The sequence below is a fragment of the Scyliorhinus canicula genome, chromosome 13 (assembly GCF_902713615.1).
Source record: "Scyliorhinus canicula chromosome 13, sScyCan1.1, whole genome shotgun sequence".
Classification (NCBI taxonomy): Eukaryota; Metazoa; Chordata; class Chondrichthyes; order Carcharhiniformes; family Scyliorhinidae; genus Scyliorhinus; species Scyliorhinus canicula.
The window spans coordinates 4,251,655-4,323,008 of NC_052158.1; the positions used below are offsets into that span (position 1 = coordinate 4,251,655).

The 71,354-nt window shown below is 53.0% G+C and overlaps 1 pseudogene; it reads left to right on the forward strand.

The window, feature by feature from the left end:
* Positions 1-12,402: 12,402 nt before the first annotated feature.
* On the forward strand, positions 12,403-23,180 carry LOC119975820 (annotated as a pseudogene).
* The last annotated feature ends 48,174 nt before the right edge of the window (positions 23,181-71,354 follow it).

Consider the following 71,354-nt stretch of genomic DNA (forward strand, 5'->3'; position numbering starts at 1 on the left):
GGAACATTTGGGACTCTTTCCTTTGTTCATGGACATTGGTTTGGGGGGTTAACCCCCCCCTTTTTTTTGTTGGGGGGTTTTTCTTTTGCTTGTTTTTTTTGTTGGGGTCTCTCTTGTTTCTTATGGGGGGGTTTTTGTTTGTTGGGTTTATTTTTGTGCCTTTCCTCTTTTTTCTGTTTTTGTTTTCCTGTTTGGGCTAGTTTGTACTTTTTGTGCAGCTCGCAGAAGACACTGGAGCCGGCTTGCCCCAGTGGGTGGGAGAGGGGGATGGGGCGCCGGGGAGTGGGGAGGAGGACAGGGAAATAATGGGAATGAGACAGGAAGGCGCCGGAGTGTTGAGTCACCGGGCTAGCAGATTGGCTAGTCAAGGGAGTCAGGTGGGGGGGGGGGAAGTTACAGCCAGTAGATGGCAGGGGTGGGGGTATCGGGGGATGGGGTTGGGGGGGGGGGGGTTGTTCTGCTGACGGGGGAGGGACTTGAATTAGGCACTGGAAAGGAGGTCGAGGGTGGAGGCAGCCAGAGGGCGGGCCAGGAATGGCGCGACGCACGGGCCAGGGGCCGGCCCGAGAAAGGCTATGGCTGACCGGCGGAGTGGGGGGGGTGGGATGTGCCCCCCAACCAGGCTAATCACCTGGAACGTCAAGGTACTGAATGGGCCGGTTAAGAGGGCGCGGGTGTTCGCGCACTTGCGGGCCCTGAGGGCGGACGTAATTATGTTGCAGGAGACACATCTGAAAGTGTCTGACCAGACCAGGCTAAGGAAGGGCTGGATTAGCCAGGTCTTCCACTCGGACTTGGACTCGAAGTCCAGGGGGCTGGCAATCATGATTAACAAGCGCGTGCAATTTGAGGCAGAGGGCATATCCGCAGACAGGGGGGGGCAGATACCTGATGGTACGGGGCAGACTGGAGGGGAGAAGAGTGGTGCTGGTGAATATATATGCCCCGAACTGGGATGACGTGGACTTTATTAAAAGAGTGCTGGGGAAGATCCCGGACCTGGATTCTCGCAGGCTAATAATGGGAGGGGACTTTAACATGGTCCTTGACCCGACTTTGGATCGGTCGTGTCCCAGAACGGGTAGACTCTCAGCAATGGCAAGGGAGCTGAAAGGGTTTATGGAGCAAATGGGGGCAGTGGACCCCTGGAGAGATAGACAGCCAACAGGAAGGGGCTACTCGTTTTACTCGCACGTCCATAAAGTATATTCCAGGATGGATTACTTTGTACTAAGCAGGGACTGTATGCGGGAGGTAAAGAACACGGAATACTCAGCAATTACCATTTCAGACCTTGCCCCGCATTGGGTGGACCTGCAGTTCGGGGGAGCGAGCTATCAACGCCCGCAATGGAGGCTAGATGTGGGACTGCTGTCGGAGGAGGGGATCTGCGAGAGGCTTCGGAGATGTATGCAAAATTACCTGCAGGTGAATGACACGGGGGAGGTCTCAGCGGCGACCCTGTGGGAGGCGCTAAAGGCAGTAGTGCGGGGGGAGCTGATTTCAATTGGGGCCCACAGAGCCAAGGCAGACCGGGCAGAGATGGATAGATTGGTCAGGGAAATGGGTCGGATAGATGAAGAGCACGCGGAGTCCCCGGGGGAGGTTTTACTTAGGGAGAGGCAGAGACTACAGGCGGAACTGGGGGCTCTATCCACGAGCAGGGCCGTGGAACAGCTTAGGAAGGCGAGGGGAGTGGTGTACGAGTATGGGGAAAAGGCTAGCAGACTGTTAGCGCAGCAACTCAGGAGGAGGGAGGCGGCCAGGGAAATAGGTAGAGTGAGAGACGAGGGGGGGCGCAAAGTGGAGGACCCGGCAGAATTGAATAAGGTATTAGAATAGAATAGAATAGAACAGTACAGCACAGAACAGGCCCTTCAGCCCTCGATGTTGTGCCGAGCAATGATCACCCCACTTAAACCCACGTAACCCGTATACCCGTAACCCAACAATCCCCCCATTAACCTTACACTACGGGCAATTTAGCATAGCCAATCCACCTAACCCGCACATCTTTGGACTGTGGGAGGAAACCGGAGCACCCGGAGGAAACCCACGCACACACGGGGAGGACGTGCAGACTCCACACAGACAGTGACCCAGCTGGGAATCGAACCTGGGACCCTGGAGCTGTGAAGCATTGATGCTAACCACCATGCTACCGTGAGGCCCCAAAATTTAGATTACCCAATTATTTTTTCCAATTAAGGGGCAATTTAGCATGGCCAATCCACCTACTCCGCACATTTTTGGGTTGTGGGGGCGAAACCCACGCAGACACGGGGAGAATGTGCAAACTCCACACGGACAGTGACCCAGAGCCGGGATCGAACCTGGGACCTCAGCGCCGTGAGGAGGTTGTGCTAACCACTAGGCCACCGTGCTGCCCTTAAATGTAGAGTACCCAATTATTTTTTCCAATTAAGGGGCAATTTTAGTGTGTCCCAATCCACCTACCCTGCACATCTTTTGGGGTTGTGGGGGTGAGACCCACGCAGGCACGGGGAGAAAGTGCAAACTCCACATGGACGATGACCCAGGGCTTGGGATCGAACCCGGGTCCTCGGCAGTGTGGGGCAGCAGTGCTAACCACTGCACCACCATGCTATCCCTAGAAGTATTCCGGGACTTCTATCGTAAGCTGTATACTTCGGAGCCGCCGGAAGAACCGGAGGGGATGAAAAGGTTTCTGGACGGGTTAACATTCCCAACAATAGGTGGGGGGCGAGTGGAAGAGCTGGGGGCCCCGATTAGAGTAGAGGAGGTATTGGGGGGCCTAAAGGCCATGCAGTCGGGGAAGTCCCCGGGGCCGGATGGATACCCAGTAGAGTTTTATAGGAAGTTCTCTGAGCTGGTGGGCCCGGTCTTGGCGAGGGTTTTTAATGAGGCAAGGGACAGAGGGACCCTGCCGCCGACAATGTCACAAGCCACCATATCACTGATATTGAAGCGGCGTAAATACCCGGAGGCGTGCGGCGCGATAGCGGCGACCGTCCGGGACTGACACACCGCTGCAAAGTGGCCTTTCTTTCCACAAGCTTTGCAGGTCGCTGTGCGGGCCGGGCAGCGTAGGCGAGGGTGCTTCTGTTGGCCGCAGAAGTAACAGTGGGGACCCCCAGGGGGTGCGGTGCGGCGGGCAGTGCAGGCATAGTGCGCGGGGGCGGCTGCTGGTGGGGCCGTTTGCGGGGTCCACGAGGGGTGGGACGGATGGGCCTGGGGAGCCGTTTGCGGGGTCCACGAGGGGTAGGACGGGTGGGCCGAGTGGCTAGCGGAGTAAGTGTGCGCACTACGAGAGGCGGCCGTCATAGAGAGCGCCAGGGCCTTTGCGGCCGCGAGGTCGGGGGCGGCCCCTTCCAGCAGTCGTTGCCGGATGGGGTCCAATGCAATGCCTGTAACAAAGGCATCGCGCATGAGTAAGTCCGAATGTTCCGCGGCTGTGAGGGCCCGGCAGTCGCAGTCTCGTACCAGAGGTATAAGGGCCCTCCAGAAGTCCTCAATTGACTCACCCGGCTGCTGGACGCGAGTAGAAAGTTGATGCCTCGCAAACAGGGTGTTCGTCGATGGTGCATAATTCTCCTTGAGCAGTTCCATAGCTGCGGTGTAGTCGGTCGCATCTCGAATGAGCGGAAAGACGCTGGAGCTAAGTCTGGAGTACAGAAGTTGCTTTTTCTGAGCCTCCGTCGGGGGAGGGTGTGCTGAAGAGATGTAGGCCTCTAAGACTGCGAGCCAGTGATCAAAGTCTTTTCTGGCGTGAGGCGAATGTGGATCCAGCTGCAGACGGTCAGGCTTGACTCTGATGTCCATGGTGACTGGGAAATCGTACAGCAATAAATTGTGGCGCTAACAATTATACTCAAAGCCGAGAGACTGGTTCAATAGAGGCTTTATTGTTGTACGATGTTGTCCCTCCATCCGCAACTGTAGACTGAGGGTCTGAGCAGCTCTCATACATTTATACACAAGCTCCCTGTGGGCGGAGCTAGCCGGCAGGGGCTGACCGGAGGAACCTGTATTACAGATACAGGCATACATCCCCCTACTGCAGTACACATAACTACAGTGGTTATCTCACCACACAGGAGGTGGGGTTCACAGGGTAGACAAGACAGGCAATGGCCAGGGCACCATGATCAAGAGGAAATGAAAGAGCGTTGGCTGGAGGCCCAATCTTCACCTTGTCCTCTTTTTCCTCGCTCCATGTACCTGTGCTTTCTGTGATCACTCCATGTTCTTGCCAATGATCCCCATAACCTGCAGAAAGAGGCAGGCACAGCCATCTGACCTCTCTGATATCGGCTTGTTTAAGCATGATGAAAGCATGTTTTAACAGGCAGTTCACATTCTGTGTATTCTGTATGTTTATAGATGGAGCTCTATATGTACGAACTATATTTACTGACGATTGAAAAAGGCTCTGTTGTGTCCCCCACGAGACCCACGGGGACAACCCGATTGATCTCCCCGTGCGGTTCGTGGAATACTCACGTATATAATGAGGTGCAGGTTGGCAGTGATTGACACACAGGATGACCAGTAAGCACACAGCACAATGCAGCCAATCACCAGACAGGACAGTACCACTGTAAAGAGGGCACTAGGTTTCCCGCTCTCTCTGGACCCACCCACTGAGACAGTCAGAGTCCACGAGCTAGCCAGTGCAAACACCATGCGGTAGCTCGTAAGTCTGGTCAGGCTAGAACAAGGTCTCCAGTCAGTTCAGTATAGTGTTGACCCACAGTTGAGTATGTATAATAGTTCTATCGTTCAATAAAACCGTGTTGGATCTTCTCCGGTGTTAGAGGTCTGTTTGTAGCATCACTGCATCGAGTGCAGACCACATCAAACCAACCTGCCTAACACATCACCGGAGGAAACCCAAGCAGAGACGGGGAGAACATGCAGACTCCACCCAGACAGTAACCCAAGCCGGGAATCAAACCTGGGACCCTGGCGCTGTGAAGTAACAGTGCTAACCACTGTGTTACCATGCAACCCACGGATCACCCGAGACATCCTCTTTCTCCAAAACTGCAATGTTCTCCCGAACCAATACCACCGTCCCTCCTCCTTTCCTTCCTTTCCTATCTTTTCTGAACACCTTGTGTTATCCATTTGGATTAGAATTTAGTCAGTAATGAACTATATTGGGAAAGTGAAAAGGGGAGGACTTTCCCAACAGTTAGTGACCCTGAAAGGGTTCAATACGAGTGGTTTGATTTAATATCTCAGTCACTGGGACAGAATAGAGGGATTTCAGGAGACATTCTTTCATAATCAATTGCGATTTCAAAAGTCAGAAGGTTTTGAATATAGTTCCTCAAATTCAATCAAAGTCAGGAGCACTTTACAAATCCCAGTCTCATTGACGACTTTCTCCAACACGGTTTTAACTGTTGTTGTTCTTTACACCAGTCTGAAAAATGTAGATGGATTTGAAATGTGAGCTTTCTGCTCCGTCACAAACACAGATTTGTTTCATGGCCAATGTGGAAATTATGCTCCATTATCTTTATTAATCATCTGAAATTCCCCAACTCACAGAACTTGTTCCACAAGATCTTTCACAATAGTGAATGTGCTGGTATCACCTCGAGCTGACACTGAGAATAAACAAATCCAGCCGCTCTTTACATTGGGAATGTGTCAAAGAGCAGCAAGGAGTTAATTATAGATTGTGAAAAGGGTCAAAGGGTAAAGAATGACCAGGATGGTGAAGTGAGTTGAGATTCTCTTCATTCACAAAAAGTCCCAAATGGTGAGTGTCTCATAGTCCCTCCTAATCAACAAATCAACTCAACCAACACCCCCATCATCAGTATGAAAAGCCCTGAGAGCTGGGGGAGGAGTCAGCCAGCAGCAGAGACATTTCAGACTCGCTTCGAAATCAATAAAAAAAATTATCTTGGAATAAATTCAGACAATCTTGTCATCCTCAAAAGCTGATTTTTTTCAAAAGCTCTTCGTTTTCACAGTGACATAATATAAATTTCAGTCAAAATCATTCCTAATAGGCTTCCGGTGGCGGCGATGTTTGAGTGAGCTGCACATTCGGTGGGCTCTCACTCCGGCGGGGCTTTGGGGCTGATTCCCCATGATAGCGGGACCACGGGGGCGGCAGAAAGGCTGCCGTGAACAGGAGAGCGGGCTGCAGCTGATGGAGTCGTGGGAGGCCAGCAGGTAGGGGAAGAAAGAGAGAGAGAGAGAGAGACGGAGGCAAGGAGGAAACTGACCTGAAACTGACAAGATGGCGGATCCACGGACCTTCCTTCCTCCAGGAGAAGAAAAGAAGTTTTGGAGTTGCTGAAGCAGGACAACTTGGACCCACTTCAGATGCCCAGAAGGTAAAATTTAAGGAGCTGGGCGAAGGAAGGCGGCAGCGAAGGCGCTGAGGAGCGGGCTGCGGCACATGGAACAGCGGAATTCCAGAAGGCAGAAAAAAAAGGAGAAAAAGGGACAGAGACAAGGACGCGAAGAAAATTACCTGGGACCTAAGATGGCGGACACACGGACCCCGGACTCAGCAATCCAGCAGGCGCTGGATAACATGCTCCAGGTAATGAAGTCCAGTTTTGAAGCGCTGAAGCGGGACAGCTTGGACCCAATCCAGAAAGCGGTGGATCAGCTGAACCAGAGGCTGGACGCGCAGGATGTTAAAGTTAAGGAGCTGGGAGAGGCGGTGGAGGAGCAGGCGGATGCGCAAACGGTTGCAGCGCTAGAAGTGGACGGCCTGAAAGAGCGGCAGAGAAGACTGCTGGACAGAGTGGAGGAGCTGGAGAATAGAGTCCGCAGGAACAATCTGAGGATGGTCGGCCTCCCTGAGGGAGCTGATGCTGCAGCGTTTGTAGCAGACCTGCTGAAGCAGCTGATGGGGGCCGAAGCCTTTCCGCGACCGCTGGAGCTGGAGGGGGCACACAGAGTGCAGGCAAGGCAGGGGGGGGCCGGGCGGACCCCCCCCCCCCCCCCCCCCCCCCGCCCGATGGTGATTAGGTTCCACAGGTTTGTGGACAAGGAGCGGGTGCTGCAGTGGGCAAAGAGCGCCAGGAGCAGCACGTGGAATAACAGTGTTCTCCGCATTTATCAGGACCTAAGCCAGGAGGTGGCTCGGCGGCGAGCAGCCTTTAAGAATGTCAAGGAGGTGCTGTTCAAGAAGCACGTGAAGTTTGGTCTGCTGTTCCCAGCTCGTCTATGGGTCATGCACCAGGGTCAACACCACTACTTCTCCGAGCCCGAAGAAGCGATGGAGTTTGTGAGGGACCTGGGGCTGGTCCCGAAAGGAGGCCCCAAGGACGCGAATTAGGGCCTGAGGATTTCTGTGGGAAGGAATGCCGAATATGCCTGGACTGCTGCTCAACGGTTTGCTGGGCCAAAGGGGCCAAGCGGAACATTTGGGACTCTTTCCTTTGTTCATGGACATTGGTTTGGGGGGTTAACCCCCCCTTTTTTTTGTTGGGGGGTTTTTCTTTTGCTTGTTTTTTTTGTTGGGGTCTCTCTTGTTTCTTATGGGGGGGTTTTTGTTTGTTGGGTTTATTTTTGTGCCTTTCCTCTTTTTTCTGTTTTTGTTTTCCTGTTTGGGCTGGTTTGTACTTTTTGTGCAGCTCGCAGAAGACACTGGAGCCGGCTTGCCCCAGTGGGTGGGAGAGGGGGATGGGGCGCCGGGGAGTGGGGAGGAGGACAGGGAAATAATGGGAATGAGACAGGAAGGCGCCGGAGTGTTGAGTCACCGGGCTAGCAGATTGGCTAGTCAAGGGAGTCAGGTGGGGGGGGAAGTTACAGCCAGTAGATGGCAGGGGTGGGGGTATCGGGGGATGGGGTTGGGGGGGGGGGTTGTTCTGCTGACGGGGGAGGGACTTGAATTAGGCACTGGAAAGGAGGTCGAGGGTGGAGGCAGCCAGAGGGCGGGCCAGGAATGGCGCGACGCACGGGCCAGGGGCCGGCCCGAGAAAGGCTATGGCTGACCGGCGGGGTGGGGGGGGGTGGGATGTGCCCCCCAACCAGGCTGATCACCTGGAACGTCAAGGGACTGAATGGGCCGGTTAAGAGGGCGCGGGTGTTCGCGCACTTGCGGGCCCTGAGGGCGGACGTAATTATGTTGCAGGAGACACATCTGAAAGTGTCTGACCAGACCAGGCTAAGGAAGGGCTGGATTAGCCAGGTCTTCCACTCGGACTTGGACTCGAAGTCCAGGGGGCTGGCAATCATGATTAACAAGCGCGTGCAATTTGAGGCAGAGGGCATATCCGCAGACAGGGGGGGGCAGATACCTGATGGTACGGGGCAGACTGGAGGGGAGAAGAGTGGTGCTGGTGAATATATATGCCCCGAACTGGGATGACGTGGACTTTATTAAAAGAGTGCTGGGGAAGATCCCGGACTTGGATTCTCGCAGGCTAATAATGGGAGGGGACTTTAACATGGTCCTTGACCCGACTTTGGATCGGTCGTGTCCCAGAACGGGTAGACTCTCAGCAATGGCAAGGGAGCTGAAAGGGTTTATGGAGCAAATGGGGGCAGTGGACCCCTGGAGAGATAGACAGCCAACAGGAAGGGGCTACTCGTTTTACTCGCACGTCCATAAAGTATATTCCAGGATAGATTTCTTTGTACTAAGCAGGGACTGTATGGGGGAGGTAAAGAACACGGAATACTCAGCAATTACCATTTCAGACCATGCCCCGCATTGGGTGGACCTGCAGTTCGGGGGAGCGAGCTATCAACGCCCGCAATGGAGGCTAGATGTGGGACTGCTGTCGGAGGATGGGATCTGCGAGAGGCTTCGGAGATGTATGCAAAATTACCTGCAGGTGAATGACACGGGGGAGGTCTCAGCGGCGACCCTGTGGGAGGCGCTAAAGGCAGTAGTGCGGGGGGAGCTGATTTCAATTGGGGCCCACAGAGCCAAGGCAGACCGGGCAGAGATGGATAGATTGGTCAGGGAAATGGGTCGGATAGATGAAGAGCACGCGGAGTCCCCGGGGGAGGTTTTACTTAGGGAGAGGCAGAGACTACAGGCGGAACTGGGGGCTCTATCCACGAGCAGGGCCGTGGAACAGCTTAGGAAGGCGAGGGGAGTGGTGTACGAGTATGGGGAAAAGGCTAGCAGACTGTTAGCGCAGCAACTCAGGAGGCGGGAGGCGGCCAGGGAAATAGGTAGAGTGAGAGACGAGGGGGGGCGCAAAGTGGAGGACCCGGCAGAATTGAATAAGGTATTCCGGGACTTCTATCGTAAGCTGTATACTTCGGAGCCGCCGGAAGAACCGGAGGGGATGAAAAGGTTTCTGGACGGGTTAACATTCCCAACAATAGGTGGGGGGCGAGTGGAAGAGCTGGGGGCCCCGATTAGAGTAGAGGAGGTATTGGGGGGCCTAAAGGCCATGCAGTCGGGGAAGTCCCCGGGGCCGGATGGATACCCAGTAGAGTTTTATAGGAAGTTCTCTGAGCTGGTGGGCCCGGTCTTGGCGAGGGTTTTTAATGAGGCAAGGGACAGAGGGACCCTGCCGCCGACAATGTCACAAGCCACCATATCACTGATATTGAAGCGGGGTAAATACCCGGAGGCGTGCGGGTCCTACAGGCCAATCTCCCTGATTAATGTAGACGCCAAGCTCCTGGCAAAGGTACTGGCGGGTAGAATGGAGGACTGTGTACCGGAGGTGATTGGGGAGGGTCAAACGGGGTTTGTGAAAGGTAGGCAGCTGGCGGCCAACCTGAGAAGATTACTTAATGTGATAATGATGCCCCCAGTGAGTAGGGAGGTGGAGGTAGTGGTGGCAATGGACGCTGAGAAGGCCTTTGACCGGGTGGAGTGGGACTATCTATGGGAGGTGCTCGGACGGTTTGGGTTCGGGGAGGGATTGGTGGACTGGATCAAACTATTATATCTGGCCCCGAGGGCCAGCGTCAGGACCAACAGAGAAGTGTCGGAGTATTTTAGGTTGTACTGAGGGACCAGACAGGGCTGCCCGCTCTCCCCGCTGCTGTTTGCGCTGGCCATAGAGCCGCTGGCGATTGCGCTGAGAGCCGCAGAGGGTTGGAAGGGGATGGTGAGGGGCGGGGTTGAACACAGGGTTTCTCTTTATGCAGACGATCTGCTCCTGTATGTGTCGGACCCAGTGGCCGGGATGGGAACTATACTGGGAACGCTGAGGAAGTTCGGCCAGTTCTCAGGATATAAATTAAATACGGTCAAGAGTGAAATGTTTGTGGTCCAGGCAAGGGGCCAGGAGAACAGATTGAGAGGGCTACCGTTTAGGCTGGTTGAGGAAAATTTCCGGTATTTGGGAATCCAGGTGGCACGAGAGTGGGGCAGGCTGCATAAGTTATGTCTGGCCAGGGTGGTGGAGCAAATGAAGGGAGAGTTTCGGAGATGGGATGCACTCCCGCTGTTGCTGGCAGGGAGGGTGCAGACTGTAAAGATGACAATCCTCCCTCGATTTTTGTTTATTTTTCAGTGCCTCCCGATCTTTATCCCACAGTCCTTCTTCAAAAGAGTTAACGGGCTGATCATGAGCTTTGTCTGGGCGGGAAAATCCCCGCGGGTGAAGAAGGCGATGTTGGAGAGGAACCGCAGCGAGGGAGGGCTGGCTTTGCCGAGTCTGATCAATTATTACTGGGCGGCCAACATCGCTATGATAAGGAAGTGGATGGTGGGTACGGGGTCTATTTGGGAGCAGGTGGAGGTGGCTTCGTGCAGGGGCTCCAGTTTGGCAGCCCTGGTCACGGCTCCTCTACCGCTGCCGCCGGCCAAGTACACCACCAGCCCGGTAGTGGTGGCGACCCTGCTGGATATGGGGCCAGTGGAGGAGGCATGTGGGGGAGATGGGGGTGTCTGCCTGGGCGCCAATCTGCGACAACCATTGGTTTGCCCCGGGGAGTATGGATGGGGGGTTCCGAGTATGGCGGCGGGCGGGGGCGGGAAGGGTGGGTGATATGTTCCTGGAAGGGAGCTTTGCGAGTTTGAGGAGCTTGGAGGAGAAATTTGGGTTGGTAAGGGGAAATGATTTTAGATACCTACAGTTGCGGGACTTTGTTCGTAGACAGGTCCCATCTTTCCCACGCCTCCCGCCAATGGGGATCCTAGACAGAATAGTCTCTAGGAGGGAAGAAGGGGAGGGTAGAGTCTCGGGTATTTATAAGGTGCTCATGAGGGAGGGAGGGTCCCAGACAGAGGAACTGAAACTTAAATGGGAGGAGGAGCTAGGCGGGGAAATGGAGGATGGGCTGTGGGCAGAGGCCCTGAGTAGGGTAAATTCGATCGCGACATGTGCTAGGCTCGGGCTGATTCAATTTAAGGTCGTTCACCGGGCCCATATGACGGTGGCTCGGATGAAAAAATTCTTCGGGATAGAGGACAAATGCGCTAGGTGCGCGGGAGGACCAGCGAACCACATTCACATGTTTTGGGCATGCCCTAAGCTGAGGGGGTACTGGGAGGGATTTGCGGGGGTCATGTCCTGGGTTCTAAAAACAAGGGTGGAGATGAGTCCAGGGGTGGCAATTTTTGGGGTTTCGGAAGACCCGGGGGTCCAGGGGGAGAAAGAGGCCGATATTTTGGCCTTTGCTTCCCTGGTAGCCCGGCGACGAATATTATTGGCGTGGAGGGACTCAAGGCCCCCGCAGACTGAGTGGTGGCTTGCGGACATGTCGAGTTTCCTGGGTATGGAAAAAATTAAGTTCGCCTTGAGGGGATCTGTGCAGGGGTTCGCCCGGAGGTGGCAACCATTTATTGACTTCTTTGCGGGAGAGTGAGCTTCAGCAGGGGGGGGGGGGGGGGGGGGGGGGGGGGGGGGGGGGGGGTGGGTGGTAGAGTAGAGTAGGAGGGAAAATATGGCGGGTAGTACCGGTGGGAGAGGAGCGGGCTTGTGCAATATGTTATGATTGAAGTATTGAAAGTACATGGATGTTTGCACATTTTTGCCTTTTTTGCTTTCTTGCTGATGATGTCTGTAACTGTTTATAACGCCAAACACTACCTCAATAAAATTGTTTATTAAAAAAAAAATCATTCCTAATAAATAAATACCAAACATCTAACTTGAGTTGGAGTCAGGCTGGGTTTACATAAAGGGACAGGTCAGGAGGAGCTGGACAATATGTTTCAGTTTGTGTTTCCCACAAAGTAAAACACAGTTTGACCATCCATGCCTGGGGCTGCTTTGAGACAGAAGTTAATGAAGGAGAGCAGCAGGCTGCCAGTCACTCACAGGGCAAAATCCCCACCTCCTCCCATCCTCTCTCCACCCACCCCCACCACCAACAGACCTTCACTCTCATCGCCTGGGTTCAATTATTCCCTATTGCTCCCTCTAACCTGGTTTATTCTGAATTCCGCTCCGGCTTTTATCTCCAACTCCCAAAGCAATGGGACCGAGAGCAGCAAACAACAATAATTCCTTGAGGATTGCAGTGAACATCAGGGAGTTACTGAACTGATTGTGTTCAGCAGCAGAGCAGGAACATTGGAACTGAAAGTGGTTTGAATCAGGAAGTGCTGAGTGTGAACATGGCTTCCAGACAACAGGAGGAAAGTTTGTCCGAGGAGGCAATTTGTCCCATTTGTCTTGATTTCTTCACTGATCCGGTTTCACTGGAGTGTGAACACAACTTCTGCCGCTCCTGTATCACCCAATGTTGGGAAAAGAAGGAGAGAAACTCCTGCCCGGAATGTCGACAGGAGTTTCCAGAAAGAAACTTCAGAACCAATCGGGTCTTAGTGAATCTGGCTGAGAAAGCTCGAAAATTAAAGCTGAATCGGGAAAGAGAAGGAAAGTAAACTTTACTGTGAGGAACATCAGGAAGAACTGAAGCTGTTTTGTGAAACTGACAAGAAATTGATCTGTGTGAATTGTGTAGTTTCACAGGAACACAGAGAACACCGCTTCATCCCGATTAAAGAAGCTGTTGAAATCTACAAGGTAAAAGGGAACAGATTTGATCCCCTGATTATTTGATCACATTTTCAGGGTCTAACACTTTTATTTTCTGATTTTCTCTCCCAATCCCAGGATGAGGTGAAATCTTCCTTAGATTCTCTCACACAGAAGAAATCGACGGTTCTAGAAATGGAGCAGCAGCAGAAACAGAAGATTTCCCAAATTAGGGTAAAGTCTCCCTGTGCTGAGCTTCCAAATTTAATTAATTATTTTGTTGTTTTTATGACAGAAACATATTATTTTTAATGTTTCTTCTTATAGAAACAGTCGGTCAGTCTGCAGAGCCACATCACATCCGAGTTCACTAAAATGCACCAGATTCTCACTGAGAAAGAGCAGCGTTTCATCCGAGATCTCAGGGAAGAAGAGGAAAAAATTCTAAAAACAATGGAGGAAAATCTTTGTGAAATTCAGGAGAATTTAAATTCTATTCAGGAGAAACTCTCAAAGTTGAAAAACCAGTTGGAACAAAAAGACGGAGTGAGATTTCTGAAGGTGAGGGATTATATTTCAGTTTATTTCAGTGAAAGTTCACAGTCACAACATGATCCACACAAGCCTCCTCCCATCCTACTTCATTTCCCTGTCAATATATCCTTCTGTTCCTTTCTCCCTCATGTGTTTATCCAACTTCTCCTTAAATGTATGGCTGCCTTTCCCTGGGTGGGTGGAATTAAATGCTGTCCCCCCCCCCAAGGGTACATTTAGTCAGGGTGTGGGGTGAGTGGAAGGGGACATGGGGAATGACACTGTGGAGTTTCTGTTGTCTTTCCATCTCTACACAGATTAAGTCCGTGGTGGTAAGTCTTGTGGGACAGCCTTCCTGTAACCAATTCAGCCCCTTAACAGGGCAATTAATGTTCTCATCCTGCAGTCACTGGTATTCCCCCAGCAATGAGCAGGGGCCTCACAATACGGGAAGGCTGAACATCAACCCCTGTTGGGAATACTGGTGGGATTCTGGGAGGGGGTGGGGGGGTGAGGTGGTGGGATTGAGGATGAAGCGGGAATGCCCTTGTTCAGTTGCACTGTGTACCTGATTGAGGGACTGTAAGAGGTTCACACTCCCGTTTCCTCTGACTGATGGTTCTCGACTCGAGGATTTTATAAAGAACAAAATTACACAGACACGGGGATTGGCTCAGCCACAAACTTGTTGTTTAGTAAAAACACTCCCAACACCGAATACCAAGAGCTCTAAACTAGTGTAAATAACATTACACAACATTCAATTGGTTTTTCTGATTTCAATCCCTCCTCAATTTAACCTCGGCTTCCACATAAACACACAAATCACCACAACTTATTAAAAAGCCTCTCCTGAAAATCCACAGACAAAACCCCACATTTCAGCCCAAACCTTCCTCAATTCAAACCCAAATCCCCCCAGGATTCGGTTGTTCCCCTGAAGTTATTTTAAAAACCTCAGCCCCAATCCCCCTGGGATTTGACTGATAAATTCCAATTCCCCACCCGGCTGCTCCTTCTGGTGTGAATTGTAGGCCCGGGAGCCAGGTTGACCGTTCTTGACCCTCCTTCTTGACTGCAGTGCCAGACCCTTGGATCTTGTCCTTTTAATGATGATTCTTATCGGAATATCACAAACACATTTCCTGAAGCCATCCTGCTGGAGGGTCAGTGCTCAGCGCCTTTCAATCTCTTTACACAGTCATTTTCAATCCCAGGGTCACGGCGTTCCCGATCACGGGAAGTGGGACCCTCATAAAATCCAACCAATGGGGTTTAAACTGAATTGAAAAAGCAGCAGTTAATGATGCTGGAATCAGGTTTAAACTGGTTTCACAGACTCATTAATGAGAATAATTAACTTCCTGCCCCTAGTCCGGTACATTGACCCCTTCCCGACTCTGACTTAATCCCGGGTTTTCCTGCCATCGACAGACTGAGCCGTGACCTCTCGTGTGATTCCCTATGTCCGGACACCATGCTCGCTGCTGTGACAGACTGGAGTAAATTCCAACCCGTGTGATAGTGAGTTCCACATTCTCATCACTCTCTCGGGAAAGAAGTTTCTCCTGAACTCCCATTGGATTTATTTGTAACTATATTATGTTTCTATCCCGATTTCTGGATTCTCCAGAAGTGGAAACATCTTCACTGAATCTCTCAAATCCGACCCCTTTCATCATTTGAAAGATCTCTATCAGGTCTTCTCTTTTCTACAGTAAAGTTGATCAATCTTTGCTGTTAGTTGAAGCCTCTCAGTTGCTGTCAATCTTTTTGATACTTTCTCCTATGCTTCAATATCCTTTGTGGAACATCCTCTTTCTATTCCATGTCTGCAGCAATGGGAATTGACAATTCTCAGCAGCTTGTAACAATGTGAGGGTCATTTCTGCTTTCTGGATATAGACAGTCCGTCTCTGTCAACTCAGATTTGTGTTTTGTTTATTTCAGGAGGAAGCATCTGGGACGAGGAGGTAGGACATGAACTTTACTGAAACTCTGGGCAAGTTGGTAAAATTACTCAGCAAAGTGTTTATGGTCAATTTATAATCAACTCTTTAATATTTACAGGATTAGCGATGAGGGTAAAAAGCTGTCACGAGCAGATGGTGTCCTGTCCATCGAAAAATTCAACAGCCCTTTACCGTTCCCAGGATGGCAAGGAATGCTGGATGTCATTAATCCTGGTAAAACTCAGATAAGTTCGTCTGTCCTGATTTATATCTTATATTTGAATCATTATCCATATAAATATCACAGACACCGGGCGGGATTCTCCGGCCCGCCAGCTCCCTTTTCCTGGGCGGCGGCCCTCACCGGCAGCGGGATTCTCCGTCTCTGCCACCTGCCAATGGGATTGCCCATTGTGGCCACCCCACACCGCCGGGAAACCCGCGGGCGTGGGAGCGCTGCCGGCGCAACGGAGAATCCGTCGGCAGAGAGAATGTTTAAGGGCTTTGTTATAAAGAAATGAGGATAAAAATGGTCCTGATTGGAATTAAAGTCTGATTCATGCAACTAATCCACTTTCTAAAAATCATTCTCAGCTTGGTCAGCTGAAACTGTCAGCTCCCTAAACATCACCAATACAGGAACTCTCAGATGGAGCTCTGTCTCCAGAACCCATCGATACTTTACAAACTTCAGCAAGTGGAAACTCCGCCATTCCCAGCTGAACCTTTCCTCCTCTACAATCCTCATCCTCCTGATACATCTCCACCTTGTGGACCAGACTCATGTCCATGGCCAAGGTTAGGACAGGAAGCCTGGGAATGAGGCTTTGTCTGCCTGTTGAGGGAGGAGGAGTGGTGAGGGGGATGGAGTCAGCTGGTCTTCACTGTGGACCTGGGGAACAAGCCCCGGATTGCAATCCATTTCCTGAAAGTGTCAGCAAAGCCCATTTTCTCAATTGTCTTGAGGAAACATTGCACTCACTCGAGATTAATATCTTTTATACATCCAGGGAGAGGATTAAGGTAGAGGTTTGTCTGTGGAGAATCACATTGAATAACCACCTCCACATGTGGCCTCATATCAAATATTGTGGCCGGGATTCTCCATTTGGGAGGGTAAGGGCGCGATTCAACTAAAAGGGAACAAAGTCCCGGAGCGAGCGTATTTAACCGCGTGTTTCCCGGAGCTCACAGTGCCGAGAAACACATGGGTATAAAACGCCCCCCACGTTGGGTAAGGTGCCTAAGTGGGGAACGCGGGGCCGAGGCCGCACATCGTCCCGTTTTGTGCAGTGAGGAGCTGCGCTCGCTGGAACTCCTCAGCGCAGCCAGAGATCGGCCATTTTAAAATCCTGATCTCCGAGGCCGCTGACGCCACCCCCGATACACCCCCCAATGTCCAATGCACCGTGGGAGGGTCTCCAGACCCCTCGCAACACCTACGCAGGGCACCCCAGCCCAATCACTACCTCACCAGACTGACACCCAAGTGGCAGTGCCAGGTGGCAGTGCCAGGGTGCCTGGGTGGCACTACCACTGCCAGGGTACCACCCTGCCCAATGGGCATACCCCTGGGGCCTCTGATCCCCTGGGAGACCCCCACGATGCCGTTCTGCCTGGTACCTGTTTGTGGGAATCAGTACCGAACGGCGCCCGCCCGAGGTCTCCGAGGGGAAGGGAGATTGATCCCACACCTCGGGAAACTGAGGAATCTGCATATTAAAGTGAGACCAGCTGCCTCGATGCCCCGAGAGCGGGGTCTCCTGGCTTTTATCGTCCACGCTGAGCCGCGGCGAGCTGCTTTTCGGGTGCAGCGTGGCCATTGGATCGCGCCCTGAGTGTTGCCGTGGGGACTGAATTGCGGCTCTTCCCGTTCCCTTGGGGGCGCTATTCAGGAAGCGAATCAGGACATGCAAATGAGCCAGTGCTCTTCCCACGGGAATCAGAGCAATTCCCATTCCCGCTGGTGTCTGATTCGCTGGGGCCTGAATTAGCGCTGGAGAGCCTGACAAGCTGGAGCTGTTTATAAACGCTCCGCTCCCCAAACACTCCCATTCCAGCCAAGAAGGTGGCTCCACGGAGACCTGCCCCCAGACTTTCTGAGTCAGTGGCCAATCGCATGCTGGGCGTGGTGGAGCAGAGGCAGGACACCCTCTTCCCCAGGGTGGGCAGGAGACCCAAGCCCACCATCATCAACAGGGCCTGGGAGGAGGTGGCAGAGATGGTCAGTGCTGCCAACCTCACCAGGAGGACTGGGGCCCAGTGCCGAAAAAAGATGAACGATCTCCTGAGGACAGCTCGGGTGAGTCACCACCTCTGTGCCCCTGGCATCACTCCTGTCCCTCACTCCTCACAACCCACCTGCCTGCATCTCCCTCACACCCCACCCTGCACCAAACCCCCAACACCTGTATTGTCCTCTTTGGCCTGGTGCCTGGCACACACATGCCACCAGCTACAGACCTCCCGTAGAACTCACCTCCATGCGTCTCACCATGTCCTTTATGTGTTCCCGAGGACAAGGTGACCCACAATCACCGGGAGCGACAGAAAACCGGCGGGGGCATCCCAGACCTGAGAGTGCAAAACCCCGGGGAACAGAAGGCGATGGAGCTCGCGGGCGAGGCAGAGGAAAGGGCCGTCTCAGAAACAGAGGTCGGCATGTGGTAACCAAGTGAGAGCCCAATGCAAAGCTGATGTCCCAACAGCAACTGAGTGACCCCCTCTCCCACAGACCTCTCCTTCCCAAGATCTCACCGTGTCTCTTGTCTTTTGTCTTGCGGGATCACCATCAGACGAGGCCGGGCAGTCCGGGGTCGCTGACCCCCGGCCACATCCCCAGAACACCCCGGAGCACCAGTCCGGGGAAGACACCGACTTCTCGTCACTGCTGTCACCTGCACCCTCCACCATCGCAGAGACTATCACCTCGGGGGGCATTTTAGTGAAGAGGCTCCTGGGTCACCTTCTGGTGCTCACTTCACACAGGCTGCAGCACATCAGGTGGAGGCAGGGACTCCCGAGGGAGCGGGCGGTCGGAGGGCTGCCCGATCCCAGGAAGCAGCTGTAGCCCGGACAGGGATCGAGCTTCTGGAATGTATGGCGGGGGCACGGCCCCAGGACACTTGAACCTGGGGTCACCCTCAGTGAGAGGTGGCAGGAAACGGGGCCAGAAGTGTGAGGCCACCGTGTATGTCAGCTTACCCAGTGAGTGAGCCGTTACCACTCACTATCTCCCCAAACCCCCTCCCCACAAGCTATATGGGCCTGTGAGATGGATTGGCCGGCACACATGCAGGGATGACCCGGGCGGACAGTGGAATGTGATCTTAAAGGCAGGAGTCAGACTTTGTCAAACGATGAGGAGATCCAGAGCTCATCTCCCAGCGAGTCGTCATCATCCTCCGTCCCGTGGACAAGACCGGCTGATACTGCCAACCCAGCGCCAACACCCTGTGGGGATACTGGTAGGGCCCTCGGAGGGAGGGAGGGGGAGCTGGGGTCGTGGGATGGAGTGAAAGGAGGAGGGACAGAGAAGGTGGAGTGAAGGGAGGAGGGACGGGGTAGGTGGAGTGAAGGGAGGAGGGACGGGGAAGGTGGAGTGGAGTGAAGGGAGGAGGGACGGGGAAGGTGGAGTGAAGGGAGGAGGGACGGGGAAGGTGGAGTGAAGGGAGGAGGGACGGGGAAGGTGGAGTGAGGAAGGACGGGGAAGGTGGAGTGAAGGGAGGAGGGACGGGAAGGTGGAGTGAAGGGAGGAGTGACGGGGAAGGTGGAGTGAAGGGGGAGGAAGGACGGGGAAGGTGGAGTGAAGGGAGGAGGGACGGGGAAGGTGGAGTGAAGGGAGGAGTGACGGGGAAGGTGGAGTGAAGGGAGGAGGGACGGGGAAGGTGGAGTGAAGGGAGGAGGGACGGGGAAGGTGTCAGTGGCTATGAGGAAAGGGCACCACATGGAAGTTGGGGGGGGGGTATGGGAGGAAGGACAGGGCGGGGAGCTGCCGGTGACCAGGCCTCTTAGTTGGCCAATTGAGAGGTGATGAGGTTGTCCCGTGTGCGGCGGCCCTGGAGCACACGTTGTGCGGCCTGTCCTGTCAGCCCGGGCGTCCTTCCTCCTCCAGCATGTCGCCCTCTGCTGGCTGATGTTATGAAGGACACAGCAGGCCAGCAGGATGTTAGAGACCCTCCTGGGGCTATATTGGAGATTCCCACCAGAGCGGTCCAGCCATTGGAATGGCTTCTTGAGGATGTCGATGCTCCGCTCAATGACGCTCCAGGTTTCTGCATTGGCCTCGTTATAACGGGTCTCCGCGTCGGTCTGGGGCCTCTGGACAGGTGTCATTAACCATGACCTCAGCGGTTAACCCTTGTCGCCAAAGAGCCAACCCCTAACCTGAGGGAGCACCTCGAAGGTGCTGGGAACCGACGAGTGCGCCAGGATGTAAGCGTCGTGCCCGCTGCCTGGGTATCGGGGGCAGACGTGTGTGATGTACAGCTGGTGGTCACACACCAACTGCACATTCAGGGAGTGGAAGCCCTTCCTATTGATGAAGGGCCCCCCTAATGATCCGGTACTTGTAGGGGGACATGCGTACCATCGATCACCCCCTGGACCTGGGGCATGCCAGCGATGGAGGGAAATCCTGCTGCCCGGGCATCCTGGTGTGCCTGGTCCAGACTGAAGGTTATATAGTCCGCTGCCCGGGTGCATAGGGCATCCGTCACCGCGCGGATGTACCTGTGAGCCGATGTCTGCGAGATCCCAGACATGTCCCCGCTCGGCCCCTGGAAAGTCCCAGAGACCGAGAGGTTCAGGGCGACCGTCACCGTGACAGCCACCGGGAGCGGGTGACCTCCTCCAAACCCCAGCGGTGCCAGCTGCACCACCGCCTGGCACAGGTGGCACCTGGTCTCACTGGTTAGCCGATGTCTTCGGCGGCACAGGCGGTCCGGCAGCTCCTCGAAGGACAGGCGCCGATGGTAAACACGTGCCCTGATGCGGCACCTCCTTCACACCTCCTCCTCGGCCTGTTGGACGGCCGGCACTCGAGCCTTACCGGCTGGGCCCTGTTCTTCTGGTGCCGGCTCCTCTTGTGCAGGATCCTCCCTGAGCAGGCCCTGTGCCTCCAGCTCCGTGTGTCCGTAACGGGAGCTGTGGCCAGGTAGATAGCGAGCATTCCTGGCTGTGCTCCAAAATTCATTCTCCGCATGGGGGGAATAGGGAAGACATGTTAGCACGATGAGTATTCCCAAACCCATCCCAATCCAACAGGCTACACGGTGACCCTGAGTTGTACTTCAGCTCCACCCTCCACATGTCCCCACAAACCCCACCCCCACCCCTCAGCCACTCCCCCCGATATGTTGCCGTCCGCACTGCACCCCTGTCCCCATCAGTGAGTGGCACTGGGCCTGTGATGTGGGGAGGCTCTATCCTCACCGATCATCCCTGTCGACAGGGGTACCGGTGGGTGACGAAACCCGTGTCAGCGACAGGCTCTCTGACCCGTGCCCTGTTTCCTCCAGTGGGGTTTACTGTGGGTCTCCTCACTGGGTGGGCCGTGTGTTATCCCACCAGCAGGGTGGCACCTGGTTGTGAGGTGGAGAGGGTCACCGTGTGCCACCAATCACCTCCATGCTTAGAGGCTTGTGTGTGGGCAGGTCCTACAGATGGGGGTGAGGCAGGGAAGTGTGTGTCTGCTGGGAGTTTAGCTGCAGTGTGATGTGGGTCCTGGGTGTGACACACAGGTTGTTACAACCTGTCCGGGGGCAGGGTGGATGGGAGCAGGGGCGCGGTGGGCAGGCAGGGCTTGGAGACAGCTGGTGGTCCTGAGGGGTGGGCTGGTTGATAGTGTGACTGGTGAGGCCTCTGCCCTGAGAGGGGCAGTGTGCCAGGGAGGGTGCCAATGGCCACGGTGCATGTGTCCTTTGTTTGGGGTGAGCTCTGCTATTCCCCTGCTTCCCCTGCAGTGGGGCTGAGCTTCTGATGAGGGAACTGAGGAGTGGCAGCACCTGGTGTGTCACTGTTTGAGCTTGGCCACGCCCATCCCGGTGATGGCTCAGCCGGGGTCTGAGGCTTTCCAGAGGGGCGGCCTGGGTGGGCTCCCAAATGACCAGAGGCTCTGTGAACATTTCCAGGACACAGTGAGCAGTCAGCAGAGTGAGCAGCCAGGGGCCTGTGAGAAGCAGCAAAGGGGTGTGTTTAAAACCCAGACTGCAGCAATGGGGGTCTGAGCCAGGCCACCCCGATCCCGAGGGGGACACCCCGAGTGCACAGACCTGTCACCAAGTCGCTCCCCGTTACTCCCCCCGGCCCAGGCAGCCCCCCCCCCCCCCAGCAAGTCGGACAATTATTGAGGCTTTTTGAGAGTATATTACCCTCTCTCTGCCCCTCAGCAGCCATGGAGCCCAGTCCCCGTTTGTAAATATTTGCACTAATTCACACCCACGTGACGTCTGCCTGAGAGGGCGGAGCATCGTGGAAGGGCGGAGCATACTGTGTCCAATCCGCTGATTAGATTTAAATCTATGTAAATGAGGGTTTTACATGGGCCCGCTGCAGGGCACAAACTTTGATTTCACCACCAGGGAGGGAGTGGAGCCTGGCGTCGGAATCAGTGCCGGGCACAAACCTCGATTTGTGCATTACGCCCGATTCTCCACCCGATCGCACTTCCGGTGTCGTGAAGCGGAGAACCCGCCATATTTGTTTCCACGGAGCAAAACGGAAATATCTCGGTGTTGAGATCTTCTAAATTTGAGAAGAGATTAGTTTATTTTGATGATCTTTCTCACACACACACACACTCACACATCAGGTCGGCTTATTTTGATGTTGAGGAACAGGAAATCAAATCAAAAATGGTGAAATCTTCCCCTGATCACCAGTGAGTCTCCCCCCGATCCCCAGTGAGTCTCCCCCGATACCCAGTGAGTCTCCCCCGATCCCCAGTGAGTCTCCCCAATCCCCAGTGAGTCCCCCCCGATCCCCAGTGAGTCTCTCCCCTGATCCCCAGTGAGTCTCCCCCCGATCCCGTGAGTCTCCCCTGATCCCCAGTGATTCTCTCTCCCCGATCCCCAGTTAGTCTCTAATTTTCTGTTTTTTCTCCCAGTCTCTGTGACCCTGGATGTGGAAACAGCGAATCCCTGCCTCGAGGTGTCTGAGGATCTGAAGAGTTTGAGACGGACCTGGACCCAGAGGAGTCTCCCTAACACCAGGAAGAGGTTTACATACATGTTCTGTGTGCTGGGATCAGGGGGATTCACATCGGGGAGACATTACTGGGAGGTGGAGGTGACGGGGAATCGGGGCTGGAGTCTGGGAGTAGCCGCAGAGTCTGTGGAGAGGAAGGGCTGGGTCAGTCTGATCCCAGAGACTGGATTCTGGACCATTGGGCGGGATGATGATCAGATTTATATAAAATCCTCTCCTGAATCCCCTCTCCCTGTCGGTCAGATCCCCGGGAAGGTGGGAGTTTATCTCAGTTATGAGTCTGGGACAGTTTCATTTTACAATGTGGACACCAAATCCCATCTCCACACCTTCACTGGGAATAAATTCACTGAGAAACTTTATCCTTTCTTCAGGACTTGTGATGAAAACCAGTTTCTGAGAATCTGCTCCGGTTCTGATCCTGATCGGGAAAGGGGCGGGGCCTCGGGTGGTGACATCATCCCTGACATCACAAGGTCAGGGGTCGGGGGTCAGAAATCACTCTTGACAACAGGTTGTACTAAATGAGTCATTTAATTTCCAAATTGTAAAATCTCAATCAGACTGTAAATAAGAACACAAATAGAAATGTCAGAGAATTAAAATAAAAACGAAATTAAATATCTTGAACTTTTGCTTGCCGTTCATTGTAGTGCCAATTGCAGCCACACGATGGTGATGTCGAGCTGTACAAAGATCAGTAAAGTTTTACAGCGCAGTACCGCCACCTGCTGCTGGATACCTGGAACTAGCAGGAATACCAAAAACAAAAAATGCTCAAACACTCGCTGATCTGACAATTCAGGCCGGACCTTTCTTCACAACTGAAAGAGAATTGGATCAGAAACAAAGGACGGAAAATAAACATTAGCCTGGACTTTTAAAAAAAAATCTTTATTGTCACAATTAAATGAAGTTACTGTGAAAATCCCATCTTGAAGCCGCTGCAGTCCCTGAGGTGTAGGTACACCCACCGTGCTGTTAGGGAGGGAGCTCCAGGATTTGGACCCGGCGACACTGAAGGAACGGCCGATATATTTCCCAGTCAGGATGGGGAGTGACTTGGAGGGGAACCTCCAGGTGGGGGTGATCCCAGGTATCTGCTGCTCTTGTCCTTCTAGATGGTGGTGGCCATGGGTTTGGGATCACTGCCTGTGCGGAGTTTTGCAGTAAAATGGACGATAGTCATGGGTAGCGATAATCAGCAAAGTGAGAGGATATTGCTCGTTCAAACTTGAACATCTGCAACCATTGCATTGATATAACAGCACCCAGCAAATAACACTGACAGCTTTTAATATAAGTCACACGACACTCACATTTTAATCTATTAATTGTTTGATTATAACTTAACTAATCATTTAACATTAATTTCCGTACATTACAGAAGAATTCTGAAACAACATTCCAGTAACCATTATAATCAATTTCGATGAGCATTAAGTATTAAAGACCCAAGAAGTAGCGCTTTTGGCTGATATTTACACAGCTAGTTACATGTGGGAAAATGGTCATATACTTACATTGAAATAAACCTGGACAAACTAAAGCTAATTGTTGGAAATTAACTGGGAGACCTGTAGAAATGTTTAACAAATCCTCAGAAAAGTTTTGTCAGAATAGGAAATGGGTTTTGAAATTAGAACAGCGATACAGGTATGACAATCTCAGACCAGACCCCAATAGTTGCTGGGATCCGGACAGAAACCCCAATGTTTAATTTAATTTGTAAGATGCGAGGAAAGGATACTTTGCTCGAAGTGTGACTCCACACAATTAAGGATATGTTATATTGAAACAAACTTTATTACTAACACAGTCTTAAACTAACTTTAACGTCATATAAAAAATAGCTTACAATGCTTAACAAGAAAGTGAAACACTTTAACTCCTAACTGGTATCTTTTTATCTCCAATCAAGCAAAACCCATAGAATCATAGAATTTACAGTGCAGGAGGAGGCCATTCAGCCCATTGAGTCTGCACCGGCCCTGGGAAAGAGCCCCACACCACCACCCTATCCCCTTTATCCCCGTAACCCAGTAACCTTTTTGGACATAAACATTCACTCCCTCCACCTCCGATGGACAGTGTCAGCCATGTGCACCATCGACAAGATTTACTGCAGGAACTCACCGAGGTTCCTCAGGCAGCACCTTCCAAATCCACGGCCACCACCATCTAGAAGGACAAGAGCAGCAGATACCTGGGATCACCCCCAAGGTTCCCCTCCAAGTCATTCACCATCCTGACGTGGAAACATATCAGAATTTCCTTCACTAACGTGGGTCAAAATCCTGGATTTCCCTCCCTAACAGCACGGTGGGTGTACCTGCACCCCAGGGACTGCAGCGGCTTCAAGACGGCAGCTCAGCACCATATTGTCAAGGGGCAATTAGGGATAGACAATAAATTCTGACCTAGCAAGCGATGTCCAGAACCCATAATGGAAGAATAAAAACTGTTACAAAGCCTGGAGATTGCTGCATTTGGACATGAACTGCTTCAATATCTGAATAATAATCTTTTATTGTCCCAAGTATGAAGTTACAGTGAAAAGCCCCTAGTCGCCACATTCTGGCACCTGTTCGGGGAGGCTGGTATAGGAATTGAACCCGTGCTGCTGGCCTTGTTCTGCATTAACAAACCAGCTGTCTAGCCCATTAAGCTAAACTGCCCCATTAGCTACGATGTTGAATGTTGGGCGATTAAGACTCTGCCTGCTTACTCAGGTGGATATATAGGATCCCACTGAATCATTTTGAGTTGGGGGGAGTTCCTCCCCGTGTCCTGGTCAATATTTATCTCTCAATCAATTCGGCTGTGAAATTTTTTAGACGCTAATTGACCTTTGAAGTCATGAAACAAATGGAGGATTTTCTTTTAAATGATGTGCGTGGTGTGAATTTAGTTTATTTTATATCACTGTTAAAAGGCACTAAATCTTTGTTTTAAGCAGAGCAAAAGGCAGCTTTGAAGAAAGTTAACTTTTTTATTTGAAACTGAAGTTAAGTTGTCAGCTTCCCCACCCCTCAGGGTTCTCAGACACTGAATAGAAACACAAGTTGCTGCAGTCCCAGAGGCTGCTTTCCCCTTTTTGAGAGAGAGCTGACTGGTGGTGGGTTTAACCTGAGGGTCACCACATTTCAGGCAAGGAGCAAGGTTGAACCTTCCTGAATAACCATAGCTGATATGGGAGTTGAACCCACACTGCTGGCATCGCTCTACATTACAAACCAGCCATCCAGTCAACTGAGCTGAACCAACTCCCTTTCACCCTACTCCCATTTGCCGTGTTATATTAGCCAATGTAAAACAATCTTACTTTTCAGTTCAGCGATGCTAGAATGCCCATTGCTGTGAATGTTTGTGAAACAAGTGCATTGAGTGAGAGAGTTCCAGCAGGTTGATAGCGATATGGTGAATGATTTACCTGTCTTGATGTCAAGGGCAGTCACTCTCACCTCACCTCTGGCATTCAACTGTGTTCTAGCGCCACCAGGTGACCAAAGTCAGTAATGCAGGGAAAATAAATCTGTGGAGTCCCGATCTCAGCCAGCGGGTGGCAGTGTTGCTCCATGCAAAACAGGATTTTTATGCTTAAAATATTTTTATTCATTTACCTGAATAAAGAACAAAACAGAGAAACCCTGGAGAGATATGATCAGATATTAGTGACTGAAATGACGTTTTGTGAACTAATTGAACATTGAAATAAATTTCAGGGCCTGAATAACATAAGGATTCTGAGAAATTACTGGGTTAAAAATAAATCCACAGTTTGTGGTTTTAGGTTTACTGTTTTGCTGACATGTAATATTGTTGCATCAATTAAACGATGTTTATACAGCATAACAATTTGATCTGTTGTAATAAAAACAACATACTGCGAATGCTGGAAATCATCTGAAAAAGATTCATATTCCACTCGATACGTCAACTCTGTTTTTCTCTCCACAGGCCGGACCTGCTGAACACTTTTCCAGAACTTTCTGTTTTTATTATTAATTTGATCTGCTGGTTAATTGAACAAGAATACATGTTGTTCCAGTTTCACCAGGAGCTGCTGCACTGGTTTTTAAAAATCTAATTTTATTGCTGCAATACCATTCTCAGCCAGGGGGAGGTGGTGTTGCTCTGTCTAATTTCACTTTCATTCTCACATTCTCACTATCCACCAGTGTCCCAGTTACTAAACCAGGAGGACATACTTATCCTCTCTGCATTCGGAATCCAGGCCCAGATTTGTGAATTCAGCTCCTGACCCACGGCAAGATCCCAAACTGGGAACGTTGTCCGGACCGGCAGTGTGGAATTTCTCGATAGGGATTCGGTGTGTGACAGGAACAAGGAAGTGGGAAGTTCAGGTATCCAGCAGCAGGTGGCGATACTGCGCTGCAAAACGTTCCTGTTCTTCGTACAGCTCAACATCACCATCGTGTGGCTGAAACTGGCACTACAATGAACTGCAAGGGAAAGTTCAACTCTCTGGGCTGAATTTTCACTGTGATCACCGGTCACAAAAGGCGCTGGAGTCAAGTGTAGGAACCGAGTGAGAAATGGAAACACAGAAGAAATCCCAGCTACAGCTTTACACTGCAGTATCACCATAACATGATCAAAAACATTTAATAATCCTAAAAAAGAATAAATGTTGACATTTTGAGGCATAGATGCCTCCGTAATGGTTTTGACTTTTGAAGGTGATTAGTGCAGTCCCTTTGTGTCTGTGACGTGAGCCAGATATTCAATAGAAGATTGGCAAAATTCACATTTATCTTTCCACATTCTTAATCCGTAATCTTCTAGGCTCTGGAGTGCAGCATCTCGGTTGTGGAGATTCTTCCTCATTCTTTCCAGGAACTAAGATATAATCGAAGTAAAACTGGCCTCCTAATCCACTTAGAATTTGATCCATGACACGTTGGAACATCTCAGGTGTGGACGTGACACCAAATTGAAGACTTTAATATCTGGGCAGCCCATTGTGTGTCACGATTGTCAAAGATAGTTGTGAATCTGGATCCACATTCATCTGGAGAGAAGCTTGACTCAGGTCAATTTTCCTGACGTGTTGGCCTCCAGCCAACCCAGTGAATAAACCATCAATCAGAGACAGAGGCACTTACCTCACCTTTAAGCATCTTGCTTGACTGAATCTTTAACTTGACTGAGCTCTCCCACATACTCTCCATTCAAGACAACGGTTTGTTTCTTTAAAATCTTCGGTGACCTACTTCGAAATCGGACGTGAGATTCACCTGGGTCCACTTTAGTTTGATCTTTTCCAGCCAGGTTCTCCACATTAATGCAGGATAATTTCCTTTAACAATGTGCAGGGACAAATCTGCGGTCTGTCCATTCAACTGCTCAGGTACATTGATACGGCCCCTCAACGGAACCACTTTTCCAGTAAGAAAGTCCATTCACATCAGCGTGAGGGCCGACTGGTGTGAGTTACGCCTGCTCTCCCACAGCGTGCTGCTGGTGAGCAAACCTCCCAGAGGAGCTCAGGTGAATGCATCACTCAGGGTGAGGGTGATGCCCGGTGCACTGCCCCCCTGACAGTGCACGTGGCCATGGGGGTATGGAGTGGGTATGAGGGAATGGAGAGGTCTTGGGGGGTGGGGGGTGGGGAGTGGTGGGGGGTGGGGAGTGGTGGAGCGACGTGAGTGGTAAGTGCTGCCTGACCCTCATGTTCAGAACTGAGCTGATGTCCCAGCAGATAGAAGTGGGTCTTCAATCCTGTCCACTTCAGCCTTGGCTTCCTCCATTCCTCCCTTGGGCCTGCTTCAGGAGGTCGTGGCCCTGACTCCAGCCCAATCCTGCCATCCCACCATTAAGTAGAACACTTCCCTATGTCATGACAGAGTACCTTTAAGAAATGGGTGTGTATATAAATATCTGTAGTGAGAGTACCTTTAAGAAATAGACGTTTATTGCTGCAGTGGTGTCAGAGAGTGGGTGGGGCTGGGCTGTCTGTCAGCTTTTTACTTTCGTTTTAGACTGTTTGCTGCAGGGTGGGTTTCAGTTTTGTTTCCAGAGCTGGATTGCTGCAGTCACGGCCAGAAGGGGTATTAGTCTCTCTCTCTGTAATCTAAAGACTGTAAATCAATCCTTTTGTGATTTAAAACTAATAACTGCTCTCAGTAGTGACTTTAACCTGATGTGCTTCTGTTTAAAGGTTTTTTTTTTAAGTCTTATGGATGTTAACAGGACAGCTTAAGGATTATTTAGTGTTGTATTCTTTGGGGGTTGTATTTGAATTAATGGTTGATTAGATATTCACTGTATGTTTTAAAAAGTTTAACTTGAGTTCATAGAATAAACATTGTTTTGCTTTAAAAATACTTCTCCATTTCTGCTGTACCCACCCCTGTAGAGTGGGCCGTGTGCTCCCCATACCACAATCTATTCAAAGTTGTGGGTCAGGTGAACTCCATGATGCACTTTGGGGTTCTCCAAACCCTGGCCCATAACACCTACATTAAATTACAACTGCCCCAAGTCTGCCCATTCCAGCAGCCAGTCCATGTTCTCTTGAAGTTTATTATTCTGACCAGTCCCTGGGCGAGGTCACCAAATTCCTTCCCCTCCGTCCCCTTCTGTGGGAACTATCTCGGCACGAGCCTCAATTTATTCTGATTCCGGACAGGATATCCCTAAGTTGTTGTGCCCCGGGTGAGGAAGGATGAACTGGCTCCCTTTCTTTATTCAGCCCCCTCAGTTGGCCCAAATATGATTAATTTTAAAAGTATCCCTTCATTGCAGATACCCTTTTCCTGCCCATGTCTGAGTTAAAACTTCAACATATCCGCCCGTAATTCAGCCTCTGTCTCTCCGGGCCGCTGACTGATCCTCCAATCACAGCCTCTGTCTCTCCGGGCCGCTGACTGATCCTCCAATCACAGCCTCTGTCTCTCCGGGCCGCTGACTGATCCTCCAATCACAGCCTCTGTCTCTCCGGGCCGCTGACTGATCCTCCAATCACAGCCTCTGTCTCTCCGGGCCGCTGACTGATCCTCCAATCACAGCCTCTGTCTCTCCGGGCCGCTGACTGAGCCTCCAATCACAGCCTCTGTCTCTCCGGGCCGCTGACTGATCCTCCAATCAGCCTCTGTCTCTCTGGGCCGCTGACTGAGCCTCCAATCACAGCCCCTGTCTCTCCGGGCCGCTGACTGATCCTCCAATCACAGCCTCTGTCTCTCAGGGCCGCTGACTGATCCTCCAATCACAGCCTCTGTCTCTCCGGGCCGCTGACTGATCCTCCAATCACAGCCTCTGTCTCTCTTGGCCGCTGACTGATCCTCCAATCACAGCCTCTGTCTCTCCCACTCTCTCCAGCCGCTCGCTGGCGCTGTGATCAGAAAAGGGGCAGCAGGGAAATGGAGAAGCGCAGGTGGTGGGGGGCTGCACAGGGACAGCTGCAGCTTTACCCCCCTCACTCTTTGATATTTCACTCACATCCTTCAGGGAAATGTCTGCATCCACAAACAAAACTCCCTGGCAGCCCTTTGCCATCACTCCCACATTCATTTCCATTCAAACTGCTCACATTCCCGCGGGAGGGAGGGAAGCGGGGCGGGCGGGACGGACTATTTAATGGACCATTAAAAGTTGTGGCTGAGAAAGTGTCATTTGAGATCTCTGTCCATCACATCCATCTCCCATCACTTTGCTGATTATTTCCAGCAGACTGATGGGGCGGCAATTAGCAAATTGCATTTGTCCTCTTTCAGTTTTCATTCTGTCTTTACTCTCTGTGTATAAACCTATTTATTGGCTGGATATTTAGTTGCTGGTTAGTCTAGTTGCTTCTCCGCCCTCCTCCACTCTTTCCTTTATACTTACACTTCATTTCCATTTCATTTTTTACAGATCCTTCCCCCCGGATGAAACCAGTTGAATGTTTCCAGGTTCCATTCACCGGCTCCATTAAAGGAAGAAAATTCTGTCAACAGAAAGGTTGGGACAGGAAGCCTGGGAATGAGGCTTTGTCTGCCTGTTGAGGGAGGAGGAGTGGTGAGGGGGATGGAGTCAGCTGGTCTTCACTGTGGACCTGGGGAACAAGCCCTGGATTGCAATCCATTTCCTGAAAGTGTCAGCAAAGCCCATTTTCTCAATTGTCTTGAGGAAACATTGCACTCACTCTGGATGAATATCTGGATTGGATTGGATTTGTTTATTGTCACGTGTACCGAGGTACAGTGAAAAATATTTTTCTGCAAGCAGCTCAACAGATCTTTCAGTACATGGGAAGAAAAGGGAATTAAACAAAATTCAAGAAAATACATAATAGGGCAACACAAGATATACAATGTAACTACATAAGCATTGGCATCGGATGAAGCATACAGGGTGTAGTGTTAATGAGGTCAGTCCATAAGAAGGTCATTTAGGAGTCTGGTGCCAGTGGGGAAGAAGCTGTTTTTGAGTCTGTTCGTGCGTGTTCTCAGACTTCTGTATCTCCTGCCCAATGAAAGAAGTTGGAAGAGTGAATAAGCGGGGTTGGAGGGATCTTTGATTATGCTGCCCGCTTTCCACAGGCAGCGGGAGGTGTCGATGGTGTCAAGTGGATGGGAGGCAGGTTCGTGTGATGGACTGGGCGGTGTTCACGACTCTCTGTAGTTTCTTGCAGTCTTGGGCCGAGCAGTTGCCATAACAGGCTGTGATGCAGCCCAATACGATGCTTTCTATGGTGCATGTGTAAAAGTTGGTGAGGGTTAATGTGGAAAGGCTGAATTTCCTTAATTTCCTGAGGAAGTATAGGCGCAGCTGTGCTTTCTTGGTGGTAGCGTCGACGTGGGTGGACCAGGACAGATTTTTTGAGATGTGCACCCCTAGGAATTTGAAATTGCTGACCATCTCCACCTCAACCCCATTGATGCTGACAGGGGTGTGGACAGTACTTTGCTTCCTGAAGTCAATGACCAGTTCTTTAGTTTTGCTGTCATTGAGGGAGAGATTGTTGTCGTTGTCATAATATACACCAGTATATCATGGTGCAGACACACACTGATGGACATACACTAGGACCAATCAACAGGCACAAACACTACCACCAATCACCAGTTAGAACACACACACTATAAAGACAGAGGGCATCACTTTTCCCGCTCATTCTGGATGCTGCCTCTCTAAAGCACAAGAGCTCATCAAGTACAGTATAAACTCACACCACTTGCTGAGAGATTCAACTGGTTCGGACAGGCACACGTTTCTCGTTAAACTAGCATCGTGTATACCCACAGTTATAGTATGTCTAGTATTTTCTCAGAGTTAATAAAATAGTGTTGAACCTTCTTCAGTGTTGGTGGCATATGTCTGCTTCATAAGTCCACAGTGCCCAACACTTCAGCTACACCACTCCACTAGGTTCTCTATCTCCCTCCTGTATTCTGACTCGTCATTATTCGAGATCCGGCCCACTATGGTCGTATCGTCAGCAAACTTGTAGATGGAGTTGGAACCAAATTTTGCCACGCAGTCATGTGTGTACAGGGAGTAGAGTAGGGGGCTAAGTACGCAGCCTTGCAGGGCCCCGGTATTGAGGACCTGGGGAACAAGCACTGGATTGCAATCCATTTCCTGAAAGTGTCAGCAAAGCCCATTTTCTCAATTGTCTTGAGGAAACATTGCACTCACTCTAGATGAATATCTTTTATACATCCAGGGAGAGGATTAAGGTAGAGGTTTGTCTGTGGAGAATCACATTGAATAACCACCTCCACATGTGGCCTCAGATCAAATATTATTTATTTCCGGAGCAGAACGGAAATATCTCGGTGTTATGATCTTGATCTAAATTTCCCAGTCGGTATTGAAGAAGAGATGAGTTTATTTTAATGATGTCACTCACACAGTCCAACAAAGTGAATTTCCTCCCCTCAGGGCAGATCCTTTTGATGTTGAGGAACAGGAAATAAAATTAGAAATGGTGAAATCGAGGAGGGAACCTTCCCCAACGCCAGTGAGTCTCTCCCCTGATCCCCAGTGAGTCTCTCCCCCTGATCCCCAGTGAGTCTCTCCCCCTGATCCCCAGTGAGTCTCCCCCCCGATCCCCAGTGAGTCTCTCCCCCCAATCCCCAGTGAGTCTCTCCCCCAATCCCCAGTGAGTCTCCACCCGATCCCCAGTGAGTCTCTCCCCCCGATCCCCAGTGAGTCTCTCCCCCCGATCCCCAGTGAGTCTCTCCCCCTGATCGCCAGTGAGTCTCTCCCCCAATCCCCAGTGAGTCTCCCCCCGATCCCCTGTGAGTCTCTCCCCCCCCCCCCCCCCGATCCCGAGTGAGTCACTAATTTTTTGCTTTTTCTCCCAGTCTCTGTGACCCTGGATGTTGAAACAGCGAATCCCCGGCTCGGGGTGTCTGAGGATCTGAAGAGTTTGAGATGGACAGGGACCAAGAGGAGTCTCCCTGACACCAGGAAGAGGTTTACACACTGGCCCTGTGTGCTGGGATCAGCGGAATTCACATCGGGGAGACATTACTGGGAGGTGGAGGTGAAGGGGAATCGGGGCTGGAGTCTGGGAGTAGCCGCAAAGTCTGTGGAGCGGAAGGATTGGGTCAGTCTGAGCCCAGAGACTGGATTCTGGACCATTGGGCGGTATGATGATCAGTTTTATATAAATTCCTCTCCTGAATCCCCTCTCCATGTCGGTCAGATCTCCGGGAAGGTGGGAGTTTATCTCAGTTATGAGTCTGGGACAGTTTCATTTTACAACGGTCACAGCTCGAGCGAGCGGCCGGAGAGAGTGGGAGAGACAGAGGCTGTGATTGGAGGATCAGTCAGCGGCCCACAGAGAAAGAGGTTGTGATTGGAGGATGAATCAGCGGCCCGGAGAGACAGAGGCTGTGATTGGAGGATCAGTCAGCGGCCGGAAGAGACAGAGGCTGTGATTGGAGGATGAATCAGCGGCCGGGAGAGACAGAGGCTGTGATTGGAGGATGTTTCAGTGTCTCTGTGAACAGCCTCTGGAGGCAGCAGCTGACCTGATGCATTTGGAAGCTGCCACTTGCTTGTGGGGCTGCTGACTGCTGCTAACATTGGAGGAATTGATCAGCTTTTTACCAGGCCTCACTTTTTAATTCCTTCTTTAAGGTCCCCATTGGCGCAGGTCTCCCGGGACGGCCTGGCCTGGATGGGCCCGGATGCTCCTCAGGACGTCCCGGGTGGCGTAGTGCTGCCCTGTTCTGTCCGCTGCCCACCAGAGGCACCAGGGACAGGAGGGGGAGTCCGAGGTGCTGCCGTGTTCCGGCACCTCCCCTGCGGGAGCCACGGGCCCCATCACCTCCTCCTCCCTCGGGGTCCCCGATGGCCCCCCAGGTGTCTCCATGGGACAGGGGTGTGAGCGGAGCCATCCCCTGAGACCCCCGCCCGACCCTGTGCTGCCAGCCCTGGAGGCCGCTCTGGATTCGACCAGCGTCTGCACGCTCGCGTCCATGGAGCACAGGGAGTGGCCCATCTCCATCTGGGACTGCACCACATCAGGCTGCGGCTGTGCCATATAACGTATTCCACCTGAATCCCATCCACTTTCCAGGGTAAACTCCTGACCTGTGGCGGGTGATGTTGGTCAGGTGATTATGTATTGACAGAGCCCTTTATTTAATTTTGTAAATACTCCGATACAATATACAATAACCCCTGAGGGTCTGTGCCACATCAGCCAATGAGTGGCCAGTCCGTCTGTGACTGGGTCACCTCCCTCTGTGTCTGCACCACGCCGGCTTGCACCTGGGCAATGTCGCCAACGCTCTCAGCCATGGCCTGCTGTGACTGGGCCACGCTGAGGAGCGCCGCTGCAATCTCCAGCCGGCTCTGGCACCTGGCTGCCTGTGAGAGGGCAGCCCTGGGACCCGGCCTCGGCCCCCGCCTGCACAGAATGCCCCAGGCCTTGGACACGATGATAATATGACACATATCCGACACCATCGCCCCCATTGCCTCCACCGTGGACGCCACCAGTGCGGTTTCGACCTGGGTGGCAGGCATGCCCGGCACCAGTCCCTGTTCCTGCACGCGGATGGACTGCTCCACCTGCCCCTGCAGGTGCTGGGTGCTCGCCGTCATCCCCTCCTGTCCCTGGGTCTCTGCCTGCATCTGCACTGTGGCTGGGACTGGATATTCCAGGAGCCCGGGACCTGTCTGGACAGCAGCTGGTTTCTGGAGCTGGACTGCCCTCCGACCGACCGGCCCCTCGGCTGCTCCTGTCTCCACCTGCTGCACTGGACCGACTGTGTGGGGCGCACCAGATTGTGCCCCAGGAGCCCCCTCACTAATGTGCCCGACCGAGATGATACTCTGAGATGGTGGACAGTGTTGGAGACAGCAGTGAGGGAAAGTCAGTGCCCTCCTATGACCCTGAGTCTCGGGCAGAGGGCTGGGGTTCTGGCTGCTCTCCCATCGATGCTCTGCCGTCCAGGGGGGCATTGCTCTGGCATTGGCTGGGGGCGGAGCGGCCCCCGGATGGGCCCGGCCCAACTCGTCAGGTCCTGCAAGACACCAGACGGCATGTATGGTTAGACAACCGGACGGTGGTGAGGCGTGAGGGTGAGGGCTGAGGTGAGGGGGTGAGGGGTGGGGTGAGGGGAGTTGGGGTGGCGAGGGGGGGGTTGGGGTGTTGTTAGAGGGGAGTGAGAGGGGTTGGGGTGGGGTTGGGGGGGACACACTTGTGTCGTGAGGATCCACAACCAGGCGGGGGTCTCACTTCGTCGCGTGCCGCTGACCCCTGCCTTGGTGACCTCCCTCTCTTTGGGCCGCTGACCACATCCAGTGCCCTCTGCTTGGGCACAGTGAGGTGACGCAGTGGTCCTGCTTCGATTTTCTCCCGCTCCCGGCGGTTGTGCGTGGCCTTGTCCCGGGGGGGGGGCAAACACAAACAACAACAGTGTGAGACAGTCCGGCGCATGCAGCCCAGGGGTTGGGTAGCTGATGGCATCAGTGGCCAGGGTACTCGGCCATTGTGGGTGGCATGGGCGCTGGCATGTGGGGCAGGGTGCGGGTCCGGCCGTCCACCGGGGGGGGGGGTGCCACATGTGTGTGGGGAGTAGGGGGGTTGATGGCATGGGCACAGCTCTGCCTACTCACCCTGGCCTCCCTGAGGAGGTTGTGCAGTTTTTTTCTGCACTGGATGCCGTAACTTAAGAGTATCTTAAGTGGCGGCTGCGGCTGTGCGGCAATCACGGAACCGGCCAATCCGGCTCCATTCCGCATGAAAACTGGCGTTTCCCATGACGCCCGTGCTAGCCCCTTCGGAGTGGCTGAACAGTTTTTGCCGTCGTAAAAGTCCACAGTTTTCACGACGGCGTCAGCACTTAGTCTCAAATTGGGAGAATCCAGCCCCTGGTGTCTGTAACTGATTGGAGCAATCAAGGGGATCTTTGGAAAACACGGTTAATTCATTTATGTTGGGAGTCCGGGGTGTGTGGGCTGGAATTGACCGTGCGCTCGCGCAGGGTGTCAGAACAGGAACTCACTGCCCCACAGCGCAGTTAGGGTTCAGCTTATTCAATGGTTCCAGGAAGGAGATCGATATATTTCTGATAAAAAACACAGGTTAAAGGGATATGGAGAAGAGGCTGGGAGGTGGATTTGAGACCAGGAGGAGATCAGCCATGATCTGATTGGATGGCGGAGCAGGCTCCAGGAGCTGAATTGCCGGCTTCTGCTCCGAATCCCAATGTTCCGATGTTCCTGGGAATGCTGCTTTAACTGGGTTTATTTGTGATCTTTTCTCCCAGGCCCCTGAATCAATCTGGTTACACATTTCAGTGTAAATACATTTCCTGCCACTGCTTGGACTTGCTGCTTGTTGAATGGAATCAATCCAGCTGGGTTAACCCAGCGCTGTGTGTTTCTCATCTCCAAATATATAGATTATAAACCTGGGTGTTTGTCCTCTCTGTGTCTCCCTTTCTCTCTATTTCTCTTTGTATCTTTCCCTCTCTGTGACTCTCTCTCTCTCTATTTCTCTTTGCATCTTTCCCTCTCTGTGACTCTCTCTCTCTATTTCTCTTTGTATCTTTCCCTCTCTGTGTCTCCTCTCTCTCTATTTCTCTTTGCATCTTTCCCTCTCTGTGTCCCCCTCTCTCTATATTTCTCTTTGCATCTTTCCCTCTCTGCGTCTCCCTCTCTCTCTATTTCTCTTTGCGTCTTACCCTCTCTGTGACTCTCTCTCTCTATTTCTCTTTGCATCTTTCCCTCTCTGTGTCTCCCTCTCTCTATTTCTCTTTGTGTCTTTCCCTCTCTGTGTCTCCCTCTCTCTCTATTTCTCTTTGTATCTTACCCTCTCTGTCACTCCCTCTCTGGTTTAGCACAGTGGGCTAAACAGCTGGCTTGTAAAGCAGAACAACGCCAGCAGTGCGAGTTCAATTCCTGTACCAGCCTCCCCGAACAGGCGCCGGAATGTGGCGACTAGGGGCTTTTCACAGTAACTTCATTAAAGCCTACTTGTGACAATACATGATTATTATTATTTCTCTTTGTATCTTTCCCTCTCTGTGACTCTCTCTCCAGCCCCCTCTCCCCTCTTCCCTCTCTCTCTCTCTCTTGCCCAATGAAACCTCACATTCTCTGAGAATAGTTCCACAAAGTGTCCTGTGCCTGGAGTGGGAGAAACTGTCTGGTTTTCACACACGGACAGAGTTCAGTGAAACAAAACAAAATTAAGGAAATCTCCTTCCTGTTGGAGTCAAACAATCGGATCATTTTAATCGCCCCTCGCCACACAGACAGAGCCACATCCGGTCTCCACTGCTCTGACTTTAACTTTGCACATCCGCCCTCACCCCCACCCCACCCACAAACAACTTTTTAAATTGCTGAACACCCACAAATAAATCTTGTTGACAGCAAACTGGTTGGCGGGGGGGAGGTCACAGAGGGTGTTGTTTAGGGGAGTTTTCAGGGGAGGAGAGAGGGGAGACTAACTGGGGGAAATCACAGCGGGTGGGAAGGGGAAGATGGTGGGTATTCCGGGGCGGGGAAATGGAGGGTATTCGGGGGGGAGGGGGAGATGGAGGGTATTCCTGGGTGGTGGGGGGTAGAGATGGAGGCTATTCCTGGGGGGAGTGGGGGAGAGATGGAGGCTATTCCTGGGTGTGGGGGGGGGGGGGGGGGGGGAGAGAGATGGAGGCTATTCCTGGGTGGGGGGGGGAAGAGGTGGAGGGTATTGGGGGGGGGAGAGAGATGGAGGCTAATCCTGGGGGAGTGGGGGAGAGATGGAGGCTATTCCTGGGTGTAGGGGAGAGATGGAGGCTATTCCTGGGGGAGTGGAGGAGAGATGGAGGCTATTCCTGGGTGGGGGGGAGAGATGGAGGCTATTCCTGGGTGGGGGGGAGATGGAGGCTATTCCTGGGTGGGTGGGGGGGAAATGGAGGGTATTGGTGGGGGGAGGGAGATGGAGGCTAATCCTGGGGGGAGTGGGGGAGAGATGGAGGCTATTCCTGGGTGGGGGGAGGGGAGATGGAGGCTATTCCTGGGTGGGGGGGGGGGGAGAGAGATGGAGGCTATTCCTGGGTGGGGGGGGGGGGGAGATGGAGGCTATTCCTGGGTGGGGGGGAGAGAGATGGAGGCTATTCCTGGGGGGCGAGGGGGAAAGATGGAGGCTATTCCTGCGGGGAGTGGGTGTGGGGGAGAGATGGAGGCTATTCCGGGGGGGGGGGATGGAGGGTATTCCTGGGGGTGGAAATGGAGGGTATTCCCCGGAGGGAGGGAGGGTTGCAGCTGGATTCCTGGGGGACAGATTCATGGGAGTGCGTTTTGGGGAGAAATTCACTGCGGGGTATGTTGCTGAGGGAATTTGTCGGCCGGGGGCAGAGAAGACAGGAAAAAGTGAAAAGATGGAATGAGAAAGCACAGAAAAAAAGAGGGAAAAGAAAGAGAGTGAAAGTGATTGAAACCCTGTAACTGCCTCCCTAACAACATGGCGGGAGAATCCACACCAATACAGACAGCAGAGGGTGCAGAGTCCAGCCCATCAGCCTTGTCAATCTCTCTGCAGTGTGGCTGTGGATTCAGGGCCCTGTCACTCTCCGCCTGCTCCTTGATAACCATGAGGCTCTGTCCACTCCCTGCTCTCCCTGGACATGTGCCAGACCAGTTTGACACTCAGCTCTGGGACACACAAGAGTTTCAGCTGAAGATCTCCAGGCTGACCCAACACAGCAGCTCCTCAGAGAAACTCTCAACTTGCTGCCTTGAAGCTGTGTCCACATCGGAAGGAGGAACATTTATTCTCTGTGTATGTGAGTGGGAAAGAAATGGTGGGGCAAGGGTGGGAGAGAGGGAGGGGTGAGAGAGAGGAGGGGGTGAGAGAGGACGGAGGGAGGGGTGAGAGAGGAGGGAGGGGTGAGAGGAGGGAGGGGTGGGAGAGGAGGGAGGGGTGAGAGAGAGGAGGGAGGGGTGAGAGAGGAGGGAGGGGTGAGAGAGAGGAGGGAGGGGTGAGAGAGGAGGGAGGGGTGAGAGAGGAGGGAGGGGTGAGGGAGGAGGGAGGGGTGAGAGAGAGAGAGGAGGGAGGGGTGATAGAGGAGGGAGGGGTGAGAGGATGGAGGGGTGAGAGAGGAGGGAGGGGTGAGAGAGGAGGGAGGGGTGAGAGGAGGGAGGGGTGAGAGAGAGAGGAGGGAGGCGTGAGAGAGGAGGGAGGGGTGAGAGAGAGGAGAGAGGGGTGAGAGAGAGGAGGGAGGGGTGAGGGAGGAGGGAGGGGTGAGAGAGAGAGAGGGAGGGTGGAAGGAGAGGAGGGAGGGGTGAGAGAGAGGAGGGGGGTGAGGGAGAGGAGGGAGGGGTGAGAGAGGAGGGAGGGAGAGAGAGAGAGAGAGGAGGAGGGGTGATAGAGGAGGGAGGGGTGAGAGGAGGGAAGTGTGAGAGGATGGAGGGGTGAGAGAGGAGGGGAGGGGTGTGAGAGGAGGGAGGGGTGAGAGAGGAGGGAGGGGTGAGAGGAGGGAGGGGTGAGAGAGGAGGGAGGGGTGAGAGGAGGGAGGGGTGAGAGAGGAGGGAGGGGTGAGAGAGGAGGGAGCTGTGAGAGAGAGAGGAGGGAGGGGTGAGAGAGGAGGGAGGGGTGAGAGGAGGGAGGGGTGAGAGAGGAGGGAGGGGTGAGAGAGAGAGGAGGGAGGGGTGTAGAGAGGAGGGGGTGAGAGAGGAGGGGGGTGAGAGAGGAGGGAGTGGTGAGAGAGGAGGGAGGGGTGAGAGAGGAGGGAGGGATGAGAGAGAGGAGGGAGGGGTGAAGAGAGGGAGGGGTGAGAGAGAGGAGGGAGGGGTGAGGAGAGGAGGGAGGGGTGAGAGAGGAGGGAGGGGTGAGAGGAGGAGGGGGAGGAGTGAGAGAGGAGGGAGGGGTGAGAGAGAGGAGGGAGGGGTGAGAGAGAGGAGGGAGGGGTGAGGGAGGAGGGAGGGGTGAGAGAGAGAGAGGGAGGGTGGAAGGAGAGGAGGGAGGGGTGAGAGAGAGGAGGGGGGTGAGGGAGAGGAGGGAGGGGTGAGAGAGGAGGGAGGGGAGAGAGAGAGAGAGGAGGGAGGGGTGATAGAGGAGGGAGGGGTGAGAGGAGGGAAGTGTGAGAGGATGGAGGGGTGAGAGAGGAGGGAGGGGTGTGAGAGGAGGGAGGGGTGAGAGAGGAGGGAGGGGTGAGAGGAGGGAGGGGTGAGAGAGGAGGGAGGGGTGAGAGGAGGGAGGGGTGAGAGAGGAGGGAGGGGTGAGAGAGGAGGGAGCTGTGAGAGAGAGAGGAGGGAGGGGTGAGAGAGGAGGGAGGGGTGAGAGGAGGGAGGGGTGAGAGAGGAGGGAGGGGTGAGAGAGAGAGGAGGGAGGGGTGAGAGAGGAGGGGGTGAGAGAGGAGGGGGGTGAGAGAGGAGGGAGTGGTGAGAGAGGAGGGAGGGGTGAGAGAGGAGGGAGGGATGAGAGAGAGGAGGGAGGGGTGAGAGAGGAGGGAGGGGTGAGAGAGAGGAGGGAGGGGTGAGAGAGAGGAGGGAGGGGTGAGAGAGGAGGGAGGGGTGAGAGAGGAGGGAGGGGTGAGAGAGGAGGGAGGGGTGAGAGAGGAGGGAGGGGTGAGAGAGGAGGGAGGGGTGAGAGAGAGGAGGGAGGGGTGAGAGAGGAGGGAGGGGTGAGAGAGGAGGGAGGGGTGAGAGAGAGGAGGGAGGGGTGAGAGAGGAGGGAGGGGTGAGAGAGAGGAGGGAGGGGTGAGAGAGGGGTGAGAGAGGAGGGAGGGGTGAGAGAGGAGGGAGGGGTGAGAGAGGAGGGAGGGGTGAGAGAGAGGAGGGAGGGGTGAGAGAGAGGAGGGAGGGGTGAGAGAGAGGAGGGAGGGGTGAGAGGAGGGAGGGGTGAGAGAGAGGAGGGAGGGGTGAGAGAGGAGGGAGGGGTGAGAGAGAGGAGGGAGGGGTGAGAGAGGAGGGAGGGGTGAGAGAGAGGAGGGAGGGTGAGAGGGAGGAGGGAGGGGTGAGAGAGAGGAGGGAGGGGTGAGAGGGAGGAGGGAGGTGTGAGAGAGAGGAGGGAGGGAGCTGCCTCTCCGTCTGAATCCACCCAGTGGGTCCCCCCCTCTCACCCCAAACAATCTCCTGCGAGGTTTTATTTTTTAAATAAACCTTCCTGCAGTGAAATATCCCTGGGGAAAAGGCAGCAGGCAGTCAGATGGAAGTTTCAGTGTAAGTTTCACTCAAATAGACAGTAATTGACATCTTGGGTGGGATTTTCCGGCATCGTTCCGCTCTCGCTCGAGCTAAACGAGGACGGTGAACAGCGGGAGAGGCAGAAACCGAGAACCGCGCCAGGCACCAAACTATTGGCGATGGAACCGGCCGCTCCCATCGGGAAAATCGGGATCTCCCATTTCCAGACAATTAATGGGAGCCAGCCCATATCCAGCGGCCTCCCGTCATCCAGCGGCCTCCCCAGCAAGTGGTCACGCTGGCACCGGGCGGAAGGGCTTCTGTGGGGAGCCGAGGGGCTGAGTGGCCATCTTTGCTCACAGGGAAAGGGTCCGGGGGGGGGGGGGGGGGGGGGTGCTGGGATTGCCCCCTGTGCTCAGTGGGGAGAGGGGGACCCTCGGCTGGGGGTGGGGGACCCTCCGCTGCCATGGGGGGGGGGAACAACTGGGGGGGCAACCGCTCACGGCAGCACCATGCCAACCCCTGGATCCCAACCCCATTCAGGGGGCAACCCTTGTCCCTGCCCGTCTACCCCACCGCCCACCCATAACCCCCACCGCCCACCCATAACCCCCACCGCCCACCCATAACCCCCACCGACCACCCATAACCCCCACCGCCCACCCATAACCCCCACCGCCCACCATAACCCCCACCGCCCACCCATAACCCCCACCGCCCACCCATAACCCCCACCGCCCACCCATAACCCCCACCGCCCACCATAACCCCCACCGCCCACCCATAACCCCCCACCGCCCACCCATAACCCCCACCGCCCACCCATAACCCCCACCGCCCCACCCATAACCCCCACCGCCCACCCATAACCCCCCCACCGACCACCCATAACCCCCACGCCCACCCATAACCCCCACCGCCCACCCATAACCCCCACCGCCCCACCCATAACCCCCACCGCCCACCCATAACCTCCACCGACCACCCATAACCCCCACCGCCCACCAATAACCCCCACTGCCCAACAATAACCCGCATCGACCACCCATAACCCCCACCGCCCACCCATAACCCCCACCGCCCACCCATAACCCCCACCGCCCACCCATAACCCCCACCGCCCACCCATAACCCCCACCGCCCACCCATAACCTCCACCGACCACCCATAACCCCCACCGCCCACCCATAACCCCCACCGCCCACCCATAACCCCCACCGCCCACCCATAACCCCCACCGCCCACCCATAACCCCCACCGCCCACCCATAACCCCCCACCGACCACCCATAACCCCCACCGACCACCCATAACCCCCACCGACCACCCATAACCCCCACCGCCCACCCACAACCTCCACCGCCCACCCATAACCCCCACCGCCCACCCATAACCCCCACCGCCCAACCATAACCCCCACCGACCACCCATAACCCCCACCGCCCACCCATAACCCCCACCGCCCACCCATAACCCCCACCGCCCACCCATAACCCCCACCGCCCACCCATAACCCCCACCGACCACCCATAACCCCCACCGCCCACCCATAACCCCCACCGCCCACCCATAACCTCCACCGACCACCATAACCCCCACCGCCCACCCATAACCCCCACCGACCACCCATAACCTCCACCGCCCACCCATAACCCCCACCGCCCACCCATAACCCCCACCGCCCAACCATAACCCCCACCGCCCACCCATAACCCCCACCGCCCACCATAACCCCCACCGACCACCCATAACCCCCACCGCCCACCCATAACCTCCACCGACCACCCATAACCCCCACCGCCCACCCATAACCCCCACCGACCACCCATAACCCCCACCGATTGCCGAGGCCTCTGGCCGTGCAGCTGAAGACTATTGCTAATAGGAAATTGGTAATCGTGGCTAAATGAGCATTTCACACAACCCAAAGTGGATTCCCGTGGGTGGGCGGGCATGTAGCATGTGGGAGTCATTGCCGAGCATCCCAATCACACCCTGATGCCTGGCTACTGTCCCTGAGCACTGCGGGAGGCAACACCACACACGCAGCAGCCAACACCCCAACACCCGAGGGATGGGACACAGCTCCGGGGACATGGCCACGGCCGGAGGGGGGGTGAGTGCCTCGGGGAGGGGAGATGCCTGGAGAGATGGGCTAAGGGTTCGGAGGTCAGGCCGCATTGTGGAAGAAAGTGACAGAAGCGTCAGAATGGTAGTGCACAAAGATGTTGAATGTGTTTTATAATTCCCCACCCTCCTGATGGTGCCACCCCGTACCTACCAACCCTCCCTCCCTCCCCCTTCCCCAATGCCCTCAGTGATCCTCAACAGGCTTGGCCCTCCCAGCTCTACCACTCCGCCTTGGTGTTTCCCCAGGATGCACATCTGTGTTGGAGGCAGCCAGCTGCTGATCTCATCCTGTGGCCTTCATTGTCCCTGGCGGGCGTCTTCTGGAGACTCTGAGGCCGGAGGGCCCGGCTCACTTGTCAGTGGCACAGTCACAGCCGTGCCGTCCTGTCCCGTGTGCTGACCCCGAGACGCGGCCTCATCAGACGGGTGGAACTCGGGAGAGCTGGTGGCCACCATCCCCACTCCATGGGAAAGGTCCGGGTTGGCACCCAGCACCCCCTCCTCCCCATCGGTGCCCCTCGGGCCCTGGGGTTCACCTTGGGATGGAGTGGCAGCTGGTACCAGCCCCAGCTGCCCCTGCATCGTCTGGCTCTGCCAGCCCTGGCGGTTCCCCATGGTCCGCACGGTCATGTTGATGCCCTCAGTGGTACAGCACTTCAGCAATGCCCACCTGTGACTGGGACAAGCTCTGCAGTGTCTCGGCCGTTCCCATCTCAATCAGCTCCGGGTAACTCTGTTCCAGAGGCTCAGCATCAGGTTGGGACCCAGCAGGGTCAGGGATCCAGCAGCCCTCTGACTGCTGTCTTGCCTGAGGGTTCCTGCCTCCACCTGATCTACATCAGCAGCTGTGTAGCACTCACCAGATTGTGCCCCAGAAGCCTGACCACTAACATTTCCCACCGAGGTGGGTGTATCTGTGCTGGTGGAGGGTGGGGGGTGACAGCTGTGCCGCCACCATAACGGTTACATCCTCGGAGCTCTCCTCCGAGGTGGTCTCCTGGGAGTCAGGAGAGGGAGCCGCCCGGGATGGGCCGGCACCGTCGGCTGGAGGACCTGCGGGAGAATGGACATGTGGTCAGTGGGGGGGATGGGTCAGTCGGTATGGCAATAACAACTCACGTTTGACAGGTCCCCCAGGTGGGGCCCGGTGCTTCCTCACCTCTGCCGCATCCTCCAACCTCCGCGTGGGTGACCAATCTGTCCTCGGCCACCCCAGTCACCTCCACGGCCCGCTCCTCGAAGGAGGTGAGGATTCTTAAGTCTGGCTCCCCACCGCCAGTCTGGGCCGTCTCCCGCCGATTGTGGCAGAGCTTTTCCTGAGGAGACACAGAGAGGGCATTGTTAGCCACATGTGTGATTCACAGTGGTGGGAGGGGGGATGTGAAGGGTTGGAGTGGGGGGGGTTGAAGGGGGAGGGGTAGAGAGGTTGGGGGTCACATGGGGAGTTGGGGGTGGATGCTCCCTTGGGGGGGGGGGGTGTTGGTGTCCAGTCACTCGTGCTGCCCGGTGTCGGTCATTGACCTTTTTCCTGCAGTGGAGGCCATTCCTCCTGGTCACATTCCCGGAGCTCACAGCCGCTGCCACCTCATCCCAGGCGGCACTGGCTGCCCTATGGCTCACCCTCCAGGACCCTCGGGGGGGAACAGGACATCCCTCCTGGCCTCCACTGCGTCTCACAGCCTCCCCAGATCTGTGCCCCCGAATCTTGGGGCGGGTCTCCTGGGCTCCATTGTTGTGAGCTGGCTGGGGTTAGCTGAGCAAGTGCAGCCTAAATGCTGCTCGACCTTGTTAGCGGGCGGGGCTGGCGAGCGCAGTGCCGGCCAATCAGCTGGCGAGCCGTTATTTGCGGCGAGAAGCCCGTGAGGCCTGGTTAAGTGGACCAATTAACGTTGAATTGCGTTCCCGGCCTCGCTGGGCTGTACGCCGGGAAGCTCGCGGCAATTCCCGCTCGCTCCCACACTTGGAAATCTTTCCGGAGAATCCTGCCCCTTGTAACTGATCAGCCGGTTAGAGTGTGACAAATCCATCCAGAAATCTTGTTTCTTTTCTGTTTAAAGCTGCTGTTATTTACACACACACTCCATTTGTTACAAACTGCTGCTCTGGGGGTGGTTTTGTGTGTTTGTCTTTAATGTTTCCTGATTGAGAAAACTTCCATTTATCAGGGGATGCACACAGCAGCAGGAAAGGGATTTCCTCTCTGGCATTAACCCTTTCCTCTCTGGCATCGAATCTTTCCTCTCTGGCATTAACCCTTTCCTCTCTAGTATTAACCCTTTCCTCTCTGGCATCGAATCTTTCCTCTCTGGCATCGAAACTTTCCTCTCTGGCATTAACCCTTTCCTCACTGGCATCGAAACTTTCCTCTCTGGCATTAACCCTTTCCTCTCTGGCATTAACCCGTTCCTCTCTGGTATTAACCCTTTCCTCTCTGGCATCGAATCTTTCCTCTCTGGCATCGAAACTTTCCTCTCTGGCATTAACCCTTTCCTCACTGGCATCGAAACTTTCCTCTCTGGCATTAACCCTTTCCTCTCTGGCATTAACCCTTTCCTCTCTGGCATTAACCCTTTCCTCTCTGGCATTAATCCTTTCGTCTCTGGTATTAACCCTTTCCTCTCTGGCATTAACCCTTTCCTCTCTGGCATTAACCCTTTCCTCTCTGGCATTAATCCTTTCGTCTCTGGTATTAACCCTTTCCTCTCTGGCATTAACCCTTTCCTCTCTGGCATTAACCCTTTCCTCTCTGGTATTAACCCTTTCCTCTCTGGTATTAACCCTTTCCTCTCTGGCATTAACCCTTTCCTCTCTGGTATTAACCCTTTCCTCTCTGGCATTAACCCTTTCGTCTCTGTTATTAACCCTTTCCTCTCTGGTATCAAACCATTCCTCTCTGGTCTTAACCCTTTCTTCACTGGTATTAACCCTTTCCTCTCTGGCATTAACCCTTTCCTCTCTGGCATTAACCCTTTCCTCTCTGGTATTAACCCTTTCCTCTCTGGCATTAACCCTTTCCTCTCTGGCATTAATCCTTTCGTCTCTGGTATTAACCCTTTCCTCTCTGGCATTAACCCTTTCCTCTCTGGCATTAACCCTTTCCTCTCCGGTATTAACCCTTTCCTCTCTGGTATTAACTCTTTCCTCTCTGGCATTAACTCTTTCCTCTCTGGTATTAACCCTTTCCTCTCTGGCATTAACCCTTTCCTCTGGCATTAACCCTTTCCTCTCTGGCATTAAGCCTTTCCCTTTGGGGTTCAATGACTGGATCAGAAGAATCAAACTGGGTTGGATGAGAAACTTGCCGGGGCTCCTGTGTGTGTCTGTGTGTGATTCTGGATATACAATGCCAGTGCAGATTCTGTCTTCACCAGCCCACGGTTTAAAAAGACTGATGTCCTTTTTCTTGTTTTTCACTGAGTGCCATTAATCAATCCAGATTTTTGGGACATTGGAACCGGTTCTGGGGGCGGTGGGACTATTACAAACCGGATGGTCTACACCTGGGCAGGACTGGAACCAATGTCCTAGGGGGTGCTTTTGCTAACACTGTTGGGGAGGTTTTAAACTAATGTGGCAGGGGGATGGGAACCAGATTAGGAAGTTAGAGGTCAGTAAAGAAGCAGCAACTAAAGCCGGTAAGGTACGAGATAATAAACTCCATGTGACTAAGGAGCAGAGTCGACAGGGAAGACATGATGAACGCAAAGGGACAGGTGGTCTGTCATGCATTTGTTTTAATGCGAGAAGTGTAGCAGGTAAGGCAGATGAACTTAGGGCTAGGATTAGTACCTGGAATATGATGTTATTGGTATTACTGAGACTTGGTTGAGGGAAGGGCAGGACTGGCAACTGAATATCCCAGGGTATAGATGCTTCAGGAGGGATAGAGAGGGAGGTAGAAGGGATGGAGGAGTTGCATTACTCGTCAGAGATGATATCACAGCTGTGATTAAGGAGGGCACGATAGAGGATTCGAGCACTGAGGCAATATGGGTGGAGCTAAGAAATAGGAAGGGTGCAATAACATTGTTGGGACTTTACTACAGGCCTCCCAAAAGTGAGCATGAAGTAGAGGTACAAATATGCAGACAGATTATAGAAAAATGTAGGAGCAATAGGGTGGTTGTGATGGGAGATTTTAACTTCCCCAACATTGAATGGGATTTGTGTAGTGTTGGAGGCGTAGATGGAGCAGAGTTTGTGAGGAGCATCCAGGAGAGTTTTTTAGAGCAGTATATAAATAGTCCAACTCGGGAAGGGGCCATACTGGACCTGGTATTGGGGAATGATCCCGGCCAGGTGGTTGAGGTTTCAGTCGGTGATTACTTTGGGAATAGCGATCACAATTCCGTAAGTTTTAGAATACTCATGAACAAAGACGAGAGTGGTCCAAAAGGAAGAGTGCTAAATTGGGGAAAGGCAGAGTATAACAAAATTCGGCAGGAGCTAGGGAATGTGGATTGGGAGCAGCTGTTTAAGGGTAAATCCACATTTGAAATGTGGGAGTCTTTTAAGGAAAGGTTGATTAGAGTGCAGGACAGACATGTCCCTGTGAAAATGAGAGATAGAAATGGCAAGATTAGGGAACCATGGATGACGGGTGAAATTGTGAGACTAGCTAAGATGAAAAAGGAAGCATATGTAAGATCAAGGCGACTCAATACTGATGAAGCTTTGGAGGAATATCGGGAAAGTAGGACGAATCTCAAACGCGCAATAAAAAAGGCTAAAAGGGGTCATGAAATATCTTTGGCTAAGAGGGTTAAAGAAAATCCCAAAGCCTTTTATTCATATGTAAGGAGCATGAGGGTAACTAGGGAAAGGATTGTCCCACTCAAAGACAAGAGAGGGAATTTATGCATGGACTCAGAGGAAATGGGTGAGATTCTTAATGAGTACTTTGCATCGGTATTCACAAAGGAGAGGGACAAGACGGATTGTTCTTGAAAATACAGAAAAATGTGTCATTTGAAACATGGAAGTCTGGCAATATCTGGTTTGAGAGGGTACGGGGAAAGATCCCACAAAAGGTTAATAGCAGCTGCAAAGAGCAGGGTTGTAAAATGCAGATTCTTGCTCACAAACAGGCTTAGCAAACACACCGGTCTCATGTGGTAAGCTAAAACAATGGCTCACACCTTCATGGAATGTAACTATCTCAGGAAGCATCTGAAAAAGCATGGATGAGAGTTTCAATTGCATTAAGTGACGAATGTTTAAAACAGGCAAGTCTTTCAAGTCATAACCAAGTTAAATTTTAGCATACAGCTAAAAGCAAAGTTTCACACCTTAATTGAAATAAACTCTCTTAGTAAACAGCTGGAAAGGATGGAAGATGCCCAGTCGAATTTGGTGTCAATTTTAAAGTGTAAAATTCTATGAACATCAGGACAATTAAAAGAAAATTGGAGACGACCTGTCTACGAGAAACATCATGTAAGTCAAAATCAAAGGCAAAGTTATGAGCTGGGGACAATTGGAAAATTAAACGATTCGAAATTACAGAAATAAAAGTTAACTATTGAAACCAAAGCATTTTTTAATCAGATCTGAGAGGAGACGATATGCCCAAAATGAATAATTAGTTGTAGTAAGATGTTTACATCAAAGATACTTTTAAACTATCAAAGTGAAACAAGCCCATTTACAATAAAGTCGTTAAAACTTAATAACTCTCAGAAAGAGAATATAAACCCAGGGAGCAGAGGACAGAGGACAGAGAGAAACCAGCAACAGGAGAGAAGGGGAGGAGAACTCCGAGAGAGAGAGAGAGCTCGGTCATGGGAAAGACAAGGCAAGCAGCCGAGTTTAAACAGTTATACATCTAAGGAAGACTAGAATTTAAACAGGAGTCAGAGTCAGCTTAGAGATAGCTAGCAGAGCCAGCTCTCACAGCTCGGTGCATGGGAAGAACAGGACACAGCAACCGAGTTCACCAGCGAATACAACTCAAGAAGACCAGATTTTAAGAAGATCGATTGCCAAGGTGGGCCTGAAGCAACCAGCAGCAGCCAGAAGCAAGATCTTTTTTCCTTTCTGTAAAGAAAGTGTTTGCAGCTTTTAAAAGAAAAAATATAATAATAAAAATAACTTAACCTGAAAAAGTGGTTATTAGCTTACTTCACTTCCTTAATAACGCAGGACCCAGGACATCAATGCTATTAAGGGGTAAGTAGGTAAAATTCTTCGGTGAAGGTATGGGTTATCCCGGGGGATAACTTGAAAAGATAGTTTGACCTGAATAGCACCCACAGAAGCCTGCACTGGAGTCAGGGAGTGAGAATCCCTGTTCACCATTTAGAATATCAACCTTTTTTTTTGGTATAGGGGGAATTCTAAGAATAGTGGTGAGTTTTAACTTCATGGCGCCCAGCGTGGAGGCCTAGAATATTAGAAGTTTCTAGGTAAAGTGAGCCTAGAATATTAGAAGTTTCTAGGTTAAAGCGAGGCTAGAATATTAGAAGTTTCTAGTTAAGCAGAGTAGGGGCTAGAATATTAGAAGTTTCTAGTTCCCAAGAAACGGTTGGAATATTAGAAGTTTCTAACCGGCACAAAGGCTAGAATATTAGAAGTTTCTAGTCTATGTGTGAGTCAGACTTTACCTGCCGAGTTTAGTCTGGAAAGTCATGTGTGATTGGCTTTTGTAAGGATATTCTGTGGATCGAGGGGACTGAAGCTCAGGTTGGGTGTGAAAATCAGTAGACTAGAAGATACTGACCCTGAGAAAAAGTCTGCAAGACATTTTGGTGATAGCACTAAAATCTTGCATCCATTACTGGTAAAAGAGGCCAAAGAATAAATCATCCTCAGAGTAAGGCAGATTGTGCGGACATTTTCTGGAAAATAGGGAAGCTTAGAATCTTCAGAAACCAATAACCAATCGACCCTTAACTAAAACAGGAAGATAGTGCCTTAGTCAGCCTTGGATAGGGCCCAGAAAGGGTACTTATCCTTAATTTCAGAGTGCACCTGAAAGGGACAACCAGGAACAGAACTTGAATTCCGAAAAATGGCAATGAGAATAATCCTCTTACTCTGAAACATGGTCAAGAGAGTTGAAACAATGAAACAAGAGTGGAAAAGCTTAACGGAGGCAAAAAAACTCCTGCAGAAGTGAAACTTATCAGCATGGAGGGGTCTCAATTTTTGTTAAGAGTAACTGAAACCCTACTGAATAGAGGTCCAAGATCTCAGTGGATAAATGAGTGTTTAATAAGGATTTGTGAAATCCTGCAGAGTAAAGATCCAAGATCTGAGTGGATGAATGAGTGTGTGTATGTCTAATAAGGAATTGTGAATTTCCTTTAATGTTTGTATTTTAAAAAAAAAATGTTGTGTTTTACAAAGCCGATTTTCACATAAATTGGAAGTTATAAATGGCAGGTGAAATGTGATCAGTATTATGGGATAGTGAATCGGTATGTTCAGAACTAAATTGGTCTCAGAATAAACAGATAAAGAGTTTGTGCTGGGCAGCAGTCAGCTGCTGCAGACTTTGAAATTGCTGCGTTGAAATTGACACTGCGTGGCTCCGCAGGGTCCTAGTGCCCGCAGATCAAAACAGTCACTAGCAGAGATAATGATGTTTAGAATGTTAAATATATTGAAGAAGGAGCTTTAGAGAATAAAGATATTGGACCAGAAGTTAGTTTGGAGAATTAATTGCAGTACCAGGAAATTAGTATCTGATTGCCGGAAAAGATTTAATACAAATTGATGCAGAAAAATTAAAATATTAAAACCAATTGACAATGACAGAAGGAGGCTTAACAGGCTTTAATGGTATGATGTACATCAATGATTTGGAAAATAAACCAGTTCAAAAAGAAATGGTGGCAAAAGAAATCCGGAAGTCCTGGAGAGGGCACTTCTGGGTTAACCAAATGAAAATAGAAAGTACAAATTAAAGAATAGGGCCCTCTCCACCCTTGATCTGTTCATTTGATTTTTCAGATAAATAACAAACCAGTTCACAAGAAGGAAGAGAACTACACTCCAGAGAAGAATCTTTTAGACAGGATTGGGGGGAAACTAATGATACAATTGGCTACATATTTGAGGGAATTAAATGACAGAACCCGGAGGAAAACGTTACGAGTTAGAAACAAGTCAAAATATCAAATTATTACTGGACAGTGAAACCTCCGGTCAGACATCTCTAACTGGACATTAGCTGATGGATGATCTGTGGTCTCCACGGGGTATGTACTACGCGGTGGAGTTATTAAGGGTCTCGGCAGACAGCAGCGACTGACGAGGAACCCCAACATGATAAATGACAATCATTTAAGAATTTTTGTAGCTTGATACCACGGCGGGAAAATTGTTACCAATGCGGCAAAACAATATTGCATTGAAGAGCTGTAATCGTTATAAAAAAAAAGAGAAATGTCATGTAAATTGGTAGGGACTGATATATATGTATGTGTGCCGTTAAAGAACTTGATCCGCATTTCTAAACTGTGTGAATGTTTTAATAGAGGGGTAGTTTAGTGTGTTTTCTTGATTTAACTACATAGAACATTACAAATAATATTGATGTTGTTTATATGCCATATTTAGTATGTAATAATTATTGTTCCCAAAGCCAAGAAGGAATGTTTCGATATTGATATTAAATTGTGATAACAGTTGCAAATATGTAAAGTTGTAGCACACAGTCTATTTGTGTGGTTAGGAAATGAGTAATATGTTAAGATAAGACTTAAATTTTTTTACTATGTAGTTGACAATAGGGAGAATTTATTTGGAAAAGTGACAGTTCAATGTGGTTTTACAAATGCTGTAATGGAAAATATACACTTTCATGTTGTAAGGGAAATGATGACAGATGAAAGGGATTTGAAGGAAATTTGTCAGAAAGATATTCTCTCATGTAAACCAGGGGTTGGCAGACATACATGGTTCACGACAATGTTAGACATTAATGGGGAAGTTAGGAATACAAGCAGGATCAATTGAACATTTTAAATTAATGAAACAAGGGAATCAGTGGGTGGTACATGATATCATAATTTACCATTCCAATCAGCAATGGAAAAGCAATTTGGATGACGGAAAAATGAGACACGTAACAGCCAGTGATGGACAAAAGACCTTTGTGGTTACTGATGGACTGAGTTGTGTGCTGTTTCTAAGGGACATGAGGAAGCTTCTACGGTGCTGCTATCCCAAGGAAGTAAAATGCTTTGGAGGTAGTGGAACACACGGAAAGCGATTATGTTACCTTCCTGAGCAACAACGGCTATGGTTCACGGTAATTGGACTTGAGGAAAAAAAAAGACTCTTATCAACACTGGTCTGAGATATGGAGGCAGTTACGTGTTGAATTTGGTGCACAATTTGAAATTCCAACACATGCATACAAATGACAAAGATCGGGGATATATATTAGTACAATTGGATGGGGGGACAATTAACCAAATTATATAGTTATGTTTCAAATGTCAAGACGGGGTGTTCTTGAAAATACAGAAAAATGTGTCATTTGAAACATGGAAGTCTGGCAATATCTGGTTTGAGAGGGTACAGGGAAAGATTCCACAAAAGGTTAATAGCAGCTGCAAAGAGCAGGGTTATAAAATGCAGATTCTTGCTCACAAGCAGGTTTCGCAGACACATAGGTTTCATGTGGTAAGCTAAAACAATGGCTCACACCTTCATGGAAGGTAACTATCTCAGGAAGCATCTGAAAAAGCATGGATGAGAGTTTCAATTGCATTAAGTGACGAATGTTTAAAACAGGCAAGTCTTTCAAGTCATAACCAAGTTAAATTTTAGCATACAGCTAAAAGCAAAGTTTCACACCTTAATTGAAATAAACTCTCTTAGTAAACAGCTGGAAAGGATGGAAGATGCCCAGTCGAATTTGGTGTCAATTTTAAAGTGTAAAATTCTACGAACATCAAGTCAATTAAAGAAATTGGAGACGACCTGTCTACGAGAAACATCATTTAAGTCAAAATCAAAGGCAAAGTTATGAGCTGGGGACAATTGGAAAATTAAACGATTCGAAATCACAGAAATAAAAGTTAACTATTGAAACCAAAGTATTTTTTAATCAGATCTGAGAGGAGACGATATGCCCAAAATGAATAATTAGTAGTAGTAAGATGTTTACATCAAAGATACTTTTAAACTATCAAAGTGAAACAAGCCCATTTACAATAAAGTCGTTAAAACTTAATAACTCTTCGAAAGAGAATATAAACCACCGGAAGAAAGGGTAGAGCAGAGCCAGAGCCAGCTCTCACAGCTCGGTGCATGGGAAGAACAGGACACAGCAACCGACTTCACCAGCGAATACAACTCAAGAAGACCAGATTTTAAGAAGATCGATTGCCAAGGTGGGCCTGAAGCAACCAGCAGCAGCATCCAGAAGCAAGATCTTTTTACCTTTCTGTAAAGAAAGTGTTTGCAGCTTTTAAAAGAAAAAATTATAATAATAAAATAACTTAACTTAACCTGAAAAAGTGGTTATTAGCTTACTTCACTTCCTTAATAACGCAGGACCCAGGACATCAATGCTATTAAGGGGTAAGTAGGTAAAATTCTTCGGTGAAGGTATGGGTTATACCGGGGGATAACTTGAAAAGATAGTTTGACCTGAATAGCACCCACAGAAGCCTGCATTGGAGTCAGGGAGTGAGAATCCCTGTTCACCATTTAGAATATCGACCTTTTTTTGGTATAGGGGGAATTCTAAGAATAGTGGTGAGTTTTAACTTCAATACACTAGGACCAATCAACAGGCACAAACACTACCGCCAATCACCAGTTAAAACACACACACTATAAAGACAGAGGGCATCGCTTTTCCCGCTCATTCTGGATGCTGCCTCTCAAAATCACAACAGCTCATCAAGTACAGTACAAACTCACACCACGTGCTGAGAGATTCAACTGGTTCGGACAGGCACAGGTCTCTCATTAAACTAGCATCGTGTATACCCACAGTTATAGTATGTCTAGTATTTTCTCAGAGTTAATAAAATAGTGTTGAACCTTCTTCAGTATTGGTGGCATATGTCTGCTTCACAAGTCCACAGTGCCCAACACTTCAGCTACACACTCCACTAGGTTCTCTATCTCCCTCCTGTACTCTTTTTTTTTAAAAATTAGATTACCCAATTATTTTTTCCAATTAAGGGGCCATTTAGCATGGCCAATCCACCTACTCTGCACATTTTTGGGTTGTGGGGGCGAAACCCACGCAGACACGAGGAGACTGTGCAAACTCCACACAGACAGTGACCCATAGCCGGGATCGAACCTGGGACCTCTGCGCCGTGAGGCGGTTGTGCTAACCACTAGGCCACCGTGCTGCCCACCCTCCTGTATTCTGACTCGTCATTGTCAGCAAACTTGTAGATGGAGTTGGAACCAAGTTTTCCCACTCAGTCGTGTGTGTACAGGGAGTAGAGTAGGGGGCTAAGTACGCAGCCGTGCGGGGCCCTGGTTTTGAGGACCTGGGGAACAAGCACTGGATTGCAATTCATTTCCTGAAAGTGTCAGTAAAGCCCATTTTCTCAATTGTCTTGAGGAAACATTAGATGAATATCTTTATACATCCAGGGAGAGGATTAAGGTAGAGGTTTGTCTGTGGAGAATCACATTGAATAACCGCCTCCACATGTGGCCTCCTATCGAATATTATTTATTTCTGGAGCAGAACGGAAATATCTCGGTGTTAGGATCTTGATCTAAATTTCCCAGTCGGTATTGAAGAAGAGATGAGTTTATTTTGATGATGTCACTCACACACAGCCCAACAGAGTGAGTTCCCTCCCCTCAGGGCAGATCCTTTTGATGTTGAGGAACAGGAAATCAAATCAGAAATGGTGAAATCGTGGAGGGAACCTTCCCAACCCCAGTGAGTCTCTCCTTCCGATCCCCAGTGAGTCACCCCGATCCCCAGTGAGTCTCTCCTTCCGATCCCCAGTGAGTCTCCCCGATCCCCAGTGAGTCTCTCCCCGATCCCCAGTGAGTCTCCCCACCGATCCCCAGTGAGTATCCCCCCCGATCCCCAGTGAGTCGCTCCCCCGATCCCCAGTGAGACTCTCTCCCCTGAGCCCCAGTGAGTCTCTCCCCCAATCCCCAGTGAGTCTCTGCCCAATCCCCAGTTAGTCTCCCCCCGATCCCCAGTGAGTCTCTCCCCCCCGATCCCCAGTGAGTCTCTCCCCCAATCCCTAGTGAGTCTCCCCCCGATCCCCAGTGAGTCGCCCCCCCGATTCCCAGTGAGTCTCGCCCCCCTGATCCCCAGTGAGTCTCTTCCCCAATCCCCAGTGAGTCTCCCCCCGATCCCCAGTGAGTCGCTCCCCCGATCCCCAGTGAGTCTCTCCCCGATCCCTAGTGAGTCTCTAATTTTCTACTTTTTCTCCCAGTCTCTGTGACCCTGGATGTGGAAACAGCGAATCCCTGGCTCGGGGTGTCTGAGGATCTGAAGAGTTTGAGATGGATCGGGACCCAGAGGAGTCTCCCTAACACCAGGAAGAGGTTTACACACTGGCCCTGTGCGCTGGGATCAGCGGGATTCACATCGGGGAGACATTACTGGGAGGTGGAGGTGACGGGGAATCGGGGCTGGAGTCTGGGAGTAGCCGCAGAGTCTGTGGAGAGGAAGGACTGGGTCAGTCTGAGCCCAGAGACTGGATTCTGGACCATTGGGCGGTATGATGATCAGTTTTATATAAATTCCTCTCCTGAATCCCCTCTCCGTGTCGGGATCCCGGGAAGGTGGGAGTTTATCTCAGTTATGAGTCTGGGACAGTTTCATTTTACAACGGTCACAGTGCGAGCGAGCGGCCGGAGAGAGTGGGAGAGACAGAGGCTGTGATTGGAGGATCAGTCAGCGGCCCGGAGAGACAGAGGCTGTGATTGGAGGATGAATCAGCGGCCCGGAGAGATAGAGGCTGTGATTGGAGGATGTTTCAGTGTCTCTGTGAACAGCCTCTGGAGGCAGCAGCTGACCTGATGCATTTGGAAGCTGCCACTTGCTGTGGGGCTGCTGACTGCTGCTAACATTGGAGGAATTGATCAGCTTTTTACCAGGCTTCACTTTTTAATTCCTTCTTTAAGGTCCCCATTGGCGCACGTCTCCCGGGGCGGCCTGGCATGGATGGGCCGGGCTGCTCCTCAGGACGTCCGGTTGGCGTAGAGCTGCCCTGTTCTGTCCGCTGCCCACCAGAGGCACCAGGGACAGGAGGGGGAGTCCGAGGTGCTGCCGTGTTCCGGCACCTCCCCTGCGGGAGCCATTGGGCCCATCACCTCCTCCTCCCTCGGGGTCCCCGATGGCCCCCCAGGTGTCTCCATGGGACAGGGTTGTGAGCGGAGCACCCCTGCAGGTGCTGGGTGCTCGCCGTCATCCCCTCCTGTCCCTGGGTCTCTGTCTGCATCTGCATTGTGGCTGGGACTGGATATTCCAGGAGCCCGTGACCTGTCTGGGCAGCAGCTGGTTCCTGGAGCTGGACTGCCCTCCGACCGACCGGCCCCTCGGCTGCTCCTGTCTCCACCTGCTGCACCGGACCGACTGTGTGGTGCGCCCCAGATTGTGGTCCAGGAGCCTCCTCACTAATGTGCCCGACCGAGATGATAGTCTCTGAGATGGTGGACAGTGTTGGAGACAGCAGTGAGGGAAAGTCAGTGCCCTCCTATGACCCGAACTCCAGGTCTCCTGAGTCTCGGGCAGAGGGCTGGGGTTCTGGCTGCTCTCCCATCGATGCTCTGCCGTCCAGGGGGGCATGGCTCTGGTATTGACTGGGGGTGGAGGGGCCCCCGGATGGGCCAGGACCAACTCGTCAGGTCCTGCAAGACACAAGACGGCATGTATGGTTAGACAACCGGACGGTGGAGAAGCGTGAGGGTGAGGGCTGAGGGGTGGGATGAGGGGGTGAGGGGTGGGGTGAGGGGAGTTGGGGGGGCGAGGGGGGGTTTGGGTGGTGTTGGAGGGGTGAGGGGAGTGTGAGAGGGTTTGGGGTGGGGTGAGGAGCTGGGGGTTGGGGGGAACACACTTGTGTCGGGAGGATCCACAACCAGGCAGGGGGGTCTCACTTCGTCGCGTGCCGCTGACTCCTGCCTTGGTGACCTCCCTCTCTTCCGGGCCACCGACCACGTCCAGTGCCCTCTGCTTGGGCACAGTGAGGTGACGCAGTGGTCCCGCTTCGATCTTCTCCCGCTCCCGGCGGTTGTGCGTGGCCTTGTCCCGGGGGGGGGGGGGGGGGGGGGGGGGTGGGGGGGCAAACACAAACAACGACAGTGTTAGACAGTCCGGCGCATGCAGCCCAGGGTTGGGTAGCTGATGGCATCAGTGGCCAGGGTACCCGGCCATTGCGGGTGGCATGGGCGCTGGCACGTGGGGCAGGGTGGGGGTCCGGCCGTCCACGGGGGGGGGTGCGGGCCACATGTGTGTGGGGAGTAGGGGGGTTGATGCCATGGGCACAGCTCTGCCTACTCACCCTGGCCTCCCTGAGGAGGTTGTGCAGTTTTTTTCTGCACTGGATGCCGTATCTTAAGAGTATCTTAAGTGCGGCTGCGGCTGTGCGGCAATCACGGAACCGGCCAATCCGGCTCCATTCCGCATGAAAACTGGCGTTTCCCATGACGCCCGTGCTAGCCCCTTCGGAGTGGCTGAACAGTTGTTGCCGGCGTAAAAGTCCACAATTTTCACGACGGCGTCAGCACTTCGTCTCAAATTGTGAGAATCCAGCCCCATGTGTCTGTAACTGATTGGAGCAATCAAGGAAATCTTTGGAAAACACGGTTAATTCATTTATGTTGGGAGTCCGGGGTGTGTGGGCTGGAATTGACCGTGCGCTCGCGCAGGGTGTCAGAACAGGAACTCACTGCCCCACAGCGCAGTTAGGGTTCAGCTTATTCAATGGTTCCAGGAAGGAGATCGATATATTTCTGATAAAAAACACAGGTTAAAGGGATATGGAGAAGAGGCTGGGAGGTGGATTTGAGACCAGGAGGAGATCAGCCATGATCTGATTGGATGGCGGAGCAGGCTCCAGGGGCTGAATTGCCGGCTTCTGCTCCTAATCCCGATGTTCCGATGTTCCTGGGAATGCTGCTTTAACTGGGTTTATTTGTGATCTTTTATCCCAGGCCCCTGAATCAATCTGGTTACACATTTCAGTGTAAATACGTTTCCTGCCATTGCTTGGACTTGCTGCTTGTTGAATGGAATCAGTCCAGCTGGGTTAACCCAGCGCTGTGTGTTTCTCATCTCCAAATATATAGATTATAAACCTGGGTGTTTGTCCTCTCTGTGACTCCCTCTCTCTCTATTTCTCTTTGTATCTTTCCCTCTCTGTGTCTCCCTCTCTCTATTTCTCTTTGTATCTTTCCCTCTCTGTGACTCTCTCTCTCTCTATTTCTCTTTGTATCTTTCCCTCTCTGTGACTCTCTCTCTCTATTTCTCTTTGCATCGTTCCCTCTCTGTGACTCTCTCTCTCTCTATTTCTCTTTTCATCTTTCCCTCTCTGTGTCTCCTCTCTCTCTATTTCTCTTTTCATCTTTCCCTCTCTGTGTCTCCTCTCTCTCTATTTCTCTTTTCATCTTTCCCTCTCTGTGTCTCCTCTCTCTCTATTTCTCTTTGCATCTTTCCCTCTCTGTGTCTCCTCTCTCTATTTCTCTTTTCATCTTCCCCTCTCTGTGTCTCCCTCTCTCTCTATTTCTCTTTGTATCTTTCCCTCTCTGTGTCTCCTCTCTCTCTATTTCCCTTTTCATCTTTCCCTCTCTGTGTCTCCTCTCTCTCTATTTCTCTTTGCATCTTTCCCTCTCTGTGTCTCCTCTCTCTCTATTTCTCTTTTTATCTTTCCCTCTCTGTGTCTCCTCTCTCTCTATTTCTCTTTGCATCTTTCCCTCTCTGTGTCTCCTCTCTCTCTATTTCTCTTTGTGTCTTACCCTCTCTGTGTCTCCCTCTCTGGTTTAGCACAGTGGGCTAAACAGCTGGCTTGTAAAGCAGAACAACGCCAGCAGTGCGAGTTCAATTCCTGTACCAGCCTCCCCGAACAGGCACCGGAATGTGGCGACTAGGGGCTTTTCACAGTAACTTCATTAAAGCCTACTTGTGACAATACATGATTATTATTATTTCTCTTTGTATCTTTCCCTCTCTGTGACTCTCTCTCCAGCCCCCTCTCCCTCTTCCCCCTCTCTCTCTCTCTTGCCCAATGAAACCTCACATTCTCTGAGAATAGTTCCACAAAGTGTCCTGTGCCTGGAGTGGGAGAAACTGTCTGGTTTTCACACACGGACAGAGTTCAGTGAAACAAAACGAAATGAAGGAAATCTCCTTCCTGTTGGAGTCAAACAATCGGATCATTTTAATCGCCCCTCGCCACACAGGCAGAGCCACATCCGGTCTCCACTGCTCTGACTTTAACTTTGCACATCCGCCCTCACTCCCACCCCACCCACAAACAACTTTTTAAATTGCTGAACACCCACAAATAAATCTTGTTGACAGCAAACTGGTTGGCGGGGGGGTGGAGGTCACAGAGGGTGTTGTTTAGGGGGAGTTTTCAGGGGAGGAGAGAGGGGAGACTAACTGGGGGAAATCACAGCGGGTGGGAAGGGGAAGATGGTGGGTATTCCGGGGCGGGGAAAAGGAGGGTATTCAAGGGGGGGGGGGGAGATGGAGGGTATTCCTGGGTGGTGGGGGGTAGAGATGGAGGCTATTCCTGGGGGGAGTGGGGTAGAGATGGAGGCTATTCCTGGGTGGGGGGGGGGGGAGAGATGGAGGGTATTGGGGGGGGGGAGAGATGGAGGCTAATCCTGGGGGAGTGGGGGAGAGATGGAGGCTATTCCTGGGTGTAGGGGAGAGATGGAGGCTATTCCTGGGGGAGTGGAGGAGAGATGGAGGCTAATCCTGGGGGGAGTGGGGGAGAGATTGAGGCAATCCTGGATGTAGGGGAGAGATGGAGGCTATTCCTGGGTTGGGGGAGATGGAGGCTATTCCTGGGTGGGGGGGGGGGGGGAGATGGAGGCTATTCCTGGGGGAGTGGGAGAGAGATGGAGGCTATTCCTGGGGGGGGGGAGATGGAGGCTATTCCTGGGGGGCGAGGGGGAAAGATGGAGGCTATTCCTGCGGGGAGTGGGGGAGAGATGGAGGCTATTCCTGGTGGGGAGGGGGTGTGGGGGAGAGATGGAGGCTATTCCAGGGGGTGCGGGGGATGGAGGGTATTCCTGGGGGTGGGAAATGGAGGGTATTCCCCGGAGGGGGGAGGGTTGCAGCTGGATTCCTGGGGACAGATTCATGGGATTGCGTTTTGGGGAGAAATTCACTGCGGGGTATGTTGCTGAGGGAATTTGGCGGCCGGGGGCAGAGAAGACAGGAAAAAGAGAAAAGATGGAAAGAGAAAGCACAGAAAAAAGAGGGAAAAGAAAGAGAGCGAAAGTGATTGAAACCCTGTAACTGCCTCCCTAACAACATGGCGGGAGAATCCACACCAATACAGACAGCAGAGGGTGCAGAGTCCAGCCCATCAGCCTTGTCAATCTCTCTGCAGTGTGGCTGTGGATTCAGGGCCCTGTCACTCTCCGCCTGCCCCTTGATAACCATGAGGCTCTGTCCACTCCCTGCTCTCCCTGGACATGTGCCAGACCAGTTTGACACTCAGCTCTGGGACACACAAGAGTTTCAGCTGAAGATCTCCAGGCTGACCCAACACAGCAGCTCCTCAGAGAAACTCTCAACTTGCTGCCTTGAAGCTGTGTCCACATCGGAAGGAGGAACATTTATTCTCTGTGTGTGTGAGTGGGAAAGAAATGGTGGGGCAAGGGTGAGAGAGAGGAGGGAGGGGTGAGAGAGAGGAGGGAGGGGTGAGAGAGGAGGGAGGGGGAGAGAGAGGAGGGAGGGGTGAGAGAGAGGAGGGAGGGGTGAGAGAGAGGAGGGAGGGGTGAGGGAGAGGAGGGAGGGGTGAGAGAGAGGAGGGAGGGGTGAGAGAAGGAGGGGGGGTGAGAGAGGAAGGAGGGGTGAGAGAGGGAAGGGAGGGGTAAGAGAGAGAGGAGGGAGGGGTGAGGGAGAGGAGGGAGGGGTGAGAGAGAGGAGGGAGGGTGTGAGAGAGGAAGGAGGGGTGAGAGAGGGAAGGGAGGGGTAAGAGAGAGAGGAGGGAGGGGTGAGGAAGAGGAGGGAGGGGTGAGAGAGAGGAGGGAGGGGTGAGAGAGGAGGGAGGGGTGAGAGGAGGGTGGGGTGAGAGAGAGAGGAGGGAGGGAGGAGAGAGAGAGAGGAGAGAGAGAGAGGGTGGGCTGAGAGAGAGGAGGGAGGGGTGAGAGAGATGAGGGAGGGGTGAGAGAGGAAGGAGGGGTGAGAGGGAAGGGAGGGGTAAGAGAGAGAGGAGGGAGGGGTGAGGGAGAGGAGGGAGGGGTGAGATAGAGGAGGGAGGGGTGCGAGAGGAGGGAGGGGTGAGAGAGGAGGGTGGGGTGAGAGAGAGAGGTGGGATGGAGGGGAGAGAGAGAGGAGGGAGGGGAGAGAGAGGAGGGAGGGGAGTGGAGGGCGGGCTGAGACAGGAGGGAGGGGTGAGAGAAAGGAGGGAGGGGTGAGGGAGAGGAGGGAGGGGTGAGAGAGAGGAGGGAGGGGTGACAGAGGAGGGAGGGGGAGAGAGGAGGGGGGGGTGAGAGAGAGAGGAGGGGAGGGAGGGGAGAGAGAGAGGAGGGGGGAGGGTAGAGAGAGAGGAGGGAGAGAGAGTGCGGGCTGAGAGAGAGGAGGGAGGGGTGAGAGAGAGGAGGGAGGGTGAGAGAGGAAGGAGGGGTGAGAGAGGGAAGGGAGGGGTAAGAGAGAGAGGAGGGAGGGGTGAGGGAGAGGAGGGAGGGGTGAGAGAGAGGACGGAGGGGTGAGAGAGGAGGGAGGGGTGAGAGAGGAGGGTGGGGTGAGAGAGAGAGGAGGGAGGGAGGGGAGAGAGAGAGGAGGGAGGGAGGGGAGAGAGAGAGGAGGGGAGAGAGAGGAGGGCGGGCTGAGAGAGAGGAGGGAGGGGTGAGAGAGAGGAGGGAGGGGTGAGAGAGGAGGGAGGGGTGAGAGAGGAGGGAGGGGTGAGAGAGAGGAGGGAGGGGTGAGAGAGGAAGGAGGGGTGAGAGAGAGGAGGGAGGGGTGAGAGAGGAGGGAGGGGTGAGAGAGGAGGGAGGGGTGAGAGAGGAGGGAGGGGTGAGAGAGAGGTGGGAAGGGTGAGAGAGGAGGGAGGGGAGGGGTGAGAGAGAGGAGGGAGGGGTGAGAGAGGAGGAGGGGTGAGAGAGAGGAGGGAGGGGTGAGAGAGAGGAGGGAGGGGTGAGGGAGGAGGGAGGGGTGAGAGAGGAGGGAGGGGTGAGAGAGGAGGGAGGGGTGAGAGAGAGGTGGGAAGGGTGAGAGAGAGGAGGGAGGGGAGGGGTGAGAGAGAGGAGGGAGGGGTGAGAGAGAGGGAGGAGGGGTGAGAGAGGAGGGAGGGGTGAGAGAGAGGAGGGAGGGGTGAGAGAGAGGAGGGAGGGGTGAGAGAGAGGAGGGAGGGTGAGAGAGAGGAGGGAGGGGTGAGAGAGAGGAGGAGGGGTGAGAGAGAGGAGGGAGGGAGTGAGGAGAGAGGGAGGGAGGGGTGAGAGAGAGGAGGGAGGGGTGAGAGAGGGAGGAGGGGTGAGAGAGAGGAGGAGGGGTGAGAGAGGAGGGAGGGGTGAGAGAGGAGGGAGGGGTGAGGAGGAGGGAGGGGTGAGAGAGGAGGGAGGGGTGAGAGAGAGGGGGGGGGTGAGAGCGAGGAGGGAGGGGGTGAGGAGAGGAGGAGGGGTGAGAGAGGAGGGAGGGGTGAGAGAGAGGAGGAGGGGTGAGAGAGAGGAGGAGGGGTGAGAGAGAGGAGGGAGAGGTGAGAGGAGGGAGGGTGAGAGAGAGAGGGAGGGGTGAGAGAGGAGGGAGGGGGTGAGAGAGAGGAGGGAGGGGTGAGAGAGGAGGGAGGGGTGAGAGAGAGGAGGGAGGGGTGAGAGAGAGGAGGGAGGGGTGAGAGGAGGAGGGGTGAGAGAGAGGAGGGAGGGGTGAGAGAGGAGGGAGGGGTGTGAGAGAGGAGGGAGGGGTGAGAGAGGAGGGAGGGGGTGAGAGAGAGGAGGGAGGGGTGAGAGAGAGGAGGGAGGGGTGAGAGAGGAGGGAGGGGTGAGAGAGGAGGGAGGGGTGAGAGAGAGGAGGGAGGGGTGAGAGAGAGGAGGGAGGGGTGAGAGAGGAGGGAGGGGTGAGAGAGAGGAGGGAGGGGTGAGAGAGAGGAGGGAGGGGTGAGAGAGAGGAGGGAGGGGTGAGAGAGAGGAGGGAGGGAGCTGCCTCTCCGTCTGAATCCACCCAGTGGGTCCCCCCCTCTCACCCCAAACAATCTCCTGCGAGGTTTTATTTTTTAAATAAACCTTCCTGCAGTGAAATGTCCCTGGGGAAAAGGCAGCAGGCAGTCAGATGGAAGTTTCAGTGTAAGTTTCACTCACATGGACAGTAATTGACATCTTGGGCGGGATTTTCCGGCATCGTTCCGCTCTCGCTCGAGCTAAACGAGGACGGTGAACAGCGGGAGAGGCAGAAACCGAGAACCACGCCAGGCACCAAACTATTTGCGATGCAACCGGCCGCTCCCATAGGGAAAATCGGGATCTCCCATTTCCAGACAGTTAATGGGAGCCAGCCCACATCCAACGGCCTCCCGTCATTCAGCGGCCTCCCCAGCAAGTGGTCTCGCTGGCACCGGGCGGAAGGGCTTCTGTGGGGAGCCGAGGGGCTGAGTGGCCATCTTTGCTCACAGGGAAAGGGTCCGGGGGGCGCTGGGATTGCCCCCTGTGCTCAGTGGGGAGAGGGGGACCCTCAGCTGGGGGTGGGGGACCCTCCGCTGCCATTGGGGGGGGACAACTGGGGGGGCAACCGCTCACGGCAGCACCATGCCAACCCCTGGATCCCAACCCCATTCAGGGGGCAACCCTTGTCCCTGCCCATCTGCCCCACCGACCACCCGTAACCCCCACCGACCACCCATAACCCCCACCGCCACCCATAACCCCCACCGCCCACTCATAACCCCCACCGCCCACCCATAACCCCCACCGCCCACCCATAACCCCCACCGCCCACCCATAACCCCCACCGCCCACCCATAACCCCCACCGCCCACCCATAACCCCCACCGACCGCCCCATAACCCCCACCGCCCACCCATAACCCCCACCGCCCACCCATAACCCCCACCGACCACCCATAACCCCCACCGCCCACCCATAACCCCACCGCCCACCCATAACCACCACCGCCCACCCATAACCCCCACCGCCCACCCATAACCCCCACGCCCACCCATAACCCCCACCGCCCACCATAACCCCCACCGCCCACCCATAACCCCCACCGACCACCCATAACCCCCACCGCCCACCCATAACCCCCACCGACCACCCATAACCCCCACCGCCCACCCATAACCCCCACCGCCCACCCATAACCCCCACCGCCCACCCATAACCCCCACCGATTGCCGAGGCCTCTGGCCGTGCAGCTGAAGACTATCGCTAATAGGAAATTGGTAATCGTGGCTAAATGAGCATTTCACACAACCCAAAGTGGATTCCCGTGGGTGGGCGGCATGTAGCATGTGGGAGTCATTGCCGAGCATCCCAATCACACCCTGATGCCTGGCCACTGTCCCTGAGCACTGCGGGAGGCAACACCACACACGCAGCAGCCAACACCCGAATACCCGAGGGATGGGACACAGCTCCGGGGACATCACCACGGCCGGAGGGGGGGTGAGTGCCTCGGGGAGGGGAGATGCCTGGAGAGATGGGCTAAGGGTTCGGAGGTCAGCCCGCATTGTGGAAGAAAGTGACAGAAGCGTCAGAATGGTAGTGCACAAAGATGTTGAATGTGTTTTACAATTCCCCACCCTCCTGATGGTGCCACCCCGTACCTACCAACCCTCCCTCCCTCCCCCTTCCCCAGTGCCCTCAGTGATCCTCAACAGGCTTGGCCCTCCCAGCTCTACCACTCCGCCTTGGTGTTTCCCCAGGATGCACATCTGTGTTGGAGGCAGCCAGCTGCTGATCTCATCCTGTGGCCTTCATTGTCCCTGGCGGGCGTCTTCTGGAGACTCTGAGGCCGGAGGGCCCGGCTCACTTGTCAGTGGCACAGTCACAGCCGTGCCGTCCTGTCCCGTGTGCTGACCCCGAGACGCGGCCTCATCAGACGGGTGGAACTCGGGAGAGCTGGTGGCCACCATCCCCACTCCATGGGAAAGGTCCGGGTTGGCACCCAGCACCCCCTCCTCCCCATCGGTGCCCCTCGGGCCCTGGGGTTCACCTTGGGATGGAGTGGCAGCTGGTACCAGCCCCAGCTGCCCCTGCATCGTCTGGCTCTGCCAGCCCTGGCGGTTCCCCATGGTCCGCACGGTCATGTTGATGCCCTCAGTGGTACAGCACTTCAGCAATGCCCACCTGTGACTGGGACAAGCTCTGCAGTGTCTCGGCCATTCCCATTGAGAGCGGGACATGTCCCGCAGAACCTCATCAAGGTCAGCCTGGTACTGAGTGACATCACCCATCGAATGGGACATTCTGCTGAGACCCTCAGCCATGGCCGTCACCGACTGCACAACGCCTTGGACACCTTCACTGATGGTGCCGACGTCGTGCACCAGGCTCTCCACTGCGGCCGCCACCCTGCCAGTGTTGGCCTCGGTGCCACGCATTGCCGGTGAAAGCTCCTGTGCCCGTAGCCTCTGGGACTCCTCCTTTTGGCTATGGATCTGCTGGAGTGATGCTGACATCTCCCTCTGAATGTCCCGGCTGCTCCCTATCGTCTCAATCAGCTCCGGGTAACTCTGTTCCAGAGGCTCAGCATCAGGCTGGGACCCAGCAGGGTCAGGGATCCAGCAGCCCTCTGACTGCTGTCTTGCCTGAGGGTTCCTGCCTCCACCTGATCTACATCAGCAGCTGTGTAGCACTCACCAGATTGTGCCCCAGAAGCCTGACCACTAACATTTCCCACCGAGGTGGGTGTATCTGTGCTGGTGGAGGGTGGGGGGTGACAGCTGTGCCGCCACCATAACGGTTACATCCTCGGAGCTCTCCTCCGAGGTGGTCTCCTGGGAGTCAGGAGAGGGAGCCGCCCGGGATGGGCCGGCACCGTCGGCTGGAGGACCTGCGGGAGAATGGACATGTGGTCAGTGGGGGGGATGGGTCAGTCAGTATGGCAATAACAACTCACGTTTGACAGGTCCCCCAGGTGGGGCCCGGTGCTTCCTCACCTCTGCCGCATCCTCCAACCTCCGCGTGGGTGACCAATCTGTCCTCGGCCACCCCAGTCACCTCCACGGCCCGCTCCTCGAAGGAGGTGAGGATTCTTAAGTCTGGCTCCCCACCGCCGGTCTGGGCCGTCTCCCGCCGATTGTGGCAGAGCTTTTCCTGAGGAGACACAGAGAGGGCATTGTTAGCCACATGTGTGATTCACAGTGGTGGGAGGGGGGATGTGAAGGGTTGGAGTGGGGGGGGTTGAAGGGGGAGGGGGTAGAGAGGTTGGGGGTCACATGGGGAGTTGGGGGGGTGGATGCTCCCTTGGGGGGTGGGGGGTGTTGGTGTCCAGTCACTCGTGCTGCCCGGTGTCGGTCATTGACCTTTTTCCTGCAGTGGAGGCCATTCCTCCTGGTCACATTCCCGGAGCTCACAGCCGCTGCCACCTCATCCCAGGCGGCACTGGCTGCCCTATGGCTCATCCTCCAGGACCCTCGGGGGGAACAGGACATCCCTCCTGGCCTCCACTGCGTCTCACAGCCTCCCCAGATCTGTGCCCCCGAATCTTGGGGCGGGTCTCCTGGGCTCCATTGTTGTGAGCTGGCTGGGGTTAGCTGAGCAAGTGCAGCCTAAATGCTGCTCGACCTTGTTAGCGGGCGGGGCTGGCGAGCGCAGTGCCGGCCAATCAGCTGGCGAGCCGTTATTTACGGCGAGAAGCCCGTGAGGCCTGGTTAAGTGGACCAATTAACGTTGAATTGCGTTCCCGGCCTGACTGGGCTGAACGCCGGGAAGCTCGCGGCAATTCCCGCTCGCTCCCACACTTGGAAATCTTTCCGGAGAATCCTGCCCCTTGTAACTGATCAGCCGGTTAGAGTGTGACAAATCCATCCAGAAATCTTGTTTCTTTTCTGTTTAAAGCTGCTGTTATTTACACACACACTCCATTTGTTACAAACTGCTGCTCTGAGGGTGGGTTTTGTGTGTTTGTCTTTAATGTTTCCTGATTGAGAAAACTTCCATTTATCAGAGGATGCACACAGCAGCAGGAAAGGGATTTCCTCTCTGGCATTAACCCTTTCCTCTCTGGCATCGAGCCTTTCCTCTCTGGTATTAACCCTTTCCTCTCAGGCATCGAGCCTTTCCTCTCTGGTATTAACCCTTTCCTCAGGCATCGAACCTTTCCTCTCTGGCACTAACCCTTTCCTCTCTGGCATCGAACCTTTCCTCTCTGGCATTAACCCTTTCCTCTCTGGCATTAACCCTTTCCTCTCTGGCATTAACCCTTTCCTCTCTGGCATTAACCCTTCCTCTCTGGCATTAACCCTTTCCTCTCTGGCATCGAATATTTCCTCTCTGGTATTAACCCTTTCCTCTCTGGTATTAACCTTTTCCTCTCCGGCATTGACCCTTTCCTCTCTGGCATTAACCCTTTCCTCTCTGGTATTAACCCTTTCCTCTTGGTATTAACCTTTCCTCTCTGGCATTAACTCTTTCCTCTCTGGCATTCACCCTTTCCTCTCTGGCATTAACCCTTTCCTCTCTGGCATTAACCCTTTCCTCTCTAGCATTAACCCTTTCCTCTCTGGCATTAACCCTTTCCTCTCTGGCATTAACCCTTTCCTCTCTGGCATTGAGCCTTTCCTCTCTGGTATTAACCCTTTCCTCTGGCATTAACCCTTTCCTCTCCGGCATTAACCCTTTCCTCTCTGGCATTAACCCATTCCTCTCTGGCATTAAGCCTTTCCCTTTGGGTTTCAATGACTGGATCAGAAGAATCAAACTGGGTTGGATGAGAAACTTGCCGGGGCTCCTGTGTGTGTCTGTGTGTGATTCTGGATATACAATGCCAGTGCAGATTCTGTCTTCACCAGCCCACGGTTTAAAAATACTGATGTCCTTTTTCTTGTTTTTCACTGAGTGTCATTAATCAATCCTAATCCTGACTGGAACAGATTCTCTGAGGAAAGGAGAGACTCCCCATATCCAATTGTGGAATCAAAGCCCAGTCTTTTCCCAAAACTTTGTCAAAGAGCCCCCCAGGCTGGAAACGTTAGCTCCCTTCTCTCCCCACAGATACTCTCAGACCTGCTGAGATTGACCAGCATTTTCTGTTTTTGTTTCAGATTCCAGCCTCCGCAGTCATTTGCTTTTTTCCCCAGTCTGGTGAATACTTTGAAACCTTTCCCCTGTAGCCCCTTCGGTGCTGAACAGGAGCTCGCAGCTTCCAATTGACTGCTGACAAACTCTCTCCCAAATTGGAAGTGAAACCGGTTTGAATCAGGAAATACTGTGTGGACAAGGATTCCAAACAGCGGCACACGGAATAACCGAGGAACTCCGCTTGTTCCATTTGTCTGGATCTGTTTACAGATCTGGGAATACTGGATTGTGGAGATAACTTCTGCCCCTCCGGAATCTCCCAGTGCTGGAAAAACACGGGATCAACATTAAATCCACAGGGAGAGGGGAGACAGACAGAATAGGAATTTCCCTTATTATTCTGAGAGTACAAGAGTGAGAAGATGGTGTTGAACTTGTAAAAGATGCTCCATCAGCCTCAGCTGGAGTATTGTGAAGTTCTGGGTGACGCTCTGTAGGAAAGATGTGAAAGCATTGGAGAGATCCCAGAAAAGATTCACAAGAATGGTTCCAGGGATGAGGAATTTCAGAGATGAAGATAGATTGGAGGAGCTGGGTCTGTTTTCCTTGGAGAACAGAAGGCTGAGAGGGGATTTGATCGAGATATTCAAAATCTGGAGAGACCTGGACAGAGTATTTCGGGAGAAGCTTCCTCCTCGTGACAGGATTGAGAATGAGAGGGCAAAGATTTAAAGAAGCAAAAACAATCCGAGAAAAATCATCCAGGCCGTGTGTGGTTCGGGTCAGGAATATCTGAGAGTGTGGTGGAGGCAGATTCAATCGAAGCTTTCTGTGATTTGAAAAGGAGGTGCAGAGAATGGCACTGGGGGAATTGCTGGCTCAGAGGGCTAGTACAGGCACGATGGGCTGAAAGGCCTCCTTCTGCATTGTAAACATGCTGCGATTCTGTGAAATGTTATTTATCTGCAATCTATTTCTGTTCCTCTTTTCCCCGCCCCTTCCTGGCCGTGGTTTATAACACTGCTGCTGGAATCAGGAAATTAAACATAAATTATTTCACTGAACACCAAGCATCATTTTACTGAGGACACAGAACAAGGTGACCAGTCCTTCGAGATGGAAGCTGATCTTTCCTGTGCTGTTTGCCATGATCTGTATAAAGATCCTGGGCGGGATTCTCCGTCCCTCCACACCCGTTTTCTGCTGCAGCCAAGCTGGCAGGAGCACTGGGTGCCAGGGTGGCAGTGCAAGGATGCCAGAGTGCCAGGGGGGCACAGCCAAGGGTCAGGGGCCGAGGGGGGCCAGGCCCATGAAATGAGGGTGGAGGGGGGGTTTGAAGGGTGGGGGTGTGCAGGGCAGGTAAGTAGGGGCCTCCGGGAGATTGGGAGGATGATGGTGGGGGTCCTGGAAGGGAGAGGTTACTGTAAGGGGGCTTGGGGAGGCCTGGTGAAGGGGTCTCCAGGGTCCCTATAGCGGGATGTCCTCACTTAAGGGCTGTGTGGGGGGTGACATTGACCATGGGTGGTGGTGGACCCAGAAGCTCACTTAGAGATCGGCGCACCCTTTCAAAATGGCGGTGCGATCTCTGAGTTCAGCTCCCCAGCGCGAAAACAAATTCTAAAGGCGCGATCCTCTGGCCACGCTGCCAGAAAAGCAGCTCGCCGCGTCACAGCTTGGCTGGTGAAAGCCGGGAGACCCCGCTCCCGGGATCTATCCAGCTCGCAACGCCTAGTGAGATTCAACCCAGTCTCGCGAGATGTTGCAAGGGGAATCCCACCCACAATGGGCGGGGTCACTTTTTAGCAAGTCTGCATAAAATCTGCAACATGGAAGCACAGCGGTTAACACTGTTGCTTCACAGCGCCAGGGTCCCAGGTTCGATTCCCGGCTTGGGTCACTGTCTGTGCGGAGTCTGCACCTTCTCCCGTGTCTGCTTGGGTTTCCTCCGGGTGCTCCGGTTTCCTCCCACAAGTCCCGAAAGACGTGCAGTTTAGGTAATTTGTACATTGTGAATTCGCCCTCTGTGTACCCGAACAGGTGCCGGAATGTGGTGATTAGGGGATTTTCACAGTAACTTCATTGCAGTGTTAATGTAAACCTACTTGTGACAATAAAGATTATTATTATTATTTCCAGGTGGCTCTGGCACATGGCTGCCTGTGAGGCGGTAACCCTGTCCTGGGCCTCGGCCAGCACCTGCAGAGAATGTCCCAGGCCTAGGAAATGTTGATCCATGCCAAAGCCCTATCCCCCCCCCCCCCCCCCCCCTCCCCCCCCAATGCCTCCACCGCAGACGCCACCGTGTGGTGTTGGCCTGGGTGGCACGCATGGTCAGCACCCCCTCCTGCACCTGCACGCGATTGTCCTCCTCCACCTCCGCCTGCACCTGAAGGTGGTGTGGGGGTGATGCTGAGGGTGAGGGTGAGGGTCATAGCGTGGGGCTGAAGGTGAGGGTGGTGTGGGCCTGAGGGTGAGGGTGGTGTGAGGGTGAGGGTGGCGTAGGGCTGAGGGTGAGGGCCATGGCGAGGGGCCAAGAGTGAGGTTGGGGGTGACGGTGGTGTGGGGGTGAGGGTGAGGGTAACTTGGGGCTGAGGGTGAGGGTTGGGGTGAGGGTGAGGGTGGTGCAGGGCTGAGTGTGAGGGGTGAGGTGAGGTTGGGGGTGACGGTGGTGTGGGGCTGGGGGTAAGGGTGGTGTGGGGGTGAGAGTGAGGGTAAGGGTGGTGTGGGTCTGAGGGTGAGGGTGGGGGTGAGGGTGAGGGTGAGGGTGGTGCAGGGCTGAGGGT